Raw genomic sequence first — 72,089 nt, forward strand, 5'->3', positions numbered from 1 at the left:
ATACATCAATGAAGTTGTTAGAAGTAATATTATTCTAAATAACAAGGTCAGAGCATGGGAGTCTTGTGTTGAAGGATGAAAATAAGTTACTCATATTTATTTTAACATAAAAAGTGTATAGGACGTATCAGGATTTGTCCCAATTAATTGACTGTAGTCCAGTTATACTCACGACTGCCACCAAATATCAATTTGATTCAAAGGCCTTAGATTTCAATTATGTAAAGTTTTTCCAAAGTATTTTTTATAAAACGCTGGGGTTCTAGAGGAGATTAAACTTTTAAAATTCTAGAACAAATACTATAGGCCCATATTAAATTTTCTATGTAATTTGTTTTCTAAGTTTGATTTTGTGTATAGTCTTTTCAAGAATATACATAAAATAAATCATTTATAATGATAATAACACATGTTTTTCTTTTAATTTTAATGATAAAAAACCAATTTTAACAAATCATTATCTTTTTATTAAATTAATATTTTATTCAGTTATTTATATAAACTAGTAAGAACACGTGTTATATACATATTTCAGTCTGGTGGTTAATTTCCTTATTAACATCGACTTTATATCATTTTTTATCCCTTATTTGTATATTGTTTATTATTTTTGAATGTAAGAAAAGAGATGCTGACGCACAAATTTTATGAAGTTATATCATGGGATAAATCAAATTGTAAATACAATCCATAGAACTTTTACATTACTCGTTAGACTGCTAGATATAAATTGTGTCTATTTGAACTCGCCAGTCAAACTTAAAGGGAGTATTTTTTTTTTCTAGTTTTAATTTAAATATATGTGGAGTAAGAAAGTTTTATAATACATACATATTTTATTGTGCTACAAATGGTTCTTGAATGTTCACATTGTATTGTGAAGAGGACATTGTTATACTTACCTATCTTGATTCAACGCCACTAACATTTCGGTTGCGCAAATATTTGATTTTTTTTTTAATGTGAAAGATAAATAAAACATTAGCACCATCGTTGAATGATCAAGTTAATTTGTCTCTGAATGGCTAATGAAAGCTAAACAATTAAAGTTTCCTGACTTGAGCGATGCCTTTTGAGGTTTGATGTTATAAAACTAAGTATGCAAAGAGAATCTTTCTGGAAGTTTCAGTAAAAATGATGTCTTTGATAGTGTATTTTATTGTTTGCTCAGACTGGACCTGACATTTTTCTATTTCAACATGACTCAGGTTCATCTATAAAATGATTTAGATGAATTTTTCTTGTCAATATGGGGTTATTTTCAATAAGTTTATGGGAAAAAAAGATAATAAAAATGGTAATTCCCTGAAATTTTCAATTAAAACCATTCATTAGAACTCAAAACCTTTCAATCAATTCTTCTATGATCAAAGAAGAATAAGTTCTAAACAATTTAGTGAGCGAGATAATGTCATAACTATTGGGGAAATTGGCATCCCGAGCGCCGTGAAACACATGATCATAAAGAGCAATTGGTGAATTGTTCCAAATATATAGACTTGATAAAGAAGCATACAACCACAACACAAGATATACATGGTTAACTTGTATAGAAGAAGAAGTTCTAAACAATTAGCGAGCGAGATAATGTCATAACTATTGGGGAAATTGGCATCCCGAGCGCCGTGAAACACATGATCATAAAGAGCAATTGGTGAATTGTTCCAAATATAAAGACTTGATAAAGAATCATACAACCACAACACAAGATATACACGGTTCACTTGTATATGTTACATATCCACGACAAACCCCCCCCACACACCAAAAAAAAATAAATTTTTTTTACTATATCAAAATCATTACATGCTCTTTCCCAACCCAGAAAAGAAACAATACATAACCAAGAACACCATTGAGAAAACGTTTTAAACCATTCTTCAAACCATCCTAACACATTCTTCACAGTTTCTAGTAACAGGGTAGAAACATGGAAACTGTTTAGAAATTTGGTTTAGGGAAAAACCTAAGTACTAGAACCCAAAACACTTATTCTATAAGTTTTTCTCTTACACGTTAGTACTCGACCTTCCCACCAAAGAGACTAAAAAACTAAGCACAAAGATTTACCACTTTTATAGGTTTGATATCTACAAACATACAATATTATCTACATAACACGAACTTGACCACCAAGTATTAATCTATAGTTAGAAAACTAAACTCTTTCCTAAACTCTATCTTACCAAGATTAGGAAATCCACCTTAATATGGAACAAACCAATAACAGGAAACCCATCTAAATATTAAATTGGCCTAAAACATGAAACCCACATATTTCACTATAATTTTCACCCTACGATCACAAGAAAATTATCTTCATCTTCCACTAGAGTTGTTCATCATCTATATATATCCTCATGATTACTTTCAAATCCCACATCCGAACTTCTATCTTTATAAAACCATCTCTTTAACCAAAAAGTAATGAATATTGATAAAAGTCTTCAAACCCCATTCTTCCTGAAGAAAAACTGTGAAATGGATCATGTTTCGCAAACACCAAGAAAATATTTAACCACCATCAACAAATCCCTGCTTGGATCCACTATTGATCACCAAGAGAACCATCCATAATAATTAATGATAGATTCACGTAACTAGTAAGCTTACAACATATTGAACTTTAACCCAGAAATGAAAAATAAGCTTCAATATCGTACTCCATCACATGTCATTATTACCATGTATCTGAAGCAAACCATCAGAGATCTCCATTGAGATTAACATGCTTAATCTTATGTGCGATTCTGAAAGCCATCCCCAATCCGAAGCGCGGTTCCTCATTCTGAATTCATCCACGGTCACTAAAAGGTTTTGGTTGCAAATATTGAAGCGCGAGTTCCTCGTTTCTGAAATAAAATCGTTGATAAGAAAATCAGAAATCTACCATGAAATAGATCAATAATAAGAAAGACTTAAAGTCATTACTTAAATCTCCAAAACATTATATCTTAAATTTTATAGTCAAGATTTGAACACCACACCGTATTAAGCCGCTACAGACTCTAGCCTACTACAAGTTAACTTCAGACTAGAATGTAGTTGAACCCTAACCAATCTCACATTTATTAAGGTACAGTCGCTTTCCTTACGCCTCTGAATCCCAGCAGGACTCTGCGCACTTGATTACCTTAACTGATCTCACCCACAACTAAGAGTTGCTACGACCCAAAGTCGAAGACTTGATAAACAAATCTGTCTCCCACAGGAAAAGTCTATTATGATAGATAAATCTATCTCCCACAGAAATACCTACGAAGTTTATTCCGTATTTTAATAAATCAAGGTATACAGTAACCAATTGATAAGGTCTTGTATTCTCGAAGAAAAACCTAGAAATATCAATCCACCAGATATTGAGTAGGAAGATCATGCATAAAATTAAGCAATTTTTCGAACTCAGAAATTAGTTCTCGAACCGTAACTGTTTGGTACAACTTGGTCAAAGAAATGTGAGGATTAATAAACTTGTGATCAGCAAATCGTGTACGTAACAAGGAACAAAATTTTTCCCAACTTGGTGTAGTATGTGTCTTCTTTATCCAACAATACCAAGAGTTTGCATCACCCTTAAGATGATCAACCACTATTGAAATTTTGAAAGATTCAATCACGCCATTTAAGCTGAAATATTGATCATCTTGAAAAGTCCAACCTTCAGGACCAACCCTCTCAAAAGGTGGAAACTTCAGGTTGATGGTACCTGTACGAATAGTAGTTTCAGCGCCACCATTACCATTGATAGTATGTTGAGGCTGAAAAGGAGGAAAACCAGTATGCCTTTTATTTTCATGCCCGAATGTCTCTAACATAATTTCTCGAAAAACTTTTGCCAAAACAGTCATATCTTCTTTATGATCACCCTTACGATTAGCTCGTTCAATTCCTTGTTGAACCTTAGCATTATCCATATCGCAACAAAAGGGGATTCAGGAAAACCTGACTCGAGGTCCACAGGGAAAATAATGATGAGCAAGTTTCGTTTACATATTGTACTGACTGTTGCCAAAACCCGGAGTTTGGCAAACAGTCAAGGGGCTAATGTAAGTACCTAGATTTGGTTTAGACGAGGAGCGGGGAATGAGGGCTCTGAATGGCACAAACCCGGAACCACCATCGAAAGATGAACTTGCAAATACGGGTTACCCCACAACGGAGATGGGTGGTTGTTTAGTAAACCTTATTATAAAGTATAGGTACGCCAGTTAATGGTGAGAGTCTTGTAAAGTAAGGCATTAGGGCGCACGTGAAAGTCATCCTGATGTCAGACTTTGCCTATAAAAAGAGGACATACATTTAGATAAAGACAGAGCTTTTTAGAGAATTGTACCGGGGCATTGGGATTAGTCTTTCTGACCCTTCAGTAATTTTGGGATGTTTACTAAGGAACAAATTGATTTTGAGGAGAAGGCCCACAACCTCCACCTCGTCTCCATTCTCTCTTCAAAACTCAAATCCATTTGTGTTCGCGTATTTCTACCGAGTATATCATGAACCAATTTCATCGATGTACCCTAAAATATATGACGTACACAGTGACCATTTCTTTTTCCTTCTTCTAGAGTACTCCCTCTGTACCTATTTTATAGGCGGAATATTGTTGTTTCTCTGTGCCATTAGATAGACGGACTGACAATTCCAAGATGGCTTTTAACTATTTTACCTTTATATTACTTGGTTATCATCATAATTGGGTTTATGTCTCTAACTGAGGAAGTATAACAAAAAAAAAAAAAGCAGAAAAACACATGGATATTTGTAAAATCAAAAAAGAAAAATCTTAATTTAAGAAAATTGGTCCCTCCGCCTATATAGTGGAGGGAGTACCTTTTGGTGAGAGCAGCTGAAATTATTATAGCAAATGACAAGGAACAATCCATGTCAGCAAATGGGTAATTCAATGGCCCGTAGGGCTGTTAGCTAGAGGTACCATACAACACCAAACAATCGAAGAGGTTGAGAGCCTAGTACCATCTATAGGATATTACTTTAGTTCCCAGTCGAAGGAGTACATCTTGCAATGAACATTGAAGTTTGTAGATAACTTTAATGGTTTGTGCTACAGTAGTTCCAAAAAGTAGATGTCTGTTAGTGTTAGAAAAGTGTATGAACATGAAACAATTTAAGCAAACTCATGCACACATAATCCTTACAGGACTTGGAAACAATAGTTTCGCCCTTAGTGGTCTTTTATTCGTGAAAAATGTGTTCGTCTTGCACTAGAATGGCTGAAGCACGTCCTCTGTTTGAGGAAATTCCGGATAGAACTGCGGTTTCATGGACAGTTATGATATCTGGGTACTCTAAAATGGGTGATGAAGATTCTGCGCGAATAATATTCGATGAAGCGCCGTTTAAGGATAGAAAAAGATGGGATTGTAAAATTTCTAGTTATGTGCAAAACAATTGTTTCAAGGAGGGGTTGGAAATGTTTCGTTTGATGCAGTTGACGGATTTAGATCCTGACAAAGGAATTTTTGTTAGCTTACTTAGTGCTTGTGCTCATTTAGGATCTGTGGATATTGGAATATGGATTCACAAGCATTTGAAGAGAATGCAGTTGCCGATGACTGTTCAGATTAATACTGCTCTTATAGATATGTACGCAAAATGTGGGAATTTGGGTTTAGCTAAGAATTTGTTTTGATGGGATGCAGGAAAGAGATGTAATTTGTTGGAATGTGATAATTTCTGGATTGACAATGAATGGGGATGCCGAAAATGCACTTGCACTGTTTGAGCAAATGGAGAAAGATGGTTTCAGACCTAACGACATAACTTTCATCGCCGTATTAACTGCATGCAGCTATTCAGGTATGGCTTATAAAGGTCTGCAGATTTTTGATAGCATGAAGTCGGTTTATGGAATTGAACCTAAAAGTGAGCATTATGGATGCATGATCAGTTTGCTTAGTCGAGCTGAGCTTTTTGAGGAGGCAAAAGAAATTATTCTGAGAATGCCAACTTCATGTAGCCCTTCAGACGAAGCAATGGCTTGGAGAGCATTGCTGAGTTCTTGCTGTAGTCATGGAGAAACCAGTCTTGCAGAGGTTGCTGCTAAGAGACTCGTAAAGTTAGAACGTCAGTGTGGGGTGTGTGTTTTACTATCGAATATGTATGCAAGTTCTGGTAAATATGATGATGCCAGGAGAGTAATGAAATATATGAAAGAGAAAGGAGTGGAGAAGACACCGGGTTGTAGTTCGATTGAAGTTAATGGGTTTATTCATGAGTTTGTTGCTGGTGAGAAAACACATGCTCAAATGGAAGAGATACATAAAGTTTTAGAGAATCAGTCTACAGATCAAGTTACTGATCTGAAAGCATGTTAGATTAAGTGGTTGATTAAGAGAATCAGTTTCAAGAGAAATGGCCAAGTGGTAAAACGAATTCTACACAACCAGTGATACAGTGGCAGGCAACTTGACCTCAATACAGGGGGTCAGGGGTGTTAGCTAGCTAGTGTTCCAGATTGCTTATTGCAAACTGGGTCGATTAAGTCGATTGTTGTTCTTGTATCTTATCCATACGCTTGGTTATAAAATTTCTGTTTCAAGGCATCTTTACATATATCAAAGATGTCACTCCAGTCTTCTTTTACTGTTTTTTTTTTTCACTCTCAATACCAGTCTTTGATGCTAATTTAATCAAAGCTAGCGGAGTGTAACTATTGGCTGCCCCTCAACTGCTGGATTACGTGCAGATGACATAAAAGTAAGTTCACATTTTAATGTATCTCTGGCATTAAGGAAGTTGAATTATAGCCTTTCTGCTATAATTTGGATGATTCACTTTAGTTTTTAAACTTATTACGAAGTAGTGATGTGCTGACACTTTTATTGCTTACACAGCTTTTTGGCTCAAATTTCCTACCCTGTAGGAGTTTGGTGTTTCGACTCGCAAAGGTGTTGGAAATGGATTGCAGCTATTTTTGAGATGCAACCACTGCCTGATTTGCTAGACTCTTATAAGATGTCAAAGGGAAGAAGTGGGATCATTAAAGACTTGTGGCTCCTTGCTAATCTAGCCGTAAGGGTAGAGTTGTGACTAATATGATGGTGTTTGAAGATGGTAAGTTAAACTGGTCTCAGTTTAGAATGAACGTTTATCAGAGCGTCCATGAAAATAGTAAGAGAATGACTGGCCATATGCATAACACATGCCAGGATTTACGTATTTTAAGGTATTTAAAGTGGCTCACAAGTCAGTCAAGCTAATCCTCTCAAAAGAATGTCATTGAAGACCCCTGATTGTGATGAAATCTTGATTTGCTGTGATGGGGCCTCCTTTGGAAATTCAGGTCCTGCTGGCTTCAGTATAGTTGCATGAAATGGAAGTTCTGCAGCCATTGGAGCGGTCTGCATTGGACTAGGCTTAGCAACCAATTTTATGGAGAAGATGGAAGCAATTGTAAGAAGACTGGAATGGGCCAAGCAGTTTGGATCCAGAAATGTCATAGTTAGGTCTGACTCTAAAAGCGCAGTGCAGGATTTCTTGGCAGACTCAGTGCCATGGATGGTGCGACAGCGGCCAAGCGAGGTTGTATGCTGCAGCAAGAGGAAATGGAGAGTTACATTGGCAGGCCTTTGTTTCTTGATGCAGTTGAATGGCCAGACAGGCCTTATTTTCGTTTTACGTAATTTCCCTTTTAGGACTCCTCTTCGAAGCGCCTTTTGCTTGTAAATAACTTTGCATGGAATATGAGGGAATTGAAGAGGCTTAAACTTCAACACCATTTCAACTTTTCATCGTAAGTAAGTCTCAGATCTTCCTTAGGTGCTTTAGAAGTCCAAAGGGACACTGCTTCCCAATGGCCTCAAGTTTTTTTCTCGCAGTTCTCAGTCAAACTGCCGAACATTGCAACAAATAGGAGGTCTATCAATAAATTCACACAAATGTCTGACCTGAAAACAAGGCCTATCTCAATGACACTCCTAAAATCTGAAAACAGGTGCACCACCTTTAAGCTTGCTATCAACTTCGGTTGTATAGGTTCCAAGAATTTTTTCGGATAACAGAAAACAGTCTAAATCTATTTTCAACTTGACACTGAATGCGAAAAATTGCTTGGTTAGCAGGTGTGCGCACATCTAAAACCATAAAGGTTAAACGTGTTTCCTTGAATCGAAACTTTTGATTTAACAATCCAATAATTTCAGACCATAATCGGACACTAACAGTTTTGATTGCAAATCTTGAAGTGCAAGCTCCCCATCTCTGGAATAGACTTTGAAATAGATCCACAACAAGACAGTCAGAAAGAAAGACTAACTTTAAGTCTTTACTTGAAGCTTCAAGGATCCTATCTTAAAATTTATGGTCCCACACTGGTCAGTTACTATGAATTCCCTTAGTTTAAATACCTCCAGGAACAAGGAATCTATCGAGCAATGATATAACAAGCACGATGTGGAAAGGGTTCCCATGATTTTCCGATCTGCGGAAGAAAACGTGCCCATATGAGCTCATTTTTTTTTTCTTGCAGGGGCCATCAGTTTTAGTATAGTTTTTGACAATTTCTTGTGTCTGAGACAAAGTCATTATTGCAGTGGAATGTCAGTCATCGACAAACATGAACTATGTACAAATTAGAAGTGCAGTTTGAGGAACAAAAAATAAGAACGACAAAATCACAAAGAAGAAGAATGGCAAAAAATCAACAAGGTTACAAATCAAACATCGCTGTTGAAGCGACTGTATTCATAGAAAACAAGCATAAGAACTTTGAGGTTTGCAAATGGGTGTCCCTCAAAGGGTACTAGAAAAACGATTACAATGTCTTAAACTTATGTCTAGCCCAAAGTATCGTACTTATGCAGTATTTTGCTAAATTACATCGTAGATTATTGAAAATGAGTATAACTTTATACTCGAATTGGAAACGAGTATAACTTTATACTCGAACTGAAAACGAGTACAACTTCTTAGACGATCTGAAATCGAGTATGAAGTCATACTCATTCTTAACTCGAGTATAAAAATGAATTTTAATTTTATTCGATGTTTAACAACACATAATCTGCTGATTTATTTTTTACCCACAATCGGTTTATGTTCATGTCCATATAAATCAATTCTGGATAAGCGGTTGATTTTCATATCCATATATATCGATTATGGTTAGAAGCAAGTTTCAAAAAATCTTTGTATGCTTTTGAGGTTACAATCGGTTGATACCAATGACAACATAAACCGATTTTGAGTTGGTGTTCTTCAAAAAAGATTAAATTTTAAATTTTTTCATATTCAGATGATTCATTAACACAAGTTAATTTCACATCTAACACGAAATTTTATCATTAATCATCCAAATTAACACTAATTAACCATGGGTAAATTTGTCATTAAAAAAATAATTGGTTAAAGGCTTTTCCATTTTACTTCAAAATGTCTTTTTTTTTTGTCACGTAGTGATAGGCCAAAATTAATTCTTACATGTCCCAATTCAGCCAGGCAAAACACGGCCATACGAACTACTTTCGAAGTATTACACCACTTAATTTCTGCAATATTTTGAGTTACGCGTTACTCAGGCAAGACGCGAAAAATACTCGCCATTTGATACGGAATCCACAAAGGAAAAATTAGGCTAAGGCCCAACCCATGGATAACCCAATATGAGGTCCTTAATTAAAAGAAGTTTAAATCTAGGCCCGAGTTATTAAAAGACATTCACGCCCTTTTATATATTGTCAAGCTCCAAATTAAATAAAATTTAAATACCTAAATTATTAAATCTTGGCCCAAAATTATTAAATTTTAGTGTGAATGGTAAACAGAAGTTACACATGCATATGTCATGTGTATCCAGAAGTTACACATCCTTATGGCAGGTGTAATGCAAAGTTACATATCAAAAAATAGACATAAAAAAGAACGCATAAAAAGTACATGTATTACTTTGAAATTCATTTACAATAATTTCTTAGCATGTGTAACTTCTAGTTACACACGCATTTGTCTATTGTAATCGAGAGTTACACATGTATCTAATTTGTGTGTTCAGCGTCAACTCCAATTCCAGCGAGACCATTACCACAAATAAGCAATTAGATTTTATGAAGTTGTCGCAATCCTAAAATATAACAACAAGCAATCAGTTTTTATAAGATTAAATGAACAATAACGTATATTCAATTTCACATTCATCTAAGTAGTATAACTAGCAGTTACACATTCATATTGAAATTCAACACCAGAATCATTAAAGTTAAAAACATAAGCATGATTACTAAGTGTATAACGTTCAAACCACTGATTTTTGCGGTAAAGCTACGAGTTAAAGGTTCAACATCTCCGGGCAAACGAATAATCGGAAACAAAATATAGATTGAGGCATGCTGGACTAACCTTGCATTAGTATCAAGCGTAGTTTTCATTCGCAGGTGCCATGTGAGAGCCGATCCATGAGAAGGTCATGTAATGTCAATCAAAATAGTGTCAACCTCTACAAATTTCTGTAATGTCCGACATAAAACGTACTTACTAGTGTAAATTTTGGTTACACATGCATCTTAATAGTGTAACTTTCAGTTATACATGCATCTGAATTTTGTAACTTTCAGTTACACATGTATCAGACTAGAGTAACTAAGGGTAGATGCATATTCCGTTTTTCATAAACTTGCAATCCTAACTTACCTAAAGCACAATGGGTTTTTTGGTCTCAGTCAAAAGCAAAACATCAGATACATACATACACTAAGAGAGGGTAACTGAGAACTAAAAAATGGATACAGTTAATTTATCCAAGTGTGTTGTGTTTTTTTGTTGTTACCTTGGTTAGCCACGTAGACTGCAACATGTACTCAACTATTTTTGTCACATCTGAAAGCATCTGTGCAAGTTTTTGTTGCAGGGACATCGAATCAAATAATTAAATCAAATAAACATGCCCCAAAAAGAACGTATTCATAGAAAGATAACACATAAAATATGTAGTTACCTGACGCTCAGTAGGTTCCCCTCTAACATGCGAAATCAACTCGAAATAAAGCTATGATTAAATTAAAAATCTGTCATAAGACAGTCCAACCAAGATGTGTAAAATCATCTGAATTAATTTATAAAAAGTACATACTAGAAAAGATTAAGATGCATATGACATGTGTACTTTGCAGTTACATATCCATAAATCTTGTATACCTAGCATGTGTAATTTTTTGTTGCGAGGTTTGTTCATTTTAACATGTGTAATTAGAAGTTACGCATGCATCTCATTAGTGTAATTACGAGTTACACATGCATTCTACTAGTGTAACTAGAGGTTACACATGCATATGACATATGTAATTAAGAGTTACACATGCATATGACTTAACTGATAAAAAGTATACAGTTTCAAATTAAAAGATTTTAAAACGAACAGATTATCCCAAATTAAGAAATTCCTATCATTAAAATCTAAGGTTCCAAACATGATTCCATGACTGACAATGTGAAAAACTCATCAACATATATCTGCTAGCTAAGGTTGGACTTATAACCATGATATTCCAACAAACCAAAAGGAGATAAGTAAATTGTACCAACAGATGGATCGTGTCAAAATCCATAATAATTGTTCAAGGAATCAACAGTACTAGTACCAACACTACTTACATTTTTCCTGATGAAGTTGTCGTCTTTGCAACTACTAATTGTGCCTTTGATGCTGTAGGGAAGCTTTGCTACAGAGACTCAAGCACCTTGACAATCCATTGTGGGATTGGTAGAATAGTTGACACCTCTGTACATGAAGAAAAATACAAGCAAAATGTAATGGCCAATTTATCTTCTGAAATGCTTATCAATATTATATGGTAGTAGCACCGAGTGAAAGTAAGATTAAAGATACCGGCGAACTGACATTCAATGTTATTTCATCTATAGTTTATATGGAGGACAAACATCTGAAGGTAATTAAAGGAAAATTTACATGAAGCGAATGATGGTTGAGCCAATATGAAAGAACTGAAAAGGCTGAAAAGCTCATTACTCCTTCTGAAGAATATCACCATATAGACCCACAAAATGGAATCTGAAGAATTAATTATCAAAATACATAATCAATCAGTGAGAAACCGTGAACCTAAATATCGAATAAGAAATGCAGGAAAAATACTAGATGAAAAATCCAGAAACTAGTAGTTACACATCTAACTAACTAGTAATTCAATTAGAACCTGTATCTATAAGTTACACATCTAATTAGCATGTGTAACTAGTAGATACACATCTATTTAGCTTGTGTATCTAGAAGTTACATATCTAATTAGCATGTGTAACCAATAGTTACACATCCGAAAAAGGTCAGTTAACTTACACCAACAGATTTTATGTGTGGCTTGGCTTCATGATCTCTTCAACAACATCTTTTTCTTTGATTGCATCAAAACTGAATTTCACCTTAAAAATTAATGAGTGTTGTATCAACATCACAAAAGACAGTGCTGGGTATTTAGGTTTAATCCTTAAAACTCCAGATGATTATAATGTACTAGTAGATTGTGACATACACTGTAAGAGTTCATAAAACGCAATCCGGGTTCTCAGCAGGTGTTAGCTTGAACTCGAATATTCCATGGTGTTTGAGGGTGAAAACGGTTTCTGCTGATTTTGGTAATTTCGCTTGTGTGGGTGAGAAACGAGTCTAAACCCTAAACAATGTACTGCAAGGGAGTACTTTAGATTCGAGAGATCAATCTGTACAAATCCGGCTTAAACCAAGAAATGGTCGTTCCAGACTTGCTTCGGTCACAAAGTGGAGGAGAAGGGTTGGTTTTGGGGAGGGAAGCGAAGAGACTGTTGAGACCAGAATAGTTGATTCTGGAAGGGTAGTTGTTTTACGACTTGTATCAGAAAGTGGGAAGCTAACTGATAGAAAGCTAGCAAATTTTTTCTGAGTGTTGTATGCTCCTGACCAGAACTTGTTGTTCGGTGGAAATAGGTAATGCCTATTTATACAAGTCGAAGTGAAACGTACTCTGGTCTCATTAAGAAATGAAAACGGTTGAGTCAATGGGAGGAGGTGGTAAACGATAACGCCTAGAATTGATGTTCCATAAAAGAAAGCGTTTCACCATTACTCCCTGTATTTACTAACCGCCTCATCCTTATGACATTGTCTTATAACGGGCGTAGTGTACGTCGCACGCTGTAAACCGCCAAACCAATACCCAATGAGCATCCCCCAGTTTGTGATATGTGTTGATGTCTCGAGTGTTTTCGTGGAAAACATGTAGCATGTTGTTGTTGTCTGGCAAGTTGAGCTTGGGAGACTTGCCGGCTCGGTGGTGACTTTCGACGGTCGATATTTTGCATTTTAAGAGGAAAGGTAGTCGTTGATTATTGCAACCCTTCGTTTGGGTAGCCGCATAGGGAAGGACGTCATGGTACGGCGCGACAAGATGGTTGGCATGCCATTGGTACATGTGGCATGGCATGCCTTTGCGCGGTTTGGCGTGGCCAAAACTAGGATTTTGGGCCAAAGGTTACCATGCGTTGTTTGGCGACCTTGGACGGCTAGGATTTGCATCTAGGATGGAAGGATGGACGTTGATCGTCGCACGCCTTCGTTTTTGGTAGCCGCATAGGGAAGGCCGGTATGGTATGGATATTGTTGATGCCCCGTGTGTTGGTTGTGATTGATTATAAGTTTTCACTGCATTTCGATGCTAAAGCATATAAAGAACTTAAAATCTTCATGTTTGTTTATTTCATTTGCACCTCTTAATGCCAGATATCTTTTCCAATATTAATTTCTATGGGAAAGTAACTTATTCCTTCTTTGGTCAATCGTTGCCTTCGGTTCTTGTATTCAAGAGGAGTCTCTTGGGAGGCTTGCTGGATTTTGCAGTTAGATAATGTAATAACTTCGCTAAACGAGTCTACATCATAATTGCCAATCTAGAGAGGCTTGCTGGATTTTGCAGTCAGATAATTGCCAGGCTAAGGTAATAATAACCTCGCTAAACGAGTGTACGTCATAATTTGCACGACCCCTGCCAGTCTTGCAAAATATTATTTTTTTTATCAATACTGACGTTTTCTCAGTGAGTGAGTGATTCTTTTCTGTTGCCCTCTTAGAGATCAAGGAACCCAACAATTCTCGAATCCAATATTTTCTGTTTGGCTTGTAGCTGTCGATAAGCTAACCTTTCAGAGCTGCATAAAAACGTAGCTGCTTACTAGACTGAAATCACATTTAACCCGATGGGCCTGCTTTCACTGTATCATGAAAAAATTTAAAATAAAAAAAAATTGCATTACATCATTTGAAAAGATCCAAAATGGTTCTCCAACGACACATTTCACTATAAATGGAGGACAAATTAGCAGTGGATAATTCAAACTTTTAACGAACCAGCTTTTAGATAATGAGCGTAGTTGGAGTTGGAGAGTTCTCAAATGGCCTCGTGGATACTGTAATGGTGCAGAGGAGCTTGTATCGGTGCGAAGCGAATTCTTGGAATATCTGTTACGATATTTCGGTTAGACAGCTTTAAGATGGTCTAGCGGGAAGTTCAAATTTTGGGGAAACATATCTTGTTTGCCAATTCTAAATCATGTCTCGCTTGGGGCAGGTGGTTGTCATTCAGATGGAAATAAGCATTCAGCTAAGGAATATTTCTACACACAAACTGTACTTGAATTTGAATTCTTGGAATGTTCATTTCGTTTCCATATTTTGGTGCGTTTTCTTTTTTCCTCTCATTTTTTCTTAGCTTTGATAATGTCAGTGATCCATTTTCCTTGAAGCGCGAGTTGCCCATTTCTGAAATAGATCCACAACAAGATGGTCAGAAAGAAAGACTTTAAGTCTTTACTTAAAGCTTCAAAGGATCCTGTCTTAAAATTTATAGTCCCACACTGATCATTCCCTTTGTTTAAATACCACCAGGAACCCAGAATCGATCGATCAATGATATAACTATAACAAGCACGGGTTCCCGTTTTTTTCCTCTGCTCATTTGCAGAAGTTTCAAGTTGGAGAACAGATTCATGGGGGTGTTTTTCAAGTTGGGTTCTGATGGTGACATTTCTGTTGGTAATACGCTATAGCTCATGTATTCTTCTTGCGCTAGAATGGTTGAAGCACGCCTTCTGTTTGAAGAAATTCCAGATAGAACTGCGGTTTCGTGGACTGTGCTGATATATGGGTGCTCCTAAAAGGGTGATGTTGATTCTGCGCAATAATATTTGATGAAGCTCCGTTGAAGGATAGAGGACTTTGGGGTTCTATCATTTCTACTTATGTGCAAAACAATTGTTTCAAGGAGGGATTGGAAATGTTTCGTATGATGCAGTTGACGAACATAGACCCTGATGAAGGAATTTTTGTTAGCTTACTTAGTGCCTGTGCTCATTTAGGATCTGTGGGTATTGGAATATGGATTCACAAGCATTTGAAGAGAACGGCAGTTGCCGATGACTGTTCAGCTTAATACTGCTCTTATAAAATGATCCAAATCACGAGGAATTTCTGAAATAAGCTGGAATTGTGTACTGGAACTCTAGTATCACCATTGGCTGTGGCTCTGAGATTAAGTTCTGCACGGACAATTGGAAGGGTTTAGTTCCATTCAACACCACTCGCAAAATCGCCTTTAAAGCCGCAATGCACAAGAAAGCAAAGGTAGTGGAGATGATACACAATGGTGTCTGGAGAATTCAACTAAGAGCTCCACCTGCAAGTGAGGAACTAAATGAACCGATATGATGAGAGTTCTTGGCACTCCTCCACAGATAAATGGGAACGCGGACACGATCAGATTCAAGGCTGACTCAGAATACACCACCAAAGAGGGATACAACTGGATAATGCGGCATCAACAACCTCCTGGCCCTAGCGTCCTGCAGAGTATGTGGAAGAAGCATGTCCCTCCTAAAGCTCAAATTTTTGCCTGGCTAGCAATCCAAAATGCAGTGGCAACTGTTGACAACTTACTTAAAAGAGGTTATCAGATTGAGGAAAGGAACTGCTGTCTCTGCAACAGTCAAACTGAATCTGTTGATCACCTTTTGCTCAACTGCATTTTTGCTCAAACTATCTGTTCTTACTTCAGCTCAAGGATGGACACTGATTGGATTCATAAAGACGATATCATAGAACAGTTTGAGCATTGGAAGGCAAGGAGCGGTAAGAGGATTTCAGGAGCATCTTACCCTTTGCTGTACTTTGGGTCATTTGGCTCGAAAGGAATAGGAGAGTCATGGCCAAGAAAAAGGATAGATATAGTAAATAGCAGTAAGCACTTTGCACATATATGTACAAGCACTGTGATACGGCCGGGTAGTAAATGTAAATTCACGTTTTCTACTTGAATCTTCTTAGGTAAAACAACAAACTACCTGAACAAATTGTTTAAGACAGAATTAAAGGGAAATAGAAATAGTCAGTAGAAAGTTCCCAGCAACTCAAAATGTTGCTGACCGTATTACAAAAAACTTAAGTTGAATCTCCCAGTACAACTAAACTTCCCAGTATCTCAAAATAATATTTTAGAACTTAAATATATAACAAGAGACAAAACTGAAGTTCAGCTTCCCGGTTTCTAAAGAGTTACTATTGCTTTTTTTCAACTTCGTCTATTTTTAGGTTAAAAATCAAAAAGTGATAGTGCATCTTTTCCATAAACGAAGATAATAGTATATAACTTGACTTGAATGTGCCGATGTCACTGCAGTACAGTGGTAAAGTCACTAAATGATGATACATGTTACCTGAGTTTGAAACTCGCCAGCATCAAATACTTTATCTTTACCAATTAATTAGGAAAGAAAAAAAAACTTGAGTAAAAGCTAACAACCCAAACCTCCAAAAAATATTAACTAAACTTCCTAGTATGGCACTTCGGCAAACAACTTGAATAAGCAATGTGAATATCCATGGCCAGCCCAGTGCAAGGGTGTGTAAGTTACATCGGGCCGGATCCAAAGCCTAAATTAGGCCCAACAGTAAATATTAAGCTATTTACATGGCAAACAGTTTCAATAAGTAACGTGAATATCCATGGCCTGGGGCGGAGCCATCCCAGTGCAACTTGCACACCCTTGCACCGGGTTGGCTCCAAAACCTAAATTAGGCCCAATAGTAAATAATTTACATGCCTTGACTCGGCAAACAATGTTCAGAGCAGCTAGTGTAAGAGTCTAACCAACTGGCGGAGATTCCGACACTGAGTGTTGGTTGAAATATAAGAAAAAGAGTTGTCGGGACTTCTGTGTAAATTCTCCTAAAGTTCCATTCAGGAAACTCATAAATCCTCTATTATGTCACCTGGATGAAAAACACAAGAATTTCCTTGCTCTTTTCCCCCTTTCTACTAAAAAGCATAAAATAGTCTCAATCAGTACTAGTATGATTTTGCATTTTTGCACTCCTTGAATTATGCGGATAACGGGTTATCGAACCCGTGCCTTCTCCTTGGCAAAGAAATTTTTTACCATTCCACCATATCGCATTTTTTTTCGGTTGCTGATATCTCTTGGTCCTCCGCCGTTACTTGCGGATTCAGGGGGCACAGGAAATGAGTCACCGTTGCTGCCCAAACATGTACCCCAAACCAAAAAATTTTGGCACCCCCAACCTAGAAATTTTGGTTCCCTCCTTGTCCATGGCCTTGCTCAAATTGAGACGCCAAAGTTTGATTTCTCTCATATCCCTTTCTTTTCATCCGACATTAGGAATTCCACCATACTGCTCATTTGTCACAAATTGATCATTATTCCCTATCCGATGCTTAACACGTGGACTAATAAAATTATGACAAGTGGGTTTGGATCTACTTTTCTCTCACGTTGAAAAACTCCACATCCGCCTCCTGCCAACTGTGGATTGCGTGGAAGTCGCGTCGCGTGAAATAAGCGCCTTTTTCGCTTCTTATATCTTCTTCTCTCTCATTCTGTTGGGATCCTAAAACCCGTCACCAAGAAGAAGAGAAAATACAAGATTTCATTAGGGCATTTTTTTTCTTCTGGTTCTGTAAAAACCAGAACCAAATACAGAGAAGAAGAAGCACAAGTTGTGGGAGGAGGATGAGAACTACAACCAAGGAGATGACCTAAATCAGCTCAATGATCTTACTTGAATTTCTGTAATCTTCTCTCAAATTTTTTTTGTTAGAGATTTGATTTGATTTTTTTTTTGTTTTCAGTTGATTGAAATGTGGAGATTATGATTAATTGCTGAAATTATCTGCAGATATTCTTGGTTCTAAAGATCAATACGAGCTTCACAAGTCGTAATAAGGTGAGTTTTTGAAAACCCTAGTTTATTCATTAGTCGGAAAAAGAACAAAAAACAAATCTGAAAAAGAAAAAAACAGAGAAGTATGCAGTAAAATTACAGAGATTTCGGATCTCGTCTCGGGTGTAGGAGACGCTGTACCAGATCTGGAGTCCGACCCAGACAACAAACGCCGAGTCACTTACTGAACCACCGACTCAGAAGACAGCCCATGAATTTATTTATTTTCTATTTACTTCAGTATTGAATGTGAGTTCTTCTTCTATTTGATGATTCACAGTCAAGTTTTGCTGTCGATTCAACAATGACGTCGTCATCGAATTCACCTTGCGCGGCGTGTAAATTTCTCCGTCGTAAATGCACGCAAGAATGCGTATTTGCACCCTACTTCCCACCAGACCAGCCTCAGAAATTCGCAAACGTTCATAAAGTCTTCGGAGCAAGTAATGTAGCAAAGTTACTCAACGAAATCACACCAACACAGAGAGAAGATGCTGTCAATTCATTAGCTTATGAAGCTGAAGCTCGGCTTCGCGATCCGGTTTACGGTTGTGTTGGAGTCATATCGACTCTTCAACATAGATTGAAACAAGTAGAACATGATCTTTACAATGCTAAGAAAGAACTTTCTACTTTCATTGGTCCAGCAGCTTTGTTGCCTCTTGCTCAACATCCACATCATCCTCATCATCATCCGCTTTTGCATCATGCTCAGAACCCTAATTCTCCTGTTGGTGTAGTTTCCGGTGGTGGTGCTTATGGGATTTCTTCTTTGGGGTTAGGGCTTCCAACTGGACCTACACAACAAGCTCACTTGCTGATGAGGGAGCAACAACAACAGCAGCAGCAACATATAATTGATCCACAAATATTAGCTGCAGCTATAGCAGCAAGAGAACAACAGGATATGATGAGAAGTTATGAGCAACAGCAGCAGCAACAACAACAGGAACTTGTCAGGTTTAATGGTGGTTTTGATGGAGGTGCTAATGGAAATGGTGGTGGTGGTGTTTTGTTTAATCAAATGGGTTCTGGTGTGCCTTCGCCGTTGAGTTTGATTACATTCGATAACAACAACAACAACAACAACAATAGTCCATTTCAAATTCAACAACAACAGCAGCAGCAACATATTCAAGAAAATCATCATCAACCTCAGCAACATCAACAACAACAACCACCTCAACTGCAAATTCAACCAGAAACACCACAACAACAGAGATCAGGGAGCGATGAGGGTACAAGTGTAGGTGGACCATCTTCATAAAATTCTGATTTCATTACTCCCCCGTTCTCAGTCTCTCACTGCTCCGCCCTGGATCGGTACGACTTCCTCTCTATCTCCTCATTATTGATTTTATTAAAATATTAGGAAGTCTTTGACTTTCGTTGATTAATTTGCACATGTAATTTCGCGATCGTGCAACTAGGGGGACGTTGCATGTGTGAATCTTATGTGAATGTACTAAAATGCCCATGTTAGTTGCACATTCTCATCTCGAAATAAGGATTTGGAACTTGGGAACGGGATGGATATTGATTTTCTTCGTAAGTTGTGTGCTATAAATATGGTTTTGATTGAATCTTGGGAGGGGTGATCATGGAAAAAATCAAAAGCTGTTAGAATTTCAGGATCCCATTTTGGTTGTTGAGAAATCTCTGTCTTTGGTTTTTGCTGCCTGCCTTATTTTTAAAGACACAAGTGAACTCTCTTTCGGGCATCCCTAGCTAAGCCTCTTTCCTAGCAAAAAATGTTACATGCACCTGAGAATAATGCAACTTCAGCGCCAGGTTCTTACAAAAAAACAAAAAAAAAAAAACCCAGTGCCAGTTTGCCCTTTTTTTGTATTATCCTTGGTTACTATTTGATTTTTCATCTTTCATTGTGGCTACCGTTACATTCAACTCATCACATCCCTGGTAATTTGGGTTAATGCATATATATTCTTGTTCAGTAATCAATCCTGTGAAAACACTTATCAGGGTCAGGGAGTTTGGGGTATAGTAGTCAACAAAATAGAAGTAGAAAGAGGACATCTAGTTGATTTAAGTATTTTCTTAGGAGGGTAAAACCCTGGCATGTATTTAAGTGTCACTTAATCAGACTCAGTATACTACTAGTATTTATTACTACTGGCCGGTGCTGTATTTTTTTTTTTTTTTTGCAATCATGATATCTAGATAGGAAAAATCAGACTATTCATCCAGTAGGACTGAGTAGAAAAGAAGTAGTAGTATGTTCTGTCACACTTAACTCTGTTGTCTCCCTTTTCTTTCACTTAATATATCATATTCTTTGAAGTTGGTAAAGTCAATTAATTATTTATTGGATACTTTAAGTAAGCAAAACCTCCCACATGCTAATATTATTTAGAAATAGTAGAAGAGAAGAGGATTGCAATAAATTCTCCCAAATATAGTCTGGATGTGATTCTTCTTGTCTTTTCATTCGACTCCTAACGTTCCGTATAAGCTATATCAGTCACACTGAGTACCTTACACGGTAAGAGCTCAAGGAATTATTATTCTAGTCTTCTTTTTGTTTGAATTATTAAGTGCATGATTTAATCTATTATTAAGTACATGATTTACTTTTGAATTGTCCATGTTTCGCTTAACTTTTGAATTAATTTGTGTAATTTTGATGCAGGACTTGGTCAACATGTTATAAGAGGAGGAGCTAGATCCATGCTTGGAGTTGGAAATTTACGTTTTTCCTGAAAAATATGAAAAGAACATGGAAAGAAATAGTAAGACAAGGCAGCACAGAGAGCACATCTCACGCCTTATACAGAAAATAGTCATGACTCATGACATCCTCATATTTTTCTCTATTACTCACCTTTACTTATTCTTCTAAAACAATATGATGATCATAAAACAAAAACAATAATAGAAAAAAAAAGGTCTGTGTTAGTAATTAAGTCTATGGTTATACTCTACTAACCATGGATAAACTTTTGTCTTTCTTTCGTTTTCTTTTCCTTTCTGTTTAGACATGTATAGAATCTTTAAGAGATTCTTCAAGAAATGTTTTCAATGGAAAAAAGAATCTAGTCCAATACATCATATCATGTGTTCAATTAATTTGCAAAATTTTCCTTTTCGATTGTGGTTGTATAAACGTTTCCATGCATCATGTTTTTTGTTGATCGCCTTTAGCCACATTGTTCTAAAGTCCTTCAACGTTTGCACTTCACCGCTTCTATTGTTGACTTGTTTAGCTATTAAGAATTAGTATGATTGATTTGAGAATGACTATTTATGAGTATGACATGATATTGTTAGATTTGTAGGGCTGCTGTAAACAGTGTTGTAAACTCAATGTCAGGGATGGATGGGAACAGTGGAGTAGAGAGACAAAATGGATGAAATTTAATGAGTTTATGACAGCCACAAATACCATACTCCCCCAATTCAGACTTTTACTGTTCACCACCCCCTTTATCATATCAGTATTCAATTCTTCCTCACTGGTACTAGTCTACCTCTCCTTTTACCCCACTCTCTGACACCTTGGAAAGTTCTCCATCAATTCTTGATATTAATCATTCTTCACATTTATACATTTCCTCTTCCATGCAAACTATGTTTTGTTACAGTTTATCACCATTTAAGCTTGTTTAGCTTTGATTGTTTTTAATGCATCGCCTGTTTAATTTTACTTCTATCACTCTTCTGTTTCTCTACCAAACAGAAGTAATACGTTGTGTCACTTATGTGCAAACCCCACCTCATAAAGCCGGTTTAATAGTACTACCAGCATGTACCAATATCATGCTTCATAAAAAATAAAATAAAAAAAATATCCATTACCCAAATATTGAGAAAATTCCATCCTCTATCTCCGATACCAGTTTTTTTTTTTTTTTTTTTTTTCTATTTTGATAACTGAGAAGAAATTTTATCAATGGATGAAGTTCTGATTTCCTGCCAAGGGATTACAAATAGTAGACTCAAAATTAATATAGTTTTCAACAGGTAATCTTAAGTACATAATCGTAAGTACATAAATTAAATCTAGAGCTTAAATATTTAATTTATTTTACTAAACTAATACTAGAATAGCAAAAGGGCAAGAATAAATTGAAAAAGTTTCAAGTCACCAAAATAGTGACATCAATACAGAAACAGTTACATGGATGTGTGTATTACAACATCCCAATTAATTACAAAGCAGATCAGACAAAGTAAAACCTGAAAACATATGGGAGCTTGAACCTCGATTAAACAACAAGCATTTTACATCTGCGATTAATTGAGTCGAATCCTTTTCTAGATTATTGTATAATCTAGCATTGCGCTCATTTCAAACACACCACCAGATAGCAAAATAAAGTAGACTCCATATTCTTCTAATCATGCTTTTAGAATTCTTCGACTTCTTATCACCCCATTCCCAAAGATTGGACCTAACATTCTCCGAAAAACCAAATTGATACCAAAGCTTTTTAAAAAATGAGTTCATACCGCAAATACGTTTCTGCAATGAAGGAACAAATGCTCGTTCGATTCCTCCATCAAACCACGAAAAAGGCACTTGGGATCTTGGATCAAACCAGCAACATATAACTTGTCGAGAGTTGGAGCCCCACTGTAGCAGAGAGTCCAAACCAAAAAGGATATCTTCAATGCTACCTTTGAATTCCAAAAATGCTTGTCAGGAAAGCTTAACAGTCCGTCTATCTCGAGAGCCGAATAAGCACTATCCACAACAAAATTATCACCATATCTCCACTTCCTAGAATCTTCATTTTCTGAAACCGATGGTTCACCAACAAGCTGAAGAAGATTTGCTACCTCCTGTAACTCTTGTTCATTCAAATACCTAGAGAAATGGAAATTCCAAGCACCATCAGGTGATATCATTTCATTAATCATGGCGTTTTTCCTCTTAGACAAACGAAACAAATCGGGAAAAGAAAGTTTCAGCGACTGTACACCATCCCACTCATCATCCCAAAAATGAATACTCGTCCCGTCACATATAGTTAAAATGGTTCCAGATTTTACAAAGTCTGTAGCTTTCAAGATTCCTTTCCACAAACTGCGACAAATTGAAGTATTAGTGTTATGTGGAAATAATGCTTCATGCGCATCTCCAAACTTCTGATTTATTATCTTTCTCCATATGGTATGCTTTTCAGATCCATAACTCCACACCCATTTAACTTATTGTTTTAACTTATAGTGGTTCTGGAAAAACCGTCCCTTTAGACCACTGCAAAACCGCATGGTTCTCGACCTACTGGGAAAATAGGGGGTCCCTTTTTGGAGTTTGATTATTGTCTCTATGCGATTTTCTTGTGGTCTGTTTGGACAGTTTGTCCAAAATTTTTGTTCAACATATACCTAGATGGCAACTTCTATCTAATCACATCACAGGTACACAACTATTAGTGATATATCATTGTTGCTGAGTATTGGGGGTAGGAAAAAAAAAGCACTATGTGTTTGTTGTGCTGTAATAATTGGCATGTATCATATTTTCTCACTTATGTTATAAGAAGGGCGGTCTGCATTAAGGGAGTGAAAACCTCGTAATTAACTCAGTGATTTAAGAATGAGTTGCAGTTTTATATTTTGTAGACTAAAATATTAATTCCTTAAAGTCTACTCACTAGATATTTAAACTGCTAACCCATCGATTTATTAGTTCACTTTATTCTTTATTAACAGACAAAATCCCTATTAATCCCCAATTTTTTTTATGTAAACGTGAAATCAAACGGATTTTGGACACTTTGTAACTGAAATTATATCTCTGACAAAGTTACGAAGCAGGTGAATATAAGTATTTTGCAGGTTGGGAAGATGATAGTCAACCCTTAATTTGTTAATACCCAAAAATCGCTCCTAGGTAAAACAATGTACTGTCGAAGTACTTTCTTTAGGTTGGAAAACCAAAAGCGTATAAAACGAGCCTAAACCAAGAAGTTGGTCGTTCACTTTTTGTTTCGGTTACAAAGAGAGAAAATGGGTTGATCTTAGGGTAGGGAAGACAAAGAAAGTTGAGGAAATCAGTGGTGATTGAATTTGGTGTGAGGTTATTGATCTATGAAAGAAGGAGATCTTGGGAATGATAAGCTTGTTCTATCTTCTGAATAAACAAGGTAGTCTATTTATACTTGTAGGGAACGCTCGGTGTTTCCTCGTATGTAGTGGAGGTTACGAGAGATGGAGTTAGTGGGATAATGGCGTGCTTAAGCTTACGCACATGATGTTAGGGAAGTTTATGGAAACCCGCAAACCATCATTCCATTACTTAGCCACTTGCTTTAATTTTTCTCAACCATTGCCATTACTTGTAACTTTCTTATCATGGAATGTTTCCATGTCGTGCGTTACTGTAAACCACCAGACCAATATCCATGAATAATTCCTCCATGTAACATGTTTTGATTTCTCGTAGGAATTAGTAGAGTCATGGACTGTCTCTAGTCTTATCCAGGTTGCCACGATATACTTGAATGGGTAATAGCCTAAGCTGTCCAAACTTTGTCGAAGTGGCATAGTTGGAAGAGACAACTCGGCTCCAAGGTTATGTGTGACTAATAATGAGTTTGCCATTAGATGGCATTGTAATCATCTAGCCATAATAATACATGTAAATAGCATAGTGCACCAAGTTAATAGCTAGCTAAGTCGTGACGCGGGGCGCGACCTAGTCAATAGCCAGCTGAGTCGTCATGGACATGGGTGCTAGTCTTGGAGCATCGTAACCGTAGCCATATGTCTAGGCTAGGCCGAGAGGCAAGGAGGTCGTGTCTACTATATAGGTAAGGCCAGACTAGGTGACCGTGGCTAGGAGACAAGGTGGCCGCGTCTTGGCCATGGCTAGGCCGAGACAAGGGGGCCGTGGTCACTGGCAAGGCCATGCCGAGAGATAGGGAGGTCGTGACTACTAGTTTGTCCAGTCCAAGAGATTAGGAGGTCGTAACTAGTTAGGCTAGGGACAAGGTGGGCGTGGCTACTATATAGGCCAAGCCAAGAGATAGGGAGATCGTGGCCACTGGATAGGCTAAGTAACGTCATATGCTTGAATTTTTCAAAAGAAAAATCCTTCTCCCACTAACTAAGCTTTGGTGAAACAAGTGTGTTGTTTCTTTCCTCCATGTGTTTGCTTTATGTTAACAAGTATTTTGACCGCTTACTTCATGTGCTTACTCAATGCTAAAAAGTGTTATAATTTGCTACATGTGTTTTATCCTTACTCCCAAATGCTTGTCACTTACCAAGAATGTATGCTTGAAGTTCAAGTACAAATAGACTTATAATTCTCATATGTTTAGAAGAAACCAATAAATTTAGCAAGTGATAAGCTAAATATGGAAAGTAATCAAACTAGCTAGAGTATATAAGTGGGCATTCAAGTTAGCTAGCAAAGTCTTCAAGTATTCATACAGGATATGCACATTTTGTGACTAAGATTTCACCAAAACCCATTGGGCCATACAGTATGACCATACTTGTAGAGGATGAAGCCCAGCTTTGTATCCACATTAACATGGATAGATACTACGAGCATATGAGTCTTCATAGAAAATATGGACTACTCTCGTCTTATTGATAACAATGTGAAGAAATCTAAATAACCTAGCAAAACAAGGTATAATAATATCATATACTTGCATTTACAGATGAATAACTGAACGATGATTTTAGGTCCCGAACTTAAGTTATTCTCCCTTTCTATCCCTCTCCCCGGGTACTCGAAATTAAACATATTCAAAGCCATTAATTGTACTCTTTGTGTTTGTTCACTTTCTAAGTCCTCTAGATCACCATTCTTCCTTTCACGTATGAAAAAAAAAAAAAGTTCTAATGAGTATGTTTCCTACTTTACTCCTTACAAAGATTTTAACCAACCCTAACATTATATAGCCTCAAAGGTAAAGATGTTCTACATTGTCAGTGTCTTTCCCGCTTGATGATCCTCACATCCTACTCCCTCACATCTTGCTCCCACCGCCAGTCAGGATTTTTTTTCTCTCATTTCTTGATTCACGTCTGCGGTTAGGATTTGCTTCCTTCCATGTATGATAGAAACATAACAAGTTCCGATCAATAAGTTTCACTTTTAACTTCTACCGAAGGTTGTAGCTTCTAATATTTAAACACTTATTACCTTCTCAAGGGAAACAATGTATTCATTGATCGTTGTCTTTGCTGCAATTTCTTCTGATTCATCCTCATTGTAAATGTTGTCACGATATGCCTATCATCAATAACATATACAATGTTCCCCTGAGGATGTTTCTTACTATACTCTTAACAACGATTATCACTGCTATCAAAGCATAGGACCCTGAAAAGTTCAAATATTTTAACAACTCCAACCTATAAAATCTGAAAAAGGAAAGACACAATGAACAAATTATACAATTTTGGAAGCTCATGTGGAGTTCCAGCTAACTGAATTTTTATTGGATTATAAAATTTGGCATCTGTATATATTAGCAATCACATAATGCAAATACTTGACACGAATGAGAAAACTTATTTGAATATATAATTTGGTAATCTCCAACACATATTTCTTCAGTTCTTCAATTTTATCTCTTATAATACTTCTCCTGAAAAAGTAAAATAACCTTGACTTAAATACAAATTTCTTTACCGATCATTGAATACCACATGCAGTGTCTTTATACAGATCAAGATTAAAAAAGAAGAAGATGGTAACACTCACTTGGACAGTCAAAGATAAGCAAGAATAACAACAATCAACTGCAGATCCATAATGGGAACAAATTAGAGTCAAAAAGGGAAAATATATAAGACAAAAAGAAAATCATTCACTACAAAAAGAAAATCTTTCATTTATGTATTTCTCATCAATGATATCTTGCCAAATACTTCTAAGCTCCAACTATATTTAATTTTTTTTCCTACTTATTGAAAAGTATAAGATGTAACCCAAATTGTCTTTGCAGTTGTGATATTCATCACTATGACATATTAAAGAAAGACTGCAAGAACAATGCTGACATGAAGCGTGGACAATCCATATTCTAGTTTTTCATAGTAAAGATTAGACTGGTCTACCTGTATATCATAGGCAGAAGATATAAGCACATGTATAAGATATTTGACATCAAAAAAGATAAACTTCAAGCTGATATCATGAGAAAAAAGCCGAAATGACAATGCGTGCAACCTGTTTTCCTTAGAGTTGATTCATCCTGGAATCAACTTTTACGGAATATCTGCATGATATTAAGTCGATCAGAAGCCCGTTAAGCAAGTTCGGACATCTCTTGAGCCGATGCTTTTAATAGTTTACGAAGAAATCAAAATACAACTCCTAGCTTTGATAAAGGAAGAGTGTAAGTTAGACAACCAAACATGTAGGGTGTAATACCGTGTAAAGAGGTTCAAAAGCCAAGAGATTATTTTGTAATCATTCTCCTCAAACTTATCTAACAATATATATTTTTTCACACCGCGCGGTAGTGCCATCTGAATAACATAAGCAGCCGTCAAAGAATTTTAAATGTCATTTCGAAACAGCTCTCAGTGGCGATGAAATCAGGAAGGTTTGAATTAATAGTTAAACACTTATTACCTTCTCAAGGGAAACAATGTATTCATTGATCTTTGTCTTTGCTGCAATTTCTTCTGAAAAGAACATGGAAAGAAATAATAAGACAAGGCAGCACAGAGAGCACATCTCACCTTATAGAGAAAATAGTCATGACTCATGACATCCTCATATTTTTCTCTATTACTCACCTTTACTTATTCTTCTAAAACAATATGATGATCATAAAACAAAATTAATAATAGAAAAAGAAAGGTCTGTGTTAGTAATTAATAGTGGGTTTGTTTCAAGATTTTGGACGTCCAAGAATTGGATTCCGAGGGAATCCGCCCAATTACCCCGAACCAAACGGTCCATATAATTTGGTAATTGGATTCCTGGGTAATCCAATTCCCCCCAAAGCCTTCTTTTTCATTGCATCCCTATACCAATGGAATGCAAACCGATTCCGGGAAGAAAAAACACGGGAAAAAGGAAATTACGAGACTGACCCTGTAACAAAACAAAATCTCGTTTTCACATTTCTTTCACATTTCATTTCTAAACTCGAGCGATGGGGAGAAGAAAAAAATCCCTAGAGAATCCATGGAGATCGACAAGGATTGAACTGTTAATCGTTGATTATTCTTCTACTTCGACAAGAAACCATATCATATTCTAAAACAAATCCATCTCTGATTTCGAGGGTGCAAAATCCATCTCTGATTTTGGGGATATAGGGTTAGGTAATTCCTCACCTCTCTTTGATTTTTTTGATTAATTCTTCTGATTTTTTGATGATTTCAGTTTAGTTGGTTGTTAATTTTGTTTCTTAATTCTTCTCCTAATATATACTATCAATTGCCGTCCTCTACTGATTTATGGGTTCAGTTTAGTTGGTGGTTAATTTATTAGCTTGTTGGGTGTTTGTCAAAATGCCCAAAAGAGAAATAAATCAAGATTTTGAATGAAAACTTGCATTAACTATAGTTTTTTATCTTGTGTTTGCTCAAAAGATACATTTTGATTTGTGGTTAGCTGAAGTTTCACATTTCAGGGGATTATATATATATGTTAGGTCACTGATATGAGTTTCTGCTGTATATTGGGAATATCTTGTTGGCTTATTGGTCATACAACTTACCCCAAATCATAACTACGAGCGGTAGTTCAACTGGTTATTGCAATGTTAACCATTCAGATTTCGAAAAGGCGTATCACTCCAGCTGTATTTGATTTTTTTTTATTTTTTGATTTAAGCTTTTATTATTATTATTTTTTTCTTTTTTTATTGAAGCTTTGCTGTATTTGATTCTTATGTCGCCAAACAGGCCAAATCCAATAATACCAATACATGGTCAACCCTTCGTTTAACACGGATCGACATAAGTTGGTCATTTGTTGGTCATTAGTGATAACATCCACCTAGTAATTTATGTCGTTCATCTATCTACCAATCCAGATTCAAGCAATATGTTGTTCATCTATAACTAACGTTTTCTGTCTATTTTTCACATATAGGTCATTGTTGTTCTACTACCAGTTACACAATCAAAAGGGCGTTTCGATTTGCTTTAACTTTTCTCGTAAGTACTATTATTAGCTTTCGTGTTCTGTTTTTCTTGTTGAGTCTGCACCATAAGACATTACTTTATACACTCGTGATATCCTCGTAAAGAACAAGTACGATTACACCTAGGCTACTATTACACAATCAGTTTAGAATCATTGATTTTGATTGCTTTGTTGTATTCTGTATATGTGCATTATATTCTATCTGAATGTAGCTTGCCTCCAACCTGGAAATACTGTACATGTGTTTATTATGCTTGACTGTTCTTTTCTTATGCTTGTTGAACTCAGACCAACTTCCAGTATGGCTCCTCTAGTCTTGACAAAGAAAAGAAAACTAGAAATGATGAATGATAATATCAGAACAACGTTGGATGCTGTAACTTTATTTCACGTCTACTTTTATTCATATATTCTGCGTTATCAAAGTTGCGTGTTAAGATCAAATGATCGTTTTGAAATGACTACTGTACGACTGTGGGTGATGCAAGATTTAGTTTACAAAAGCGACACAAATTGTAAATCGCAACTTCGCCTCGATAGCGTACTTTTCGAATACTTTGACATAAGCTGTCCACAATAAGCGGACTAGAAGATAATAGGAATTCTGATGTTGAAGAAATGGTTGCGGTATTTTTGTATGTAATTGCACATCACCATAAGAATAAAGTTGTAGGGTTTATGTTCAAGCGATCTGGAGAAACCATTAGCAGATATGTAAACACGGTATTGAAAGGAGTTATTAGACTTCAAGGGGAGTTGCTTAAACAACCAGTTGCAGTGGCTACAAGTTTTGTTGATGAGAGATAGAATTGCTTCAAGGTATGAACTTAAACTTTGATGTTTCATGTCTTTTAAGAATATACCCCGTATCCTTAATGAATCAGTAATACCTTGTTTACCTGTAGAACTGCCTAGGGGCATTAGATGTAACACATATTAGTATCCATGTGGCAACCGAAGACAAGCCTAGGTATCGTACAAGGAAGAGCTCGATTGAAACTAATGTATTATGTGTATGCTCCCATAACTTGGAGGTTATATATGTGTATCCTGGCTGGGAAGGTTCAGCTGCCGATTCTCGTGTTCTTAGAGAAGCAATATACAAAAAGAATGGCTTAGAAGTTCCACAAGGTAAGTTCATTAGTGTATTAAAACTTAAATCTGTGGATTAATGGGTGTTTCTAGTGTTCTGTAGTGAGATAATGATGGTTTTGCATGATGACTTGTCTAGGTTACTATTACCTTGTCGATGCCGATTATCCGAATAGTGGAGGATTTCTTGCGCCTTTTAGAGGTCAACGTTATCATTTAAAGGAATGGGGGCAAGGTCGTTTAGAACCAAGGACAGCTGAAGAACTATTCAATATGAAATATTGTAGGGCTAGGAATGTGATTGAACGCGTTTTTGGATTGTTGAAAATGAGATGGGCAATACTTCGGAGTCCTTCATGGTATCCAGTAAACATACATTGTTGTTTTATCATGGCTTGTTGTTTAATCCATAACCTTATTAGGAGAGAAATGCCTATGGATGAATTTCTAGAGGAAAACAATTATGAAGATGGACCAGTTAATTTAGTTTCTCCTCAAGAAAGTCGAATGATAGAATTTGTTGATTCCTCAGATTATTGGGCTGTTCAGAGGAAAGAGTTAGCTGATCAAATGTGGGAAAGATGGACTGCACGTAGACGTAGACGCGTAGTTAGTTAAAAAACTTTGATTTTCCTGTATTAGTCTACTTTTTAATAACTTTCGTTTGTTACTGTATGTTTATTGAACTCCATTGTAGTTATAAGGATTTATGTTTGAAAAACAAGGATTTCGTTTGTTACTTTGATTTTCCTGTATTAGTCTATTCTATTTCATACTTCATTATTTTATAATTGTGAATCTCATTTATGCTTTCCCTTTTTTGTTACAAAAACAAGGTGATATTTGAGGTATATTTTTCTTCCATTTTTCAGTATTGCTTCATTTTATCATGTGTTTGGAATACATTCATACAACTTATAATTGTTAACTTATTTTGTATGAATGCTTGTAAACAGGAAAGTAATGGCACCTCATCGGAGTTGGGTAGAAGCTGAAGATAACGTATTGGTTGATATATTGACGGAACTTACGCTCGATGGCAAGTGGAAAAGTGATACCGGATTTAAATCGGGCTACTTGAAAGTTATTGAGCAGAAACTAACTGAGAAACTACCAACTTGTGGGTTAACTACTACCAACATCGATTCTAGAATCAAGACTTTGAAGAAACATGCGATGGCCATCAATGAAATGGTAACTATTGGCAGTGGGTTTGAATTTGATTATATCAACAACAAGCTTGTGTGCGAAAAAAGTTTATTTGATGACTGGGCTAAGGTATTTTCGAAACTACTGAGTTATTCATTCATGTTAAACTATATGTCAGAGATTGTTTTCTTCTTATTTTATAACATCTAATCCATAATAACTAAAGCGGCATGTTAGTATAAGTAGCACATGTCCTGTAATCAACTGTTAGGTCCAGTTTTTGTACCCTCCTCCAGATAAAGCGTGGAACATTTTCAACTGTTAGGTCCTGTATAAGTAGCACATGTCCTGTATAAATGTAATCTGTGTTGTTATGCAATGGTAATTACAGTTTAGTAAGTTCTGAGTTAGTATCGAAGTTGTTCTGGAGTAGATTATATAATGGTTTAATGAATGTAGATGTGTATGAATCTGTGGTGGTTTTATGTATGTTGTTGGATTCATGTATGAGTAAGTTTTTGTTTGTCACCTAGTCTGGTAACAAGTTTTTGTTTGTCGCTTTTGTTCTTGCAGTCTCATACAAATGCAAAGGGACTGTATGAGAAAGCATTCCCTCATTTAGATGCATTAGTTGAGATATTTGCTGAAGATAGGGCAAATGGTAAAGGGGCTGCTTCACTTGCTGAAGAGCTATAAGAGATCGAGAAAGAAGGCGAACAAGAAAAGGAAGAAGAAAATGATCAACAACAAAGTAATCAGTCCGAGTCAAACAGTGGTAAAGGTAGAAGGAAAAGGGTACGTTCATCATCCTTTGACATTGTATCCGGTGAATCAAGTGGAGATTCAAATGGCCTTAGTTTGATGGCTAATTCGTTTAGCAAATTTGTGACGGGTACACTTGATCACTTTGAAGCGGTTCGTGTGTCCCTTACTCAAGAAGCCGATGTCAATAAACGCTTGTTTGAGGAGTTGAATAAGATAGATGGCCTCACTGAAGATGAGGTGATAGATGCCGCATCTATTATTCTCGATTCAACTACAAAAACAAAGGTTTTCTTCGGCATGGGGGAAGAAAAACGATCCAACTATGTGAAGAACAAGATTCTTAAGTAATGTAGCTTATGTTTGTGAGTGATGTTAGGAGGAACTACTAGAAACAGTACTTTTCAGTCCTTGTTGTTTTTGGTCAGAGAATGACAACAGTTTTATGATTGTGATGACAGTTGTTTTCATTACTTTTCAGTCCTTGCTTATGACGACAGTTGTGACTATACAACATATGTTTTAGTATTACAACTTGTTTAGAAATTTGAAATTCAAACTTTTAGAATTGGTTTGTTCTTAGCTATCAAAGTTTCAAAGGGAAGGAAGGGTAGTAAAGTGATTTGGCATTTATTGATTACCCTGTAATAGGATTATGTCAACCAAACAATAATATTTGAATTAGGAATCTCATTCTTAGGAATCCAATTCCTGGAATTGGATTACCTTGTAATTGTATTCCTAGACTCCCAAAAACTTGAACCAAACACGCTATAGATCTATGGTTATACTCTACTAACCATGGATAAACTTTTGTCTTTCTTTCGTTTTCTTTTCCTTTCTGTTTAGACATGTATAAAATCTTTAAGAGATTCTTCAAGAAATGTTTTAAGTGGAAAAAAGAATCTAGTCCAGTACATCGTATCTTGTGTTCAATTAATTTGCAAAATTTCCCTTTTCGAGTGTGGTTGTATAGACGTATCCATCATGTTTTTTGTTGATCACCTTTAGCCACATTGTTCTAAAGTCCTTCAACGTTTGCACTTCTATTGTTGACTTGTTTAGTTATTAAGAATTATGATGATTGAGAATGACTATTTATGTGTATGACATGATATTGTTAGATTTGTAGGGCTGCTGTAAACAGTGTTGCAAAGTCAATGTCAGGGATGGATGGGAACAGTGGAGTAGAGAGACAAAATGGATGAAATTAATGAGCTTATGACAGGCACAAATACCATACTCCTATTCAGATTTCAGACTTTTATTATTCACCACCCCCTTTATCATATCAGTCTTCAGTTCTTCCACACTGGTACTAGTCTACCACTGCTTTTACCCCACTCTCTGACACCTTGGAAAGTTCTCCATCAATTCTTGATATTTTTCATTCTTCACATTTATACATTTCCTCTTCCATGCAAACTATGTTTTGTTACAGTTTATCACCATTTAAGCTTGTTTAGCTTTGATTGTTTTTAATGCGTCACCTGTTTAATGTTACTTCTATCACTCTTCTGTTTGTCTACCAAACAGAAGTAATACGTTATGCGCAAACCGCACCTCATTAAGCCGGTTTAATAATACTACCAGCATGTACTTGCTTAAAAAAAAAAAAGCATGTACCCATATACTGAGACAATTCCACCATCTATCCCCCAATTCCAAGAGTTCTTTTTCTTTTTTATAACTAAGCAGACATTTTATTTGGAAATGCTATTCACCTCCCTATTCTTCATCTCCCTACTATGCTCCCTCCAATCTACACCACACATTTAGAATTTGAATCACATTCAGATACAGGTGGAGTTCACCATTTCCCAGATGTGGGATTTAGATTGGAGGGAGCAAAGTAGGGAAATGGAAAATAGGGAGCTGAATAACACCACCAAATTTTATTGATGGATGAAGTTTTGATTTCCTGCCAAGAGATTACAAATAATAGACTCAATATTACTTTAGTTTTCAACGGGTAATCTTGTCTCTCCAGCTGTCTTAGGTATTGCATAAATCATCTGATTATCATCTCGACCAACATAATCAAAATTACATAAATTAAAATTAAAACTTAAATATTTAATCTCTTTTACTAAATTAATATTAGGGGCTTATTGTTTCAACTTACAGTGGTTCTGGAAAAACCGTCCCTTTAGACCACTGAAATATGAATGGTGGGTCCCGACCTACTGGGAAAACATGGGGTCTGTTTTGGAGTTTGATTACTGTGTCTATGCGATTTTATTGTGGTCTGTTTGAACGGTTTGTCCAGAATTTTTGTTCAACTTATACCTAGATGACAACTTCTATCTAATCACATCATAGGTACACAACTATTAGTGATATATCTCTGTTGCTAACTATTGGAGGTAGGAAAAGAAAGCGCTCCGTGTTTGTTGTGGTTAATCATTGGCATGAAGCATATTTTTGCACTTGTGTTATAAGAAGGGGTTGGATCAAGGGAGTGCAAACCGCGTAATTAACTCAATGATTTAAGACTGAGTTACAGTTTTATATTTTGTAGACAAAAATATTAATTCCTTAAAGTCTACTCACTAGATATTTATACTGCTAACCCAACGATTTATTAATTCACTTTATTTCTTATCAACAGACAAAATCCCTAAAACCCCATTTTTTTATGTAAACATGAAACTAAAAAGATTTTGGACACTTTGCAACTGAAATTATATCTCTGACAAAGTTATGAGGAAGGTGAGTATAAATATTTTGCAGGTTGGGAAGATGATAGTCAACCCTTTGTTAAAATCGCTCCTAGGTAAAACAATGTACTATCAAATTAAGTACTTTATCGTACAAAATGAGCCTAAACCAAGAAGTTGGCCGTTCATGTTTTGCTTCAGTTACAAAGAGAGAAAATGAGTTGATATTAGGGAAGGGAAAGCAAAGAAAGTTGAGGAAATCAGTGGTGATTAATCGAATTATGGAAGAAGAAGAGCTTGGGAATGATAAGCTTGTTGTGTCTTCTGAATAGACAAGGTAGTCTATTTATCGTCGTAGGGAACACTCACTGTTTCCTCGTAAGTAGTGGAGGTTGTGGAGAGATTGAGATAGTGGGATAATAGTGTGCTTACGCCAATGATGTGATGGAAGTTTCTGGAAACCCGTAAACCATCATTCTATTACTTATCCACTTCTTTTAGCCGCCCTCAACCGCTGTCACTACTTGTAACTTCCTTATCATGGGATGTTGCCATGCCGCATGTTGCTGTAAACCACCAGACCAATACCAATGAATAATTCCCCCATGTAACATGTTTTGATTTTTCGTAGTAATTAGTAGAGTCATGGACTGTCTTTAGTCTTATTCAGGTTGCCACGATATACTTTGAAAAAGCGGGGGTCTAACAACACCACCCAATATTTCTCTTAGCAATCTGTATGGACTAACTCTGAAACACTTTCTAGAGAATCAACTAGACAGTCAGACTCAATCTAGGTAAAAGTATCTCAAGGAGTTAATATCTCAATCTCTCGATTTGATCTTTACTCAAGCAAATAGAAATTTGCGAGGCTTTATCAAAGAGAGATAAACTTGGACAGTACCAAACATTAATTGACAAACATGCTTGAGATAGCAACGCATGCGAGTTTGACCGAGCTATGCTCTAACACGATTAGTTGTATTGTCTCGACTTAGTACATAGACAATCACTTTCGGAGAAAGGACTTATAGGTAGGAAAAGTTTTAGCTTGAGGTATATTTGGGTACCCTCACCTTTTCAAAAACTACCTATTTGTGTTTTTATCGGTGTAGCCATCTATTCGGAGAGGAAAGTACCCTAATTAGGCTAAATTTCTTACGACTGCTCGTTTAAAGACTTCTTTGGGATTGAGAAGATCTACGAGTACCGTTGGTGGGAAACTAGAGAATTGCAGTTTATTATTAGTTTTCGATAGATTTGATTGATATTAGTTGTTGAACTTTGATTGCACCTGGTTTTTTTATGCTTGAGAATCTTCTCTCCTGATATAAGATTCACTCAAACTAGATTGAAGTGTCGACGTGGATCTTTAGAACTGTTTGTATATCTAAAGACGTCTTGTGATAATCCAACATTAACAGACTCCGTTCCTTGTGTGCTTGCTCACAAGAGATTCAAGTTATTTGTGTGCAGGTGTTTATTGAAGATCGATGATTTTTTATTGGATTCACAATCTTTGGTGTGCACAAAACTTGATCGGCCGGGGATCCAACTATAATCGGTTTATCCTTGTGGTAGATTTGATTGATTAGTTGTGTTTAGTATCTTGATCTGATCCTATTATTGATTGAAATAGAATCCCAATTACTTTGGTAGTTGTTAGTTAGATTGATCTTTTAACCCGACAAAGAAGTTTATTGGGATAAGCGAAAGAGCCTTTTGTAAAACTCATGTCACGTTGTTTGAAAAGAGTTTTTAGCGAACAGATTTGTTGTTCCTTTACTGTTTGGAATATGAACCGAAGGAAATGTTCCAAGTGCGTGACATATTGCAAGTTGGAGGCGCAGGGATACTGAGCGAACTAGGTTAACTATAGTTTTATTTTCTTGGTCTCAACTATACGAAGTTGGTTTCGATTTTGTATAGCGGCTTAATTATGAGAGTATTCAATTCTGGACAAGGTCCCGGGGTTTTTCTGCATTTGCGGTTTCCTCGTTAACAAAATCTTGCTGTGACATTTACTTTTATTTTCCGCAATTATAATTGTTATTATAATTTACAAAAATGTTAATTCCTTATTACTTGATAGACAATTTATCATTGTGATAATCGTATGATTAGTTGAGTAGATCGGCATCAATTTATTGTCTTTGTGACTGTAATTATTGATTAAAAACCTAAACCCAACTACTTTGATAGATGTATCATTAGATAGATCTCGGACCCGACAAAGGAGTTTACTGGTTAAACGGAAGAGCCTTTGTCAGACTCATATCACTTTGTTTGAAAAGAGTTGTTACCGAACAAATTTGTTGTTCCTTTACTATTTGGTATACGAACCAAAGGAATTGTTCCAAGTGCGTGACTTTAAGTTAGAGACGTAGGGATACTGAGGAAACTAGGTGAACTATATATTTATTTGTTTGGTCTCAACTATACGAAGTTGGTTTGATTTTGTATATCGTATTAATTATGAGAGTATTCAATTCTGGACTAGGTCCCGGGGTTTTTCTGCACTTGCGGTTTCCTCGTTAACAAAATATTGTTGTGTCTTTTACTTTTCTATTTCCGCAATTATAATTGTTTATTATAATTAGAAGTAAAATACACAAACTTTAATTCCTTATTACTTGATAGTGAATCCTATAGTATTTGGTTAAGTCCGAACCTAGTATCAAGTAATCACACTTTGTTGGTTGTATTGTCTCGATCTAGTATCCATAGACGATCACACAAACTGTGCATAACCGATTAGTTGTATTGTCTCGACTCAGTCCATAGAAAACCGGAGAAAGGAATTATAGGTAGAAATTTTTTAGATTGAGATATATTTAGGTACCCTCGTATTTTCACAAGCCTATGTTTCTTTTCTACCTATATCAACCCTAAGAGTAGTTCCTATGGACTCAAAAAATCAAATATTTATTCATTTTTCTCCCAATATGGATTCATTTTGTTGATTAAGATGGAAGGAAAAGAGTGCACTTGATGGAAGGTTGGGCTATCCTGGCACAATCGCTGGCGTTTGAGCCAGAAATGTTGGCGTGTGTTCCAAACTCGCCCGTTGTTTCGTAAAATGCCAACGTATATGTTAGAGCACTGATTGGTCGAACTCGCAAGCGTTTTTATCTCAAGATTGTTTGTCAAGTTTAGTTGTCAAAACTATAGGTCTTGATTTCTAGTCTACTTATAGCTAAGTCTCGGATTAGGATAGAATGTGTAGGTGAGATTTAGAATTCACGACATTCATCGATTGAGTATGAAGAACTACTAACGGGAGATTGTGGAACTTCATCAACAAAAGGTATGTGGACAATTGAACTCATCTATCACTCAGAAGTCTGTTTCTATTTTATCTCCTATTGAGACAAAAAGTCGTATAACTGTATAGACTTTACTTTATACACATTTGATATTTCTAGCTGAGTTTAACTGGCTTACATATTTCTCGAAATATGTGTTGGTAAGATTTCTCTTTAACCAATTTCATCTTAGATTCTTGATAAAAGTCAAAATATGATCATGTGAAAATCGCTTGGTAACATCTTACATGATTTGTGTGAAACAATTATTTGATGTAGACTCAGAATGTTTTGTATTGATTATTTGATCACTTGAATATTTCTTTGAAGCTAATAGTTTGTGTGAGACAGTTATTCTTGTCTTCCAAGAATTTTTCAACGATTAAAATAGAGTTTATAACAATTAACCTTTGATTGGATATAACATAGTATGTGTATTGTTGCAAATATACTCCAAGTCCGGGAACCATAGTATGCATACCCGTGTGCGTAATGGTTTGATTATTGAAATCCGTGAACTATAATATGCATACCAGCATGCGTACTGGCGTAACAGTTCAAGTTCGGGAATTCGATTGAGTTTGGTCATGTACGACGGTATGCTTACCTGTTCGCATACTGGAAAACCCATTCCAAGTCCTGCTACTTAGGTATGCGTACCTGTTTGCATACTTGAGTGGGTTAAGTTCTAAAATTGGTTTATTCATGAAAAATATATTTAAATAATAGGGAATACAATCTTTTGCAAACCGTGGCTATAATGTTCATGAATCGATTCAAGTGAATAAAAAACCGATTTTGCTTCAATTGTGTCTTGTATATTTCTATGAGAATATAAACAACTGAACGACTCCATAACTAGTTTCATTTGATTCATTTGAACTAGTTGTGATTAATATGAACAAGGTTGATATGAAAGTGTTCATATGGCTAACTACGGTTAACTATTGTTGATCCAACCAAGTGTACACGTTTAGGTACGGTTACCTATATCTAAATGAAGATACATTTTAAATGTGTGTAACAAGCTAAGTTTTATATAATGGTTGAAAGATATTAGCTTGAATCTAATCAGGTTTTCATTTAAAGGTGAATATTGAATGCTTTGTTACCAATGTAACATTGATTGCAAACCCTGATTTGAAAACTGTATAAGGGAGAACTTTAGCAACTTTGAAACCTAATCCCCACACCTCATGTGTGATATTAGTTGCGACTAGAGTCGATTCTCTTTTAACCTAGGTTTTTCTAAAACCATTATGGGTTAACGACTTAAAGACTTCATTGGGATTCTGAAGCCAGATCCAACTATTTTCTCTGTAGTTGCGTATTCTAATCTTACTTTATTCAATCATATTGAGTACTGTCTTATATAAGATTTGCTCTAGTTTTATATCCAATAAGTAAGATATAAAAAGTAATCACAAAGATCTTCGTCCCATTCGTTGTGATTCCACAATATCTTGTTTCGCTTCCGTACGATTAAGATTATTGTGAGGTGATTGATATTACTAGGATGGAATATAAGTCTGGTGCATCAATTGATTCATGTTCATCTTGATTTATCAAAAGACGGAACAAAAAATCTTAGGTATTTGTGGGAGACAGATTTATCTATTCTAGTAGACTTTTCTGTGTGAGACAGATTTGTTTATCATCTAAGGGAATCAAGTGCTATTAATCCGGCGTGGTTCAAGAGGCGCAAGGGACGCGACTGTACCTTGATCAGTGTGAGATTGGTTAGGGCTCAACTACATTCCATTCCGAAGTTAATTTGTAGTAGGTTAGAATCTGTAGCGGCTTAATATAGTGTGGTATTCAAAACTGGACTAGGTCCCGGGGTTTTTCTGCATTTGCGATTTCCTCGTTAAAAAAACTTCTGGTGTCTGTGTTATTTCTTTTCCGAATTATATTTTAATATAATTGAAATATCACAGGTTGTGCATAGTTTAATCAGTTAGATAATCCAACCTTTGGTTGTTGATATAAATTTATTGGCACTTGAAAATTGGTCTTTGGTACCGTTCAAGTAGTTTCTCATATTAATCCGACTCACGGATTTCTATCCGTTCAATTGCATATTAATTTGAGAAACTGAGATATAACTCTTGGATGTATTTTCCTTAATTGAGGCTGACTGTCTAGTTGATTCTCTTGGAAATTATATTGGAGTTAGTCCATATAGATTTTCTAAACGAAATATTGGGTATGGTTATTAGACCCCCGCTTTTTCAGTATGTGATGAGTGCCAAATATTGTATATATTTGTCCCTTTTTGTTGCCATTTAACTCATCTTTTGCGCATTAATTCTACATTTTATCCCATATTCTGTATTTTCATTGTTTTCAAGAATAAATATTTTTATTAATTAATTTTGCATTTTTAGGTAATAAATAAAGTCTGGATGAATTGCGGAGCAAAAAGAGCAGAAAAGTAGTGAAAAGCCGGGAGGAATTACGCAAGGAAGCCGCGAAGAATGTTGCGCACAAGACCAAAAAGCTAGGAGTGGGCTCAAGAAGGAAGAATTGTTCTTAAAGAAGATATGGGCTTGGCATACCCAAGGCCCAAAACCCTTACCCTAATCCATTTCCTTTATCCATACCCATTTCCATGAGAGCCGTCAGATTGGATCCATCTTGTCATCCAACGGTCACCTCATCATTGTGCATCAAATCCCGATGATTCCGCCCAACTACAGCACCTAACCTAATCTAGCACCGTTGACTTCGTTGTGTTCCACATCCAACGGTCGCTACAAACTTCTTCTCTCTTAGCCGTCCGACCTACCTACCATCTCCATATCCAGCGGCTCAGCTCGCCAAACATCGAACCAGATGCTCCCGCTTCACACCCTAGCACCAAACCCTATACTACCACCCAAACACTCCCTTCTTCCCAAAACACCGATCTCATCTTCTCCACCCGACCACTTCCAGAACCACCACCACCTGCTCTACCCTCGCCACCACCAGACCTCGAGTTCCACCACCACCACCACAACCCGACAACACCACCATCTCCATCAACCGACAACAAAACCCATCATCCTATTTCACCCATTTCATTAACCCTACCCACTGTTAGGGTTTTGACATGAGAGAACTAGGTTGATGGGAACTGAATTCGTAGCAGAGGAGCAGAAGAAAGCATGGGTCATCGACAAGAAGGACAAGGAACAACAAACAAGGAAATTTGGTGAGTGATTTTGAAAATCGAAAAAACCCTAATTTCAAATTTAGGGTTTCTTAAATTTGGGGATTTTTTGTAAACTATAAAAGGGAAGTGTTAGGGATGTAAAAACTGTTCTTGGGTCATCCAAGTAACCATCAATTAGGGTTTATTTTAGGTTTAATTTTAATTTCAAATTTCAATTTTAATCCAATTTCATAATTAGGGTTCCTGTTCACTGTGTAGTGTTTGATGTTGTAGTGTTTAATTGTTTGATGTTTTGTTAGTCTAATGCTCTTAGTTGTATAAATTCACTGTTAGCTTAATGTTTAATTTCTGTTAGTTTTCATGTCCTGTTAGTGTTTAGGTTTAGTGTAATGTTTGTCATGTTCTAATCCATCATGCTAGGGACTTGATGAATCCCTAATTTCTTATTGTGTAGTACATTGATCATATTGCTTTAGAAGGTTAAACAAGTTTAGGAAAGACTTGAACTTAGTTCATCATCAGATCACTTTCACAATGTATGCCAAGTATACTTTGTAGTTAGGTTCATGAGCTGTTGATAAGCTGCAACTTGAGCTGAATTCATATGTCTTTTGACTAATTGTACCTTAGAAAGACAGTTAGTACTTTGGAAAGAATACCATAGTTGTGTTTAACTTTCTATAGGAGAATACATAGTAGAAGTTAGAGTGAATTCAAACCCTAGTTCCCATCCATAATCTACTTCAGTCCCATCCACAACTTCCATCTTCCATGTCCTGTGTAATGTTATTTTTTAGGTTAATATCTTGTTTAGAATTTAGTCTTGATCATGTTCCCTGTTTCCATAGCTCACTTCTTGTTTTAGTTTGAATTATTAGTTTCATGTTAGGTTACATTTAATTGCTGTTTTATTTTCAATTCAGTTCACTGCTAGGACAAAAGGTCAAGCCCAGTCCATTATAACTGTTAGTTCAAAAACTCTGAGCCCTTCACTGCTCACTGTGGTGTCTTAACATCACAGTCTTTACTAGTTTCACACACTGCTACCACTGCTGTATTGGTTTTCTTTCTTTGCCTTGCTGTGCAGCTGTTGCACTGCTGCTGCTTTCTTTACTTTGTGCAGCTGCATTGCCTTCCTTTCTGTTACACTGCAGCTGCCTCTGCAACTGCTGCTGCCAAGCTGCTGTTGACCCTGCTTCCTGCTGCTGCTTGATGAGTGCCAAATATTGTATATATTTTACCCCTTTTTGTTGGCATTTAACTCATCTTGTATGCATTAATTCTACATATTATCCCATATTCTGTATTTTCAGTGTTTTCAAGAATAAATATTTTTATTAATTAATTTTGCATTTTTAGGTAATAAATAAAGTTCGGATGAGTCGCGGAGCGAAAAGAGCAGAAAAGTAGTGAAAAGCCGGGAGAAATTACGCAAGGAAACCGCGAAGAATGGTGCGCACAACCTCATTTTCTACACACAAAAGCGCCTCCTTTCTCAGCCATCAGATCATTTCTCAGAAGCATCCGACGGTCGCTCCTTCATAGAGCATCAAAATCTGAAGTCTATGCCGAGCACCACAGCGCTGAAATTCCAAGCCTTCAGATTAGATGGTAGTTGAATCCAACGGTCGCTCCCTTGATGTTCATCAACGTTTGATATCTCCGCCTTACACTACAGTACCTAACCCCATCAAGTACCGTTCATTTTGTTGTATCATATAATCCAACGGTCGATCATCGCTTGCCTCCGCATCACCGTCCGATCTACCTACCATCTTCGCATCTCGCAGCTCAGAGTCACAGAACATCAAGACTCGATGAAGCCGCCTCACACCCTATCACCCGAACCCATCCACCTAACCAAACACCCCCCTTCTCTCCCAACCAGTCGAGCCACTTTCTTCTCCACCTTACCCCTCTGCAGAACCATCTCCCTGCAGCCATGTCCACCACCTTCTCCACCTCTGCCACCAACTCACTGCCACCACCACACCTCCACCATCATCACCCTATCACCCAACAACCAATACCATCTACTCCCATCTCCCTAGTCCATCTAATTTCTCAATTTTTGCACGTTCTCTTTCAGAAACCCTAGGCGTGCAAAATTGGTAAATTAGGTTGAGCTAGAGTGAAATTGAAGGCATGGAGTGATACAGGAGAGTCAGAGAAAGGATGGGTCGACGTCAATTTGACGTTTAGGTGAGCTAATTTCACTGTTGAAATTTGGGGATTTTTCTATAAACCCTAATTTTATAATTTTGAGAAATTTGGGTCTGTGACTATAAATAGCCTTATGTGTGTGTTGTAATAGTCATGTTTGGATTAGCCTACATCCAGAACTTCCAAGTTCTGTTAATTGTTAATTTTAGTTCACTTGCTCATTTCAGTTCATGTTGTGCTTAATGTTGTTTTTCTTAGTTCAATCTGCTGCTTGTTTGATGTTCATGTCCTAATTACAATTTCAATTTCAGTTGTTTTTCATATCCTGCTTGTTTCATGTTAATGAGCAATATCCTGCCAATATCCTGTCATGTTAGTATCCTGTTAACTGTATCTTGTTATGTGCTTGTTTAATTCCATGTTTTGATTCCCATTTCATTCCTGTTGATGTTTGTTACATGTTCACTGTTGTGTTTAATGTGCTGTTACATTTGAAGGAATGCTAGGCTAGATACATCTGTGAAGCTTTGAACTAATTGTGCAATGGAAGAAATCAGTGCTTATAGCAAGCTGATTTTCTTGCCATTCCATGTGTATGCTTGTATGCAATGTGCTGATTGAGCATTGGGAGAAACTAGTGCTCATAGCAAGCTAGTTTTCTTCCCATTCTATTTGTTTGCCTGTTTTCTGCCTAGCCTTGCTTCATTTCAGTTTCTTTATCACCCCTGCCCTTGGCCTTAGGCCTTGGTTCAATCTTGTGTTGTTTTATGTTGTTTTTGTTCCTCTTTACTTGCACTGTTTTCTGTGGCTTAGGCCTTTGCTGCTTTCCCTTCTGTTGTTGCTGTTGTCTGCTGCAGCTGCACTTCCACTGCTGCCTCTCTCTGCAGCTGCTGTGCAGCACTTGTGCAGTCTTGCTACAGCTGCTGCTGCTGTTGCTGCTCTCTTGTGCTGCTGCCACTCCCAAGCTGTTGCAGTTGCCCTGCTGCCACTTCCAAGCTGCTGCTGCTGTTGTTGCTGCCAAGGTTGCTTCCCCTGCTGCTACCCTGCCACTTCTTCTGCTGTGCAGTCTTGCCACTGCTGCTTCCTCCCCAAAGACCTAACTAAAGATCCAACCAACTGAGCCCAAAAGCTCAGTTCACTCCCAAGAGCCTTTGAAGCCCAGTTAAGCCCAAAGCCTAACTCAGTAACCAAGCCCAGAGCACAACTTGGGCTCATCAGCAAACCAAAACCAAAGCCCAATTACTGTGAAAGACCATTTCACTGTTAAGGTGAAATTGAGCCCAAAGCTCAATCAAAGGCCCAAAGCCCATTTGCACTTCAAAGATAACTGAGCCCAAGCTCAGTTCATTTTATTTTTAACAAACCCACTAAGCCCAATTCATTCAAAGGGCATTCAAACCCATTAGTACTCAAAGCCCAATTTAAGCCAAAAGGCTTCTAAGCCCAAAGCAAATCTAGGAACCCAATTAGCTAAAACACTTCCGAAACACACCCGATCTCTGTGGATCGACCCGTACTTGCACGAGCTACAACCGACGACCGTGCACTTGCGGTATTACTGTAGGCCCGTTTTCATCGCATCATTTTTATACCCTTTTCCTGGCCTGCCAAGTTTTTGGCGCCGCTGCCGGGGATTGGTGCTGTGTTTTATCTGTGTTTTTCTTAGCTATTTTGTATTTCATTTCATAGCATTTGCATCTGCATCTGCTTCATTTCATTTGCTGTTGGACCTGCTGATTCTGAACCTGTTTTTCCTCTGCTGGGACGCCACCAAGGAAAAGAACCAAAACCCAACTGGGTTTTTGCAACAATATCAGAGCAGCTGGGCTGTGCTAAAAAGGTAAGCCTAAACCCATTCATTGAGAGAACCCAACCTGTGGGCTTCCAAATTTATTTAATTGTGGGCTTGTAATAATTAACCCAATTTTTTGGGATTTTTATTTTTCTATTTTGGGTTTGTAATAATTTATTTGTGGGCTTGTTGTTTAATTTGTGGGCTTATATTTATTTTGTGTGGGCTTGTTTATTCTTTCATTGGACTTGTATTTTGGACTCTGGGTTTAAACCCAGCTGAGCTTATAACTGATTGTGGACTTGTAAGTGGACCTCGAAACCAAAGTTTTAAAACAAACGTCGGGCCTTAACCAACTGGGCCAAATTAAACTTTCAAAAATTAAAACTTGGATTTTCGTAGGCCGCAGCCTTCATTTCATTAGAGGCTTGCACAGTGGGCTTGCTCCCATTTCAAAAACCAAATTTTTATTTTCTTCTTTTATTATAAAAAAAAAAAAAAAAAAAATTAATTGAAAAAAAAAAAAAAAAAAAATTCTAAAATTTTACTTTGCTCCCAATTTTAAAACCAAAAATTTTACTTGCTCCCATCTTAAAACCAAAAATTTTCTTTTGCTCCCAATTTTGAACCAAATTTTCAAATGTCTCCCACCAAAACCAAAATTTTCCCAAAAATCCAAACCCATTAAAACCAAATAGTGGGCTTTGTGTCATTTCAAAATGGACCAACCTCGTGCTCTCCATGAATACATGTATCCATAAATACAAATTCCATTATCATGTATTGTCTTACCTCAAACCAATAACCCTTTTAAAATAAATGCAAGCATGATACAAATACTTCCTATATTTCGAGGGTTCGATTCTGAGAACCCCTATACTCATGTAAGAGAGTTTGAACAAATTTGTCGGACTATGCAACCTGATCATTTGTCCGAAGACTCTCTGAAATTGCGTTTGTTTACATTTTCTTTAAAAGAAAGGGCCAAAACATGGTTTTACGGTTTGAGACCACAATCAATCACCACTTGGGAACAACTCACTAATCAATTTTTCCAAAAATTTTTTCCACACCATAGGACCATCGCTATTCGTCAAAATATCAATTGTTTTGTCCAATTGGATGAGGAAACTGTTTTTCACTATTTCGAACGTTTTAATGATTTGTTGAGTGAATGTCCACACCATGGAATTGAGAAGTGGAGACTTGTCGTCATCCTCTATGAGGGACTAGACTTTAAATCTCGAACCATGGTAGAGTCTATGTGTAATGGTGAATTCATTGATAAATCTGTGGATGATGCATGGAATTTTTTAGCCGAGATTGCAGAAAAAAACCCATCAATGGGAATCCGTTAGGGAAACAGGAACAACACCACATGATATGAGTCATCCCCATGAATTAGAGTTTTATTCTTGTAATAACTCCGACCTTAGGATTGAAAATTATCCTAGATTGCAAAATGCCTATCATGATGATGATTATGATGTTATGTTAGAAGAACATGTCTATACTGAAAATGTTATGGAACCTCTGGGTTCAAATACATTAGGCTTCTCTGCCCCGACCTTAATGCATGATATTTCTTCTAGTATTCCATGTGATGTTTCCCCTGATGTGCCGATACACGAAAATCAATCTGTTGATGATGTTGATAATTCTGATTGTAATCTTGCCAATATGATTGATGATAATGAGCATGATGTGACATGTGTAGATGAGTTAGAAGATTTTGATTTGATTGATAATGATATGCCTATTCTCCTACATGAGTCACAATCTGTTGGCCTTCCACCCAACCTAGATTTGGTTTGTACCCATATTGTCAAACCGATTTTTCTGAAAATTCCTAACCTAGGTTTGGAACTGTGTGCTTCCCAAGTCCTCTTGGACTATTTTGCTTCAAAATATAACACTTTTAAAGAGCCACAGTTGGAAATTGCATGTTTGCCCATCCCGAAAACAGTCCATTATGAGTTAGACCTTTTGAATCCTGAACCCTTAAAATTGTTAGATTTTGTGCTTAAAAGTAAATCTGTTGAAAAATTTAGGTTTAGGGGTGATTCATTCGGTTTTTCACTCCCATTCCCATTTAAGTCCAATTTTAGTGTTTTGAAACTTTCTCTGTCTCTACACTTTGTCTTTTGGGTTGATCCTCAACTCTTTAGATTGTTAGTGTATGGTGAATTTTTTTGTATATAATCCAGTAGATAAAATTTTAAAAACCCCTTTTGTTCCTTTTGTATATATTTTGCTAATCCAATATGATCTCGGCTGAAATATGTTGGATTTCTGCCTTGAATAACGGAGTTTTAATTCTGCTTTCGCCGAAATCGGGTATTCTCTCTCCTTTTACTCTACTCAGCATGTCCCTTTCCATATGTTGCAATTTTAATTCTTTCCATATTTTGAAACATTGAGGACAATGTTTAGTTTAGGTTTGGGGGTATAGAGTAGATACCATGATAATTGCCATAATTGAAAACGAACTCCTTCTTTTTTGAAAAAATTGAAAAATTCCAAAAAAATTAAAATCAAATTCAAAAAAATTAAAAAATTGAAAAAAAAAAAAAAAAATCATAAAAATGGAGCTCATTTACCTTGAAATGTTGACTCTTGTGCAAATATGTATTTTTATTAGGAGTCTTAGTCTAGATATTTAGGCACCCTGATTCTAGCACAATTCACATAGTGATAAGAAATTTGCACGCGCACGATCTACCAATACATGTATGGCCTCGATCTTCAAGGTGGATAGGAAGTTACGATTGCCAATCACTTTAGAATACTGAACGAAACTTGACTAGCTTGTTCTTTGGTTGGTTGGGATAGAAGGTGGAGGTTACATTAAGAAAGACAACCATCGAATTTAACTGGGTGCATCAAAAAGGGCTACCTCTTGCAAAGTGTCATGTAATTTTTGTTTCCTTTTGTATGTATCAAAAGTGTTTTGTTCAAAAAAAAAAAAAAAAAAAAAAAAAAAAAAAAAAAAAAAAAAAATATCAAAAAAAAAAAAAAAAAAAAAATAAAAAAAAATCAAGTATTTATCAATTCCATCATCTCTTGTTCCAAAATAAAAAGAGAATAGTCAATGTAAATAAGAGTCATGTAAATAGTCATCTTTTGTTGTTTTGTAATAAGCAAGGAGGGTGTATGCCATTGATGTACAACGCGAAATTGTGAAATACCTCCAACTCATTCACAATTCTCGTAAAGTCCGGACAGCTAGCTAGATTTCGACCTCAGTTCTTAGCCTGAGAAACTATCTCTTGGTGATTAGTAGTCATAACTTCAGATCTTTCTTTACACATGTGTAGATACACTTTACACTCTTATCACATGTCTTATTTGTTATCAGTGCTAGGATTGTGCCTTCGATAGCTAGATTGACATCTCCATTTTGCTGTGAGCTTAACTGTTTTGCACATGTCACGTTTGATGGAATGAGCTTATATTTTGTCCTTAGGTTTTGTAGGCACACCTCTGGTAAACCTTCACGAGACTTCAACTCGTCCACTAGGGACACTTAGTGGTTTAAAAGGCTTAGTGCATACGCTAAATGCATTCGAGAGACCAGCGACAGTGGTATAGTTAGGATTTCCTTAGTTTTGTTTTACTTGAGGACAAGTAAAATTCAGGTTTGGGGGTATTTGATGAGTGCCAAATATTGTATATTTATCCCTTTTTGTTGGCATTTAACTCATTTTATGCATTAATTCTACATTTTATCCCATATTCTGTATTTTCGTTTTCAAGAATAAATATTTTTATTAATTAATTTTGCATTTTTAGGTAAAAATAAAGTTCGGATGAGTCGCGGAGCGAAAAGAGCAGAAAAGTAGTGAAAAGCCGGGAGAAATTACGCAAGGAAGCCGCGAAGAATGGTGCGCACAACCTCATTTTCTACACACAAAAGCGCCTCCGTTCTCAGCCATCAGATCATTTCTCAGAAGCATCCGACGGTCGCTCCTTCATAGAGCATCAAAATCTGAAGTCTCTGCCGAGCACCACAGCGCTGAAATTCCAAGCCTTCAGATTAGATGGTAGTTGAATCCAACGGTCGCTCCCTTGCTGTTCATCAACGTTTGATATCTCCGCCTTACACTACACCTAACCCATCAAGTACCGTTCATTTTTTGTATCATATAATCCAACGGTCGATCATCGCTTGCCTCCGCATCACCGTCCGATCTACCTACCATCTTCGCATCTCGCAGCTCAGAGTCACAGAACATCAAACTCGATGAAGCCGCCTCACACCCTAGCACCCGACCATCCACCTAACCAAACACCCCCTTCTCTCCCAACCAGTCGAGCCCTCTCCTCCACCACCCCTCTGCAGAACCATCACCCCCTGCCACCACCTCTCACCACCTGCCACCAACTCACTGCCACCACCACCCTCCACCATCATCACCCATCACCCAACAACCAATACCATCTACTCCCTCTCCCTAGTCCATCTAATTTCTCAATTTTTGCACGTTCTCTTTCAGAAACCCTAGGCGTGCAAAATTGGTAAATTAGGTTGAGCTAGAGTGAAATTGAAGGCATGGAGTGATACAGGAGAGTCAGAGAAAGGATGGGTCGACGTCAATTTGACGATTAGGTGAGCTAATTTCACTGTTGGAATTTGGGGATTTTTCTATAAACCCTAATTTTATAATTTTGAGAAATTTGGGTCTGTGACTATAAATCCTTATGTGTGTTGTAATAGTCATGTTTGGATTAGCCTACATCCAGAACTTCCAAGTTCTGTTAATTGTTAATTTTTCACTTGCTCATTTCAGTTCATGTTGTGCTTAATGTTGTTTTTCTTAGTTCAATCTGCTGCTTGTTTGATGTTCATGTCCTAATTACAATTTCAATTTCAGTTGTTTTTCATATCCTGCTTGTTTCCTGTTAATGAGTAATATCCTGCCAATGTCCTGTCATGTTAGTATCCTGTTAACTGTATCTTGTTATGTGCTTGTTTAATTCCATGTTTTGATTCCCATTTCATTCCTGTTGATGTTTGTTACATGTTCACTGTTGTGTTTAATGTGCTGTTACATTTGAAGGAATGCTAGGCTAGATACATCTGTGAAGCTTTGAACTAATTGTGCAATGGAAGAAATCAGTGCTTATAGCAAGCTGATTTTCTTGCCATTCCATGTGTATGCTTGTATGCAATGTGCTGATTGAGCATTGGGAGAAACTAGTGCTCATAGCAAGCTAGTTTTCTTCCCATTCTATTTGTTTGCCTGTTTTCTGCCTAGCCTTGCTTCATTTCAGTTTCTTTATCACCCCTGCCCTTGGCCTTAGGCCTTGGTTCAATCTTGTGTTGTTTTATGTTGTTTTTGTTCCTCTTTACTTGCACTGTTTTATGTGGCTTAGGCCTTTGCTGCTTTCCCTTCTGCTGTTGCTGTTGTCTGCTGCAGCTGCACTTCCACTGCTGCCTCTCTCTGCAGCTGCTGTGCAGCACTTGTGCAGTCTTGCTACAGCTGCTGCTGCTGTTGCTGCTCTCTTGTGCTGCTGCCACTCCCAAGCTGTTGCAGTTGCCCTGCTGCCACTTCCAAGCTGCTGCTGCTGTTGTTGCTGCCAAGGTTGCTTCCCCTGCTGCTACCCTGCCACTTCTTCTGCTGTGCAGTCTTGCCACTGCTGCTTCCTCCCCAAAGGCCTAACTAAAGATCCAACCAACTGAGCCCAAAAGCTCAGTTCACTCCCAAGAGCCTTTGAAGCCCAGTTAAGCCCAAAGCCTAACTCAGTAACCAAGCCCAGAGCACAACTTGGGCTCATCATCAAACCAAAACAAAAGCCCAATTACTGTGAAAGACCATTTCACTGTTAAGGTGAAATTGAGCCCAAAGCTCAATCAAAGGCCCAAAGCCCATTTGCACTTCAAAGATAACTGAGCCCAAGCTCAGTTCATTTTATTTTTAACAAACCCACTAAGCCCAATTCATTCAAAGGGCATTCAAACCCATTAGTACTCAAAGCCCAATTTAAGCCAAAAGGCTTCTAAGCCCAAAGCAAATCTAGGAACCCAATTAGCTAAAACGCTTCCAAAACACACCCGATCTCTGTGGATCGACCCGTACTTGCACGAGCTACAACTGACGACCGTGCACTTGCGGTATTACTGTAGGCCCGTTTTCATCGCATCACTTCTATACCCTTTTCCTGGCCTGCCACTGCTACTACCTGCTGTGCAGCACTTGTGCTGCTGCCTTCCTTTTTCTGCCTGCTGCTGCTGCCCTCCTGCATCAGACAACACTGCTGCTGCCTTCCTTTCTCCTGCAGCTGCTTTGCAGACTTGCTACTCCTGCTGCCAAGCAAAGGCCAATCCAACTGAGCCCAATTCACTTCAGTGAAGCCTAAGGCCCAGTCCTCAGTAACCAAGCCCAGTTTCTAAAAACAAAAGCCCAGAGCACAACTTGGGCTCATTAGAAGACTAAAACCAAAGCCCAAGTTCATTATTAAGGCCCAATCCAATTTAGGCTTAATCAAAAGCCTAAGTTTAAGGCCAAAGCCCAATTACTGTGAAAGACCATTTCACTGTTAAGGTGAAATTGAGCCCAAAGCTCAATCAAAGGCCCAAAGCCCATTTGCACTTCAAAGATAACTAAGCCCAAGCTCAGTTCATTTTATTTTTAACAAACCCACTAAGCCCAATTCATTCAAAGGGAATTCAAACCCATTAGTACTCAAAGCCCAATTTAAGCCAAAAGGCTTCTAAGCCCAAAGCAAATCTAGGAACCCAATTAGCTAAAACACTTCCAAAACACACCCGATCTCTGTGGATCGACCCGTACTTGCACGAGCTACAACCGACGACCGTGCACTTGCGGTATTACTGTAGGCCCCCGTTTTATTGTGCTTCATTTTATACACCCTTTCAAGGCCTGCCAAGTTCTTGGCGCCGCTGCCGGGGATTGGTGCTGTGTTTTATCTGTGTTTTTTAGCTATTTTGTATTTCATTTCATAGCATTTGCATCTGCATCTGCTTCATTTCATTTGCTGTTGGACCTGCTGATTCTGAACCTGTTTTTCCTCTGCTGGGACGCCACTAAGGAAAAGAACCAAAACCCAACTGGGTTTTTGCAACAATATCAGAGCAGCTGGGCTGTGCTACAAAGGTAAGCCTAAACCCATTCAATTGAGAGAACCCAACCTGTGGGCTTCCAAATTTTTTAATTGTGGGCTTGTAATAATTAACCCAATTTTTTGGGCTTTTTATTTTTCTATTTTGGGTTTGTAATAATTTATTTTTGGGCTTGTTGTTTAATTTGTGGGCTTGTTTAAATTTTGTGTGGGCTTGTTTAAATTTTTCCATTAGACTTGTATTTTGGACTCTGGGTTTAAACCCAGCTGATAACCGATTGTGGGCCGCAGCCTTCCTTCCATTTCATTAGAGGCTTGCACAGTGGGCTTGCTCCCATTTCAAAAAACCAAATTTTATTTTCTTAATTTTATTTTCTTTTAAAAAAAAAAAAAAAAAAAAAAATTTTGCTCCTAATTTCAAAAACCAAAACTTTTCTCCCATTCAAAAACCAAATTTTACTTGCTCCCATTTTGACAACCAAATTTTTTCTAAAATATCCCATTAAAACCAAACTTGCCAAAAAAATGTCTCCCACCAAAACCAAATTTTTCCCAAAAATCCAAACCCTTTAAAAACCAAATTCTGAGCTTTGTAACATAGTTACTTAGCTTTTGAGCCAATCATGTCTGGATATTGGTCTGCTCTGGGGATGGAAATAAAACTCTTAGAGAACTTGCTTATGGGCATATGCCACGTTATGAACCTTCCACGGACCATGATGTCAATAGTCATAGGAATTATTATGGACATTTTCAAAGTCCCGAGCCGCAATACATGAACCCTAATGACTATTCATACATGCATCATTCGCGCAACGTGAAAATGACATTTTGCTAGTGCCTCACTCACCAATCATCACTTATGGATCAAATGAAGCTCGAATCACAGCTTTAGAAATGCAATCACATGAGGAATCTGTCACATCTAATTTTCTTAGGCAACCTGAAATCTATGCATGTCCCGCATGTGGTAGTTTAGACCACCCTGTTGAGCATTGTCATATTTTGCATAATTTTAGGCAATCTAGAGAAAATCCAAGTATGAAATGCCCATAAATTGTGAGAATGGTAGTCATTGGGACCATAATCAATCCTTTGAGGGTTGCGATCAATCTTTTATAAACCCTAATGACCATGCACACATGTACCAATCACCACAATTTGAACATGAAGAATTTTGTACTCCCATGAATTTAGACTCCACCACAGAAGCTTTCAGACTCAGTGAGCAAAACTTCGATAGATCTACATCACGAATTCAGGCATATTTAGATCAGATTTTGCTTCACCTACAAAAGGAGGAAATTCATGAGGAAATGTATGTTGTCCCTAATGAAGTGTCTAGTCCCATTCATGTAAATATGTTGAATATGAACCTAATTTAGAGGAACATGAATCGACTAATGACACCACCACTTTTAATGAGGACCAATATGCATGCTACCATGATGATGATTATGATGATTATGATGATGTGTTAGAAGAACATGAAAATATTGTGGAACCTGTTGGTTCAATAACATATGGCTTCTCGCCCTCGACCTTCATGAATGTTGTTTTTTCTAATACTCATTGTAATTCATATGATTTTGATATTGACATGGGATTCGTACAATTATTCTGTGAAGATGAACATGACATAGGAATAGTTGAATCTTCTGTAGACACTAATATGCATGAAAATATATTTGATGTGTCTGATTCTCTACCTAGGTCACATTGTGATATTTCTCCTGATTTGCCGATGCATGAGAATAATTGTTATGATGTTGATGATTCTGATTGAACTTGCCAATTGTTGATGATTGTGAGCATGATGTGACATGTGTAGATGATTTAGGAGATTTTGATTTGATTGATAATGATATGCCTATTCTTCTACCTAGTCACAATCTGTTGGCCTTCCACCCAACCTAGATTTGGTTTGTACCAATATTGTAAAACCAATTTTTCTGAAAATTCCTAACCTAGGTTGGAACTGTGTGCTTCCCAAGTCCTCTTGGACTATTTTGCTTCCAATATAATACATTTGAGGAACCACAGTTGGAATTAGCATGTTTGCCCGTCCCTAGCACAGTTCATTTCGAGCTAGACCTTTTGCATGATGAACCCCCGAAACTGCGCGATTTTGTTTTCAAAATTATATCTTCTGTAAAATCCAGGTTTGGGGGTAGCTCATTTTGTTTCACAGTTTCACTTGCGTTTCTTCCTATTATTATTGTGTGAAGCTGTTGAAATGTCTACACTTTGTCTTTTGGGTTGATCCTCAACTCTTTAGATTTTGGTATGGTGAATTTTTTGTATATAATCCAGTAGATAAAATTTTAAAAACCCTTTTGTTCCTTTTGTATATATTTTGCTAATCCAATATGATCTCGGCTGAAATATGTTGGATTTTGCCTTGAATAACGGAGTTTTAATTCTGCTTTCGCCGAAATCGGGTATTCTCTCTCCTTTTACTCTACTCAGCATGTCCCTTTCCATATGTTGCATTTTAATTCTTTCCATATTTTGAAACATTGAGGACAATGTTTAGTTTAGGTTTGGGGGTATAGAGTAGATACCACGATAATTGCTATAATTGAAAACGAACTCCTTCTTCTTTTTGAAAAAATTGAAAAATTCCAAAAAAAAAAATTAAAAAATCAAAATTCAAAAAAAATTAAAAAAAGAAAAATCATAAAAAATGGAGCTCATTTACCTTGAAATGTTGACTCTTGTGCAAATATGTATTTTATTAGGAGTCTTAGTCTAGATATTTAGGCACCCTGATTCTAGCACAATTCACATAGTGATAAGAAATTTGCACGCGCACGATCTACCAATACATGTATGGCCTCGATCTTCAAGGTGTTGGATAGGAAGTTACGATTGCCAATCACTTTAGAATACTGAACGAAACTTGACTAGCTTGTTCTTTGGTTGGTTGGGATAGAAGGTGGAGGTTACATTAAGAAAACAACCATCGAATTTAACTGGGTGCATCAAAAAGGGCTACCTCTTGCAAAGTGTCATGTAATTTTTTGTTTCCTTTTGTATATGTATCAAAAGTGTTGCTATCAAAAAAAAAAAAAAAAAAAAATCTCAGAAAAATACAAAAATATCAAGTATTTATCAATTCCATCATCTCTTGTTCCAAAAATAAAAAGAGAATAGTCAATAAGAGTCATGTAAATAGTCATCTTTTGTTGTTTCTTTGTAATAAGCAAGGAGGGTGTATGCCATTGATGTACAACGCGAGTAATTGTGAAATACCTCCAACTCATTCACAATTCTCGTAAAGTCCGGACAGCTAGCTAGATTTCGACCTCAGTTCTTAGCCTGAGAAACTATCTCTTGGTGATTAGTAGTCATAACTTCAGATCTTTCTTTACACATGTGTAGATACACTTTACACTCTTATCACATGTCTTTTTTTGTTATCAGTGCTAGGATTGTGCCTTCGATAGCTAGATTGACATCTCCATTTTGCTGTGAGCTTAACTGTTTTGCACATGTCACGTTTGATGGAATCTGAGCTCATATTTTGTCCTTAGGTTTTGTAAGCACACCTCTGGTAAACCTGCACGAGACTTCAACTCGTCCACTAGGGACACTTAGTGGTTTAAAAGGCTTAGTGCATACGCTAAATGCATTCGAGAGACCAGCGACAGTGGTATAGTTAGGATTTCCTTAGTTTTGTTTTACTTGAGGACAAGTAAAATTCAGGTTTGGGGGTATTTGATGAGTGCCAAATATTGTATATATTTGTCCCTTTTTGTTGGCATTTAACTCATCTTTTGCGCATTAATTCTACATTTTATCCCATATTCTGTATTTTCATTGTTTTCAAGAATAAATATTTTTATTAATTAATTTTGCATTTTTAGGTAATAAATAAAGTCTGGATGAATTGCGGAGCAAAAAGAGCAGAAAAGTAGTGAAAAGCCGGGAGGAATTACGCAAGGAAGCCGCGAAGAATGTTGCGCACAAGACCAAAAAGCTAGGAGTGGGCTCAAGAAGGAAGAATTGTTCTTAAAGAAGATATGGGCTTGGCATACCCAAGGCCCAAAACCCTTACCCTAATCCATTTCCTTTATCCATACCCATTTCCATGAGAGCCGTCAGATTGGATCCATCTTGTCATCCAACGGTCACCTCATCATTGTGCATCAAATCCCGATGATTCCGCCCAACACTACAGCACCTAACCTAATCTAGCACCGTTGACTTCGTTGTGTTCCACATCCAACGGTCGCTACAAACTTCTTCTCTCTTAGCCGTCCGACCTACCTACCATCTCCATATCCAGCGGCTCAGCTCGCCAAACATCGAACCAGATGCTCCCGCTTCACACCCTAGCACCAAACCCTATACTACCACCCAAACACTCCCTTCTTCCCAAAACACCGATCTCATCTTCTCCACCCGACCACTTCCAGAACCACCACCACCTGCTCTACCCTGCCACCACCAGACCTCGAGTTCCACCACCACCACAAACACCCGACAACACCACCATCTCCATCAACCGACAACAAAACCCATCATCCTATTTCACCCATTTCATTAACCCTACCCACTGTTAGGGTTTTGACATGAGAGAACTAGGTTGATGGGAACTGAATTCGTAGCAGAGGAGCAGAAGAAAGCATGGGTCATCGACAAGAAGGACAAGGAACAACAAACAAGGAAATTTGGTGAGTGATTTTGAAAATCGAAAAAACCCTAATTTCAAATTTAGGGTTTCTTAAATTTGGGGATTTTTTGTAAACTATAAAAGGGAAGTGTTAGGGATGTAAAAACTGTTCTTGGGTCATCCAAGTAACCATCAATTAGGGTTTATTTTAGGTTTAATTTTAATTTCAAATTTCAATTTTAATCCAATTTCATAATTAGGGTTCCTGTTCACTGTGTAGTGTTTGATGTTGTAGTGTTTAATTGTTTGATGTTTTGTTAGTCTAATGCTCTTAGTTGTATAAATTCACTGTTAGCTTAATGTTTAATTTCTGTTAGTTTTCATGTCCTGTTAGTGTTTAGGTTTAGTGTAATGTTTGTCATGTTCTAATCCATCATGCTAGGGACTTGATGAATCCCTAATTTCTTATTGTGTAGTACATTGATCATATTGCTTTAGAAGGTTAAACAAGTTTAGGAAAGACTTGAACTTAGTTCATCATCAGATCACTTTCACAATGTATGCCAAGTATACTTTGTAGTTAGGTTCATGAGCTGTTGATAAGCTGCAACTTGAGCTGAATTCATATGTCTTTTGACTAATTGTACCTTAGAAAGACAGTTAGTACTTTGGAAAGAATACCATAGTTGTGTTTAACTTTCTATAGGAGAATACATAGTAGAAGTTAGAGTGAATTCAAACCCTAGTTCCCATCCATAATCTACTTCAGTCCCATCCACAACTTCCATCTTCCATGTCCTGTGTAATGTTATTTTTAGGTTAATATCTTGTTTAGAATTTAGTCTTGATCATGTTCCCTGTTTCCATAGCTCACTTCTTGTTTTAGTTTGAATTATTAGTTTCATGTTAGGTTACATTTAATTGCTGTTTTATTTTCAATTCAGTTCACTGCTAGGACAAAAGGTCAAGCCCAGTCCATTATAACTGTTAGTTCAAAAACTCTGAGCCCTTCACTGCTCACTGTGGTGTCTTAACATCACAGTCTTTACTAGTTTCACACACTGCTACCACTGCTGTATTGGTTTTCTTTCTTTGCCTTGCTGTGCAGCTGTTGCACTGCTGCTGCTTTCTTTACTTTGTGCAGCTGCATTGCCTTCTTTTCTGTTACACTGCAGCTGCCTCTGCAACTGCTGCTGCCAAGCTGCTGTTGACCCTGCTTCCTGCTGCTGCTACTACCTGCTGTGCAGCACTTGTGCTGCTGCCTTCCTTTTTCTGCCTGCTGCTGCTGCCCTCCTGCATCAGACAACACTGCTGCTGCCTTCCTTTCTCCTGCAGCTGCTTTGCAGACTTGCTACTCCTGCAGCCAAGCAAAGGCCAATCCAACTGAGCCCAATTCACTTCAGTGAAGCCTAAGGCCCAGTCCTCAGTAACCAAGCCCAGTTTCTAAAAACAAAAGCCCAGAGCACAACTTGGGCTCATTAGAAGACTAAAACCAAAGCCCAAGTTCATTATTAAGGCCCAATCCAATTTAGGCTTAATCAAAAGCCTAAGTTTAAGGCCAAAGCCCAATTACTGTGAAAGACCATTTCACTGTTAAGGTGAAATTGAGCCCAAAGCTCAATCAAAGGACCAAAGCCCATTTGCACTTCAAAGATAACTGAGCCCAAGCTCAGTTCATTTTATTTTTAACAAACCCACTAAGCCCAATTCATTCAAAGGGCATTCAAACCCATTAGTACTCAAAGCCCAATTTAAGCCAAAAGGCTTCTAAGCCCAAAGCAAATCTAGGAACCCAATTAGCTAAAACACTTCCAAAACACACCCGATCTCTGTGGATCGACCCGTACTTGCACGAGCTACAACCGACGACCGTGCACTTGCGGTATTACTGTAGGCCCCCGTTTTATTGTGCTTCATTTTATACACCCTTTAAAGGCCTGCCAGTATGTGTTAGAGCATTGCTCGGTAGAACTCGCATTCGTTGCTATCTCAAGCATGTTTGTCAATGTTAGTGATCAAAACTATAAGTCTTGATTTCTAGTCTACTATAGCTAAGTCTCAGACTAGGATAGAAAGTGTAGTTGATCTCAAGGACTTCATGGCAATTCATCATACAAGGCGAAGAACTACTCAAGGAACCGGTGGTACTTCTCGACAAAAAGGTATGTGGAGACTTGAACTTATCTATCACTCAAAAGTATATCTACTCTATCTCCTACTCTTTGAGACAAAAAGTCGTATGCTATATATAGACTTTGATTATACACATTTGGTATTTCGAACCGAGTATACCTCGCCTATCTATATCTCGAAATATGTTTTGGTAAGCGTTTCGCTTCAACCAAGTTTATCTTTACCTAGTAAACGAAAGTCATGATATGTCTCAATCACTTTGAAAATTGCTTTGACGAGAAATGGTGTAACAACTATATAACGTCCTTACGAATGTTTCAATGATTGGAATGAGAGTTTAGATTACATAAACAATGGTGGACATAAGCATTATTGTGGAAACACATTTATGTATAAGTCATATTCCTTGAACCAAAGTTCGCGAACTTTGTTGATCAAGAGAACCAGAAGAATGGCATGAGCCAAGTCCGCGAACTCGGTCCGCGAACTTCCGAAGTTATCTAACCCAAGGATTTCTTCTGCAGTTGACAAGCTATTTGCGTGAAGCTAAGTCCGCGAACTCAGTCCGCGAACCCAGTCCGCGAACCGGCGAAGTTCTCATACCCGAGAAATTCTGCTAGAGTTTGTAAACTCTGCCCGTTAACTTAAGTCCGCGAACCTAGTATGCGAACTTGAGAAGGTTATATATCTAAAGATGATTTCAGAACTTAAACTTAAAAAGACTAAGGAACGCAGTTTGCAAACCGTGGCTATAAAAGTTCATGAACCGATTCAAGTGAATCAAATCACCTTTGTTTCAATTGTGTCTTGTGTAGTGCAAGAGATTTCCTTGCAATTGAATAACTTTCTAACTAGTTCATTTTGAAGTCATTTGAACTAGTTATGGTGAAGAAGAACATGGTTGATATGAAATGCTCATATGGCTAACCATTTGGTTAACTATTGTTGAACCAACAAGTGCATACGTTTGGGTACGGTTAAAAAACCTAGAAGCGTGCATTTCATTTGTGTGTAACAAGCTAAGTTTTCGATATAACGGTTGAGAAATATTAGCTTGAATCAAATCAGGTTTTCATCTAACAGTGAATATTGATTGCTTTGTTACCAAGGTAACTTGGATTACAAACCCTGATTTGAAAGACTATATAAGGGGAACTCTAGTATCTGTGCAAAACTAATCCCCACACCTTAAGTGTGATACTAGTTTGCATACTAGAGTCAGTTCTCCTTTAACCTTTGGTTTTATTCTTCTAAAACCAGATTTACGATTTAAAGACTTCATTGGGATTGTGAAGCCAAACCGATACTACTTTTATCGTAGTTGTGTGATATGATCTTGCATCTTCTATCGTATGAGTACAATCATATTGATTGGCTTGAGATTAACATCTCTGATAGGCAAGATATAAAAAGTAATCACAAACATCTTCGTCTCATTGTTTGTGATTCCGCAACATCTTGTTTCTCTACTGTACGATTAAGATTGTTGTGAGGTGATTGATAACTCTAGGTTGTTCTTCGGGAATATAAGATCGGATTATCAATTGGTTCCTGTTCACCTTGATTATTATCAAAAGACGGAACAAAACCTTTTAGGGTTTATCTGTGGGAGACAGATTGATCCTTTGATAGACTTGTCTGTGTGAGACAGATTTGTTTATTATCAAGTCTTCGACTTTGGGTCGTAGCAACACTTAGTTGAGGGTGAGATCAGCTAAGGGAATCAAGTGCGCAGTATCCTGCTGGGATCAAAGGCGTAGGTAGTACAACTGTACCTTGGATCAGTGGGAGACTGATTGGGGTTCAACTAAAGTCCAATCCGAAGTTATATTGGAGTAGGCTAGTGTCTGTAGCGGCTTAATAAAGTGTGTGTTCAATCTGGATTAGGTCCCGAGGTTTTTCTGCATTTGCGGTTTCCTCGTTAACAAAATTTCTGGTGTCTGTGTTATTTCTATTTCTGCATTATATTGTTTGATCTTTATAATTGAAATAATACAGGTTGGGCGTTTAGATCATAAATTATCATATCCAACCTTTGGTTGTTGATTATCATTGATTGATCCTTGGATATTGGTCTTTGGTACCATCCAAGTTATTCCTTGTGTCTGATTAAAGACTCGCTGATTTCTATTAGCTCGAGTAAATCAAAACAAGAGAGAGATATTAACGCCTTGAGATACTTTTACCTAGATTGAGTCTGACTGTCTAGTTGATTCTCTAGAAAGTATTTCGGAGTTAGTCCATACAGATTGCTAAGAAAAATATTGGGCGGTATTGTTAGACCCCCGCTTTTTCAATTGGTATCAGAGAAGGCAAACACCTCAAACCTTATAAGTTTGTGTTTGTTCGATCCTCAAAATTGTATTCCTATGGGAAATATTTTTGGGAGTCTTGCTCGTGGCATATGTAGCGCACACCAGAGTTCCTTAAGGGTTGTTCAGAAATTATCACACTTCATTCCTGTGGGTGCACATGATAATCCTATACCATCTAGCATGTCAGAAAATCTAGATGTGAAGAAACGATCTAAGGAAAAGAATAAAAAGAATTGTCGAAGAAAACATGGTCAACGCTCAAGGGTATGGACTCTCACAAGAATTACTCTTAATCTCTTTGAGGAATACTACCATAAAGGTTCCATTGACAAGGAGCTGTTCAGAGCGTTTGAAAGTGTTTTGCAATTCTTAGAAAAGCTTAATTCCATAGAGAATTGAATTGTTCTGACAAGAGTTTTGTACCTGTCAAATCATTTTCTAATGATGCACAAACTGTTCTCAACACCGATTCATGTGAAGCCGATAAAAATAATTCGTATGAATTGGGCAGATGAACCATTTGTTAGAAAAGGTCATCTCTTTGTCATAAGAAAAAGAACCCACATGATTCTAAGTATTATCATTACGATTATACTCCTGACTCTGGGTACAAATATCAACAAGAAAAATTGCATGGGAAATTCTATGCAGTTTCCAAACCTGATTTCAGGATTGGCTCTACCCCATTTGTATATAACTTGAAATGCGGAAAGTAATAGGTTGTTTTAATCTCTCTTTTCTTATGTTTTTGTGATAAGAGCTTTTCAGTAGGTACGTTTTCTCTTATTGTTTGTACTTTTAAAATCCTACTCCTCAAATGGGTCACGGTTCGCACACGGGTCAAAGCCCATGTAGGGTATATAAAAGAAGTTCGCGCACGTCTTCATCATCTTAACAGTCTGGGTTTTATTGCTTTCCTCTATTAAAGCTTCTTTGGAGAAACTAAAAGGAAGGGTATTCAAGGCTCACTCCAAGTAAGTATTGTCCTCTTGATCCTTGCTTATTTCTAGATCTATGATGAATCCTAGAAGCTCAAAAAGGTGTTAAAAAAGCTCAAAACTCCCTAGATTGAATTCTCCTTGTGACCAAAATTCTCTTAGAATTAGATTTATGAATGATTCTTGTGATAGAATGTTAGATAAGATTGCTTCAAAAGGATTCATTCTAGAAAAGAGATTGGATTTCTCTAGTGGGAATGAAGAAGATTTGGTTTGCTTTAAAAATACAATCTTGGAAATATTTTTGATGGTCTTGGTCAAGGGTTTGATTCTCTTACAAGGATTTTCTATGCCAACATTCATGATGTTGATTATAACAAGATGGAATTCAAAACCATGATAAGTAGAGAAAGGTTTCTTGTTGATAGAGAATTAATTTCAAGGATTACCAAAATACCGTTGGGGAACGTACGGATACCTAGACCAAGTGATGAAAGTCTTTCATGTGATGATATCTCAATTGGACTTTGTGGTAAGAAGGTCGTTTGGAGTCAAGGAAATTTTCCTACTAATGATCTTAGTATTGCTTTAATGGAGATTGGAAAACTTGGTATCCCTAATCTTTGTCCCTCCATAATTGAAAATTCTTGGTGGAGTCATGAATTTGCGGAATTGATCTATTTCCTTGAATCGAGTATTCCAAGTCTTGATATTTCTGGTTTTATTATCTTTCAAATGATTTCAATGACTTCACCCGTCAATATGTTAGGTTACCCTTGCTTGATTAGTCAAATCTATCGTGACCGTGGGTTTGATTCAATTGGCAACTCTCTTGGAGTTCCCAAACCGGTTCGTCCGTGTACCTTCAGGCGCATAAGGGAAAATGCTTGCAAGCGACAAAGAATTGCTTCTCTTGATTTAAGTGACCCTACCACCTTGATCCTTCTTCAAAAAATTCATAGGGGTGTGTGTAAGGTCGATTCAAGGGTGAAGTGTTTCCAAGAACAATTATCTTTGGTTGCAACGAAGTTTCCCGAGCTCAAGGAAGATTTGAACGTAATTCAAGCATCTTGGAGTATCTCCGATGAGGAAGAAGATGCGTAATTTATGTTCTTATTGCCTAGTATGTCTTCTTTTTGATTTAGTTGGAAGAATAACTAGTGCTTGGAGTAGCAATGATTGTGACTACACATAGCTATTATCTTCTTGTTCTTTTTTAGGTTTATTTGTTTAAATTCTAAAGCTGTTTGGAGGATGATGTTTTGCAGTATTAATCTTTATGATTTTGTATATTGCAATTTGTTATGGGATATTGGTGTTTACGTACGTGAACTATGTTTGTCCCATACTTTGTCAAAAGTAAAGTCGTTCGTGATCGGTATTCATGTATTGATTAAAGAATGAATGGAATTTTGACAAATACAAAAGTTAAGCCTATATTGTCAAATCTTTGATGGAAGATAGGTTAAAATCTTTTGTGACAAGGATTATGTCTATTAATTGTCGTTATGCAAATAATGATTGAAGATAGAATGAATCCTTGTATTTTTCGCAGTATTGATCATCCCTGATCCATATTTTATGTGAATACTGTAATACTCCATAAGTTCCTTCTCATGTTGAGTATATGAACGATTAAGCTAATCCTACTCTTATGATTAACTTAGTCGTTGCTCCGTAAGTTCTCTTATGTCGATCATGACCAATTAAATTGATTACTCTTTTGTGATTAGTTTGGTTGTGTATACCGATTAGATTAATTATGGGCTCTCTTGTGATTCATCTAATTGAGTATTTTTGAGTCTCCATAAGTTCACTTGTGTTGAGCATTACCAGTTAAATTAATCATGAATTCTCTTGTGATTAATTTAATTGAATTTTTGGATTCAAATTCATACTTGTATGTGATTTGTTGTCTCCAACAAAAAATCCTTCTTTTCTTTCGAAATTAAGGCCGCTCTTGTTGTTCTTTAGAGAATGACATCAAATGGGGGAGAGTTCTTTTGAACTTGTGCTTAATGGTCATATCTTGAGGGGTGTGCCGCTGTGGAATTTTAGAGGGGTTATATTGTATCTTTAAACTCATTGATGATTGCATTTGGATTCGGCTTTATGATTGCATCTAAATTAGTTGGTATGTATTTTTTTCTTTTAGTCATGAAATGTCTCTTTCGGAAATTTCATTATGATCCCGTTCTTGTACCTTTTCCAATTTTATTGACAAAAAGGGGGAGAATTAATATGTAGTTTACACTACAAATACATATGGTTTTCGGATCATTATGTAAGGGGGAGTGGTTTCCATGTGAGATGGAGTATTGAATAAGGAGGAGTGATACATATCACCATAGTATTATTATTGAAGTTGTGATACAATTTAACTCTGACACTGTATAACAATGATCGAGAATTATATTTTCTCATTGTTATAGCTACGGATCTTCAACAACGGTGATACTAAACTTACAACCTTTGGGATCATTGGAGTACTTTGAAGTGACGAAGATTTCGAGGAATATTGAAGATTAGGCATGTGGAATAGGAGCTACTAAAGTTTCTTTATCTTTTTTGTATTCCATATGTATTGATAGTTTTGTCACTAAAATTGACAAAGGGGGAGATTGTTAGAGCATTGCTCGGTCGAACTCGCATGCATTGCTATCTCATGCATGTTTGTCAATGTTAGTGATCAAAACTATAAGTCTTGATTTCTAGTCTACTATAGCTAAGTCTCGGACTAGGATAGAAAGTGTAGTTGAGCTCAAGGACTTCATGGCGATTCATCATACAAGACGAAGAACTACTCAAGGAACCGGTGGAACTTCTCGACAAAAAGGTATGTGGAGACTTGAAATTATCTATCACTCAAAAGTATATCTAATCTATCTCCTACTCTTTGAGACAAAAAGTCGTATGCTATATATAGATTTTGATTATACACATTTGGTATTTCGAGCCGAGTATACCTCGCCTATCTATATCTCGAAATATGTGTTGGTAAGCTTTTCCCTTCAACCAAGTATATCTTTACCTAGTGACGAAATTCATGATATGTTTCAATCACTTTGAAAATTGCTTTGACGAGAAATGGTGTAACAACTGTATAACGTCCTCTAAGAATGTTTCAATGATTGGAATGAGAGTTTAGGTTACATAACCAATGGTGGACATAAGCATTGTTGTGGAAACACATTTATGTATAAGTCCTATTCCTTGAACCAAAGTTTGCGAACGTTGTTGATCAAGAGAACCGAAAGAATGGCGTGAGCTCAGTCCGCGAACTGCCGAAGTTCTCAAACCCGAGAATTTCTGCTGGAGTTGATAAGATATTTACGTGAAGATAAGTCCGCGAACTCAGTCCACGAACACAGTCCGCGAACCCAGTCCGCGAACCGGCGAAGTTCTCATACCCGAGAATTTCTGCTGGAGTTTGTAAACTCTGCCCGGTAACTTAAGTCCGCGAACCTAGTCTGCGAACTTGAGAAGTTTATATATATAAAGATGATTTCTGAACTTAAACTTAAAAAAACTAAGGAATGCAGTTTGCAAACCGTGGCTATAAAAGTTCATGAACCGATTCAAGTGAATCAAATCATCTTTGCTTCAATTGTGTCTTGTGTAGTACATGAGATTTCCTTGCAATTGAACACTCTCTAACTAGTTCATTTTGAAGTCATTTGAACTAGTTATGGTGAATAAGAACATGGTTGATATGAAATGCTCATATGGCTAACCATTTGGCTAACTATTGTTGAACCAACAAGTTCATACGTTTGGGTAGGGTTAACAAACCTAGAAGCGTGCATTTCATTTGTGTGTAACAAGCTAAGTTTTCGATCTAACGGTTGAGATATATTAGCTTGAATCTAAATCAGGTTTTCATCTAACGGTGAATATTGATTGCTTTGTTACCAAGGTAACTTGGATTGCAAGCCTGATTTGAAAGACTATATAAGGGGAACTATAGTATCTGTGCAAAACTAATCCCCACACCTTACGTGTGATACTAGTTTGCATACTAGAGTCGGTTCTCCTTTAACCTTTGGTTTTCTTCTTCTAAAACCATGTTAACGACTTAAAGACTTCATTGGGATTGTGAAGCCAGATCGATACTACTTTTATCGTAGTTGTGTGATCTGATATTGCATCTTCTATCATACGAATACAATCAGATTGATTGGCTTGAGATTAACATCTCTGATAGGCAAGATATAAAAAGTAATCACAAACATCTTCGTCTCATTGTTTGTGATTCCGCAACATCTTGTTTCACTACCATACGATTAAGATTGTTGTGAGGTGATTGATAACTCTAGGTTGTTCTTCGGGAATATAAGACCGGATTATCAATTGGTTCCTGTTCACCTTGATTATTATCAAAAGACGGAACAAAACCTTTTAGGGTTTATCTGTGGGAGATAGGTTGATCCTTTGATAGACTTGTCTGTGTTAGAAAGATTTGTTTATTATCAAGTCTTCGATTTTGGGTCGTAGGAACTCTTAGTTGTGGGTGAGATCAACTAAGGGAATCAAGTGCGCAGTATCCTGCTGGGACCAGAGGCGTAGGGAGTACAACTGTACCTTGGATCAGTGGGAGACTGATTGGGATTCAAATACAGTCCAGTCCGAAGTTAGCTTGGAGTAGGCTAGTGTCTGTAGCGGCTTAATACATTGTGTGTTAAATATGCACTAGGTTCCGGGGTTTTTCTGCATTTACGGTTTCCTCGTTAACAAAATTTCTGGTGTCTGTGTTATTTCTATTTCCGCATTATATTGTTTGATCTTTATAATTGAAATAATACAGGTTGTGCGTTTAGATCATCAATTAGAATATCCAACCTTTGGTTGTTGATTATCATTGATTGATCCTTGGATACTGATCTTTGGTACCATCCAAGTTATTCCTCGTGTTTGATTAAAGACTCGCTGATTTCTATTAGCTCGAGTAAATCAAAACAAGAGAGAGATATTAACTCCTTGAGATACTTTTACCTAGATTGAGTCTGACTGTCTAGTTGATTCTCTAGAAAGTATTTTGGAGTTAGTCCATACAGATTGCTAAGCAAAATATTTGGTCGTATTGTTAGACCCCCTCTTTTTCAGTATGTACTAAATCCTCCTGCATTTGTCACAAAATCTCGAACAACTATATCTGGACTCCTGAAAATCATTGTCATCCAACAGTTAGAATTTTAAGTTCTATAAATACTCCCCATTTTAACTTCAAATTCACACATTCTACACATTTTTCACTCTTAAATCATCTACAAAAATGCCTCCCAGAGTTTGTGGTGTTAGATTCACTCAATAAAAGGAGTGCCGAGGACGATGATGACGAAGTTGCTAATAAGAATGGATCATATAGTTGGTGATAACAATGGATTTTTTGCATTCAATCAAAAAATCCTCCCACATTCTTCACTCTCAAATCATCCAGATAAGATGGGTCTTATAGTTGCTGATAACAATGGAATAGGTAGTGCCGAGGATGATGATGACGAAGTTAGAGATTAGCTTTGCTTCCCATATTGTTGAATTGATTTTGTTTTGTTTCAAAAAAAAAAAAAGTTCATTGTACATAACCCTCTTGATATGGTTTTTAATTTAAGTGTCTTCTTTTGTTGGGTTTTACCTGCAGCGCTTCCTGTATTTGATAACCCTATCATTGATGCTGGTCTCCTAGTAATACAGACGGTTGAAAATACTGCTTCAGTGAAACTCGAACTTGCCGCTGAATACCAAAGAGGAGGCAATATTTGTTGATGGTAAGGTGCCATCTGTTGAAGAGATGAGGAGTTTGATGGTCGAACAAAGAAAAATCTAACGGGCGCACTTCTTGAGGAAGGGAAGGGTACACGGGTGGTTGGTGGATGTATTGATTAAATAAAGTGCTAAATCGTTTTATAGTCATAATAATAAATCGGTGCTAAACTAGTAACTGTCCATGTGAGTCTCTCTAATCAGTGTATACAATTCAAAACTTTTTTTTCTTCAGAGGTTTCAATTCTAATTGAAATTTTTAGGCAATTATTTCTTCTGTTTATATTTTTCCTTTTTCATTTCCCTGGAAACGCGAAAAAGAAGGCCAGCTACCGAAGCCTCATCTCCAATATCATTGAAACCTTCCAACTACAGTTTTTTTTTAATATGACACTCGATAATATAATAATCTCGCTAGAATAATAAAATTTTCCAGCCCCGACTAGGACCCTTTGTGCTAAAATAATAAATTCGATAACATTATAATATAATATATTACAAAAGTTCCTCTTTAACATTAATAAGTCCCAAATAATATATCTAATAATAATTCCATTAGAAAAATAAAAAATATTTTTTATACACATTAAATTTTCCCAAAATATGATTTTATGTTGGTTTTTTTCCTCTGAAGTTCGAATCAAGTTGTATTTCATATTTAATAATTGACACATTATATGTAGTATAGTATTAATGTTTATACGATTTCTAATGGGTCATCGTATAGTAACTTTTATCACTTTATTCCATGGTTGCACATCCTAGATACTTTGAAGCAACCCACAATTTTTCAAATTCAAATTCGAAAAGTAAATAATTATTCTTTAAATTAATATTTATTATTATAAAATAATAAATTATTATATTATCGATTAAGTAATATCTCTTTAAAATAATAAGATTGGAGTAGTCCCGAACCTATTATTTTAGAGATGTTTTAATGTATCTCTAGTTTTACCAGGCCGGACCTTGTTGGATCCATCTTTAGTAGCGTGTTACACATGCATTTACAAGACCATATTTTCAAGATGACTTCCTAAACAGAAATGGTAGGAGTTCCATATTTTCAACTGCCGTAAACATAAGATCACTTTCTGTCGCCTGTGACAAATTAGCCGGTCAACCTCAATTGACATCTATATGTTACAAATGCAAACTTACCATATGCCATCTTCGCGTAATCCAGCAATTGATTGGTAAGTAACAACTTTCGGGAGACAAGACATCTAAACCGAAAGTTACCGAAATATGATTGATATTTACACTCTGCTGGCTTGATTTGTAGTGTGTACTTCCAAATGATTATTCATCATCTCCAAAACTTTATGTATCTCTTCCATATGAGGGGATCTGTTTTCTCACCAACAACAAACTCATGAATAAAATAACCCCTTAGCAGAAAAGAAAAGAAAAAAACAACACAATCATAGATTGACTGTGGCATCTCCAATGTTGCGCTGACTTTGCCTCTATTTATTCATCGGAAAATGGGTCATTTGTCCAAATACTTTTAAAACATGGTTCAAATGGACGAGTAAAAATTAATATGGGTGAAATGGACAAATTTTTTTTAGCAAGGTTAAAACTGGATTCATCCTTGCTTAAACTTAAAAAATAGCTAGGATGAAACTGGATGCATCCTAGCTATTTTTACATTTTTGTCCATTTAAACAGTATCAAAATCAAAGTGTCTTTTTCACCCAGGAATTATTGATTTTGGTCTTTTTAACCAATTTTGTGTTATTCATATTGGTAGTGAGAAGAACCCTAAGACTGAGAATTGCGGATTTTCTTTATTTTGTATTACAGTTTTATTCCCCTTATAAATGGGGTACAGAATTAGATGTAGCTACCAAGAGTCGACCCTGTGACCAGTTGAGAATGCGCCTGCCCCACAAGTCCCATATGGCTTGGTTTGGTTCTTCAGTTTCTTCATTTTGAACCATAACCACGAGGGATCATACCCACGGGTTATGGCAGAGTCACCTGTAAATATCGAGACCAATTGGATGTATCTGGAATAGATTAACGTGCAGGGGTTTTACCATAAGTGCATATGGAGTCAATTATGTCGTTGCAGCTGAATTCGTAAATTAGTCTAGGATTAAGTGCTTATAGAGGATTTATGGACAAATCCATAGTGAAATGCGTCGTTGAAGAACCATTTTGGGATTTTTTCCTATGGATCTCAAAGTATTATCCATCATAGTATTTGTATAACTGAAAACATAAAATGGTGCTAGTATAATTTTGCATATCCAAGTTCCAGTGAGTTAATTTTGAATTTCTGACTAAACGGTCATAAGTTTGTTGACATGATTATTGATTTTAAAGCAGGACATCAAAAAGGTTGATGTCTATTTATGAAGGTAAATGCTTTATATCCCGCGGGTTGTCCCGAGTCAAGAGAGTAAGAGAGGGGTTGGGACCCACACTAATCCACCCCCTGCTAAACCACCGGTCCAAGTGGGACAACACCCTCACTCTCACTTGGTACACACCGCGGGATCCAATCCGCGGTGTGGCTATCACTTTCGATTTATGAAAGCGACAATACTAGAAATGTGTAGACAGGCCAGGGAGTGTCTGTGTTAGGATTAAATCCTTAGAAATTATTCCACAAGACACTACTAGTTCTTTGGATCAACATTGAATTATAAAAAACATAAATAAGATGCATACGAAAAAAAATACTACGTTCACAATTTTTTATAATCAACTCTTATCATAGAACAACCGAATATGGAATTACACAACCAATGATTGATGAATGAACCACTAACTTATATAACTAGCAAGGCGTTGTTTATAATCTCTCAAATAACTCTCTCGTGAACAAAACGTTTAATACCGTAAATTCTCATATTCGAATAACTATCTCCGATCGTTTATATATTCCCTATGGATTCTACACATATTTATATAGGTTACAAACTTAGCTTTTAAGTATGTGAGTTATATTTGTAAACCACAGACATAAACAAATAATGGAACCCCTAACTTGCAAAAATTAGGAAGCTCCATCACTTTACCAAATAAGGAAACCCATAGAACATTCTAGTATATTCTTGAACCTTCCTAAAAGATCAACAATACCTAATTAACAATCCTCTACCCTGCTGATGTTTCCACTAAACTGAGTTGATTTTCAAAATAAATTAATTGTAGCCTCAAACGTCCCTATGGCCTCAACAACGTGAGTATTGATCAACCTGAGAACCTCCCAAGCTTGACCTTCAGAACAAATTTCGTCAACATATCTGTTGGATTATCTTCAACATCAATTTTCAATAGAGAACTACTCCAGTATCAACCACTTCTCGAACTTTAAGATCACATACATCAATATGCATGGTGCATGATAAGCTCGGAAAGATGCTATAAAATATTATAGGTGCACAATTTCTAACCAGTAGATAACAAAAACTACATGTCGAACCCACAAGGAGTTTGACATACTAAAAATGGGTGCATCTTGATGATGGAGAAATTACAATGATGAGTATCAATTAGAGAAGATTATTCTATTCAAAATAACGTCACGAAGAGGAAGAATAACGTTCTTTTTAATGGAATCTTTGATATAAATGAATATTTTCGTGAGAAAAATAACTAATCACTGTTCTATAGAAGATTTAATGTGTTTTCCTTCTTAAATATATATTTACTCAAATGCTCTCGATTGGTTTTCCTACTGGTTCGATTTCATTAGTTGCTCTATTTATAAAATACTAATTTTAATGTGAAATAACAATAGTTCCATCTAGGATCACCTTTTCTAATTGACAATCAAATCCAATATAGCTTGATTTTCATTTTTTTTGTGATGATT

At 36.8% G+C, this 72,089-nt stretch overlaps 2 protein-coding genes and 1 pseudogene across 2 annotated transcripts; all 3 read left to right on the forward strand.

Moving 5' to 3' along the window:
* Positions 1 to 4,933: 4,933 nt before the first annotated feature.
* Positions 4,934 to 6,543, forward strand: LOC113343083 (annotated as a pseudogene).
* Positions 6,544 to 17,905: 11,362 nt separating this feature from the next.
* LOC113343130 (LOB domain-containing protein 36-like) lies at positions 17,906 to 21,301 on the forward strand. The gene is made up of 4 exons (XM_026587429.1): positions 17,906 to 18,080; positions 18,188 to 18,235; positions 18,513 to 19,555; positions 20,883 to 21,301. Exon 3 carries the CDS (start codon positions 18,537 to 18,539, stop codon positions 19,497 to 19,499), a length of 963 nt encoding a protein of 320 aa, XP_026443214.1. The 5' UTR covers positions 17,906 to 18,080; positions 18,188 to 18,235; positions 18,513 to 18,536; the 3' UTR covers positions 19,500 to 19,555; positions 20,883 to 21,301.
* Positions 21,302 to 29,948: 8,647 nt separating this feature from the next.
* On the forward strand, positions 29,949 to 31,040 carry LOC113343112 (protein ALP1-like). The gene is made up of 3 exons (XM_026587413.1): positions 29,949 to 30,122; positions 30,236 to 30,461; positions 30,562 to 31,040. The coding sequence occupies exons 1-3, from the start codon at positions 29,949 to 29,951 to the stop codon at positions 31,038 to 31,040; spliced, it is 879 nt and encodes a 292-aa protein (XP_026443198.1).
* Positions 31,041 to 72,089: the final 41,049 nt, after the last annotated feature.

The sequence above is a fragment of the Papaver somniferum genome, unplaced genomic scaffold, assembly GCF_003573695.1.
Source record: "Papaver somniferum cultivar HN1 unplaced genomic scaffold, ASM357369v1 unplaced-scaffold_54, whole genome shotgun sequence".
In the NCBI taxonomy this organism is placed as follows: Eukaryota; Viridiplantae; Streptophyta; class Magnoliopsida; order Ranunculales; family Papaveraceae; genus Papaver; species Papaver somniferum.

Excerpts from the sequence above, each read along its gene's own strand:
- LOC113343112 (XM_026587413.1), top strand. The coding sequence starts at position 29,949 with ATGGTTGCGGTATTTTTGTATGTAATTGCACATCACCATAAGAATAAA. Across the intron at positions 30,123-30,235 it reads TTGCAGTGGCTACAAGTTTT|AACTGCCTAGGGGCATTAGA; the intron begins GTTGATGAGAGA and ends GTTTACCTGTAG. Across the intron at positions 30,462-30,561 it reads TGGCTTAGAAGTTCCACAAG|GTTACTATTACCTTGTCGAT; the intron begins GTAAGTTCATTA and ends TGACTTGTCTAG.
- LOC113343130 (XM_026587429.1), top strand. The coding sequence starts at position 18,537 with ATGACGTCGTCATCGAATTCACCTTGCGCGGCGTGTAAATTTCTCCGT.